Source organism: Physcomitrium patens, chromosome 10, assembly GCF_059467195.1.
Source record: "Physcomitrium patens ecotype Gransden chromosome 10, ASM5946719v1, whole genome shotgun sequence".
Lineage (NCBI taxonomy): Eukaryota > Viridiplantae > Streptophyta > Bryopsida > Funariales > Funariaceae > Physcomitrium > Physcomitrium patens.
In genome coordinates this window covers 16553840-16625928 of record NC_143419.1, presented here as the reverse complement: position 1 = coordinate 16625928, position 72089 = coordinate 16553840, and the positions used below count along the sequence as shown (strand labels likewise).

The 72089-nt window shown below is 32.3% G+C and overlaps 6 protein-coding genes and 1 long non-coding RNA gene across 14 annotated transcripts; 3 read left to right on the top strand and 4 right to left on the bottom strand.

Moving 5' to 3' along the window:
* Window positions 1–30334: 30334 nt before the first annotated feature.
* Window positions 30335–32303, bottom strand: LOC112288098 (uncharacterized). Its single transcript, XM_024531950.3, has 3 exons — window positions 31898–32303; window positions 31274–31659; window positions 30335–31164 (listed from the first exon to the last, which is right to left on the bottom strand). Exons 1-3 carry the CDS (start codon window positions 32034–32036, stop codon window positions 30943–30945), a joined length of 747 nt encoding a protein of 248 aa, XP_024387718.1. The 5' UTR covers window positions 32037–32303; the 3' UTR covers window positions 30335–30942.
* A 1587-nt stretch (window positions 32304–33890) lies between these two features.
* On the top strand, window positions 33891–35270 carry LOC112287408 (uncharacterized). Of its 2 annotated transcripts, none has more exons than XM_073536549.1 (3): window positions 33891–34160; window positions 34381–34740; window positions 35132–35270. In XM_073536549.1, the coding sequence occupies exons 1-3, from the start codon at window positions 34127–34129 to the stop codon at window positions 35134–35136; spliced, it is 399 nt and encodes a 132-aa protein (XP_073392650.1). In that variant the 5' UTR covers window positions 33891–34126; the 3' UTR covers window positions 35137–35270. The 2 variants fall into 2 exon arrangements, with proteins under 2 accessions (XP_073392650.1, XP_073392651.1); XM_073536550.1 differs by having other exon boundaries at window positions 33988–34128.
* On the top strand, window positions 35138–36616 carry LOC112287390 (uncharacterized). The gene is made up of 3 exons (XM_073536551.2): window positions 35138–35352; window positions 35528–35723; window positions 35983–36616. The coding sequence occupies exons 2-3, from the start codon at window positions 35606–35608 to the stop codon at window positions 36183–36185; spliced, it is 321 nt and encodes a 106-aa protein (XP_073392652.1). The 5' UTR covers window positions 35138–35352; window positions 35528–35605; the 3' UTR covers window positions 36186–36616.
* A 6472-nt stretch (window positions 36617–43088) lies between these two features.
* Window positions 43089–44457, bottom strand: LOC112287401 (transcription initiation factor TFIID subunit 13). The gene is made up of 2 exons (XM_024530338.3): window positions 43545–44457; window positions 43089–43327 (listed from the first exon to the last, which is right to left on the bottom strand). Exon 1 carries the CDS (start codon window positions 44204–44206, stop codon window positions 43790–43792), a length of 417 nt encoding a protein of 138 aa, XP_024386106.1. The 5' UTR covers window positions 44207–44457; the 3' UTR covers window positions 43089–43327; window positions 43545–43789.
* Window positions 44458–47052: 2595 nt separating this feature from the next.
* On the top strand, window positions 47053–52985 carry LOC112287803 (mannosyltransferase APTG1). 7 transcript variants are annotated; one of them, XR_016505264.1, is made up of 13 exons: window positions 47102–47408; window positions 47707–48136; window positions 48661–48778; window positions 48967–49071; window positions 49252–49541; window positions 49919–50200; window positions 50360–50475; window positions 50696–50850; window positions 50985–51136; window positions 51399–51570; window positions 51937–52162; window positions 52254–52366; window positions 52701–52985. XR_016505264.1 is itself a non-coding variant. In XM_024531233.3 (11 exons), exons 2-11 carry the CDS (start codon window positions 47823–47825, stop codon window positions 52063–52065), a joined length of 1833 nt encoding a protein of 610 aa, XP_024387001.1. In that variant the 5' UTR covers window positions 47147–47408; window positions 47689–47822; the 3' UTR covers window positions 52066–52188. The 7 variants fall into 7 exon arrangements, 1 of the variants encoding a protein (XP_024387001.1); XR_012218389.2 differs by having other exon boundaries at window positions 47261–47408; window positions 47689–48136; window positions 52264–52366; XR_012218386.2 differs by having other exon boundaries at window positions 47261–47408; window positions 47689–48136.
* Window positions 52431–54002, bottom strand: LOC149988310 (uncharacterized). Its single transcript, XR_016505265.1, has 2 exons — window positions 53421–54002; window positions 52431–53218 (listed from the first exon to the last, which is right to left on the bottom strand). It is a non-coding gene; the product is annotated as an uncharacterized LOC149988310 (long non-coding RNA).
* A 424-nt stretch (window positions 54003–54426) lies between these two features.
* On the bottom strand, window positions 54427–57355 carry LOC112287804 (galactan beta-1,4-galactosyltransferase GALS1). Its single transcript, XM_024531236.3, has 2 exons — window positions 55354–57355; window positions 54427–55179 (listed from the first exon to the last, which is right to left on the bottom strand). Exons 1-2 carry the CDS (start codon window positions 56565–56567, stop codon window positions 54822–54824), a joined length of 1572 nt encoding a protein of 523 aa, XP_024387004.1. The 5' UTR covers window positions 56568–57355; the 3' UTR covers window positions 54427–54821.
* Window positions 57356–72089: the final 14734 nt, after the last annotated feature.

The following is a 72089-nucleotide window of genomic DNA, read 5'->3' as shown; positions in this document are numbered from 1 at the left end:
CAAGAGTCAAACCTTTGACCACTAGTAACTTACCTAAGATAATATCCTATACAAGGTAATATTTTCTACTTTTACTTTAACACTCTCACTTTGCTATTGGTCAAATGTCTTTTAAGCCTAATGCCTTTGTCAACATGTGGTGTCTATCCTTTACTAATGCTTTTGTCAACAAATCAGCAAGCATTTCTTCAATTGCACAATGATTCATATCAATCACTCTCATTTCAATCTTCTTTCTTATGAAGTGATGTTGAATGTCAATGTGCTTGGTCTTTGAATGATGCTTTGGATTCTTTGCAAATGTAAGACATCCTTGATTTTCACACTCCATTGAAGTTGCTTCCATTTGTAAATCTCCAATGTCCTCCAAAAGTTGTCTCAACCATATTGCCTCCATTACACCATGGCTTACTGCCATGTACTCCACCTCCATTATTGACCTTGCAATTATTGGTTGTCTCTTGTAATTCCATGAAATTACTCCCACTCCAACAAAGAATACATACCCCATTGTTGACCTTCTATCATTTGCATCTTTAATCCAATCCGCATCACAATAACCATGCAAACTAATGTTATAACCTCCAAAGCATAATTTGAAGTTCAAAGTGCCTTTTAAGTACCTCATGATCCTTTTGATGGTTGCCCAATGGATTGATCCAGCCTTTGACATGTATTGGCTCACAACACTCACCACATATACAAGATCCATCCTTGTTCCAACAATTGCATACATAAGTGAGCGCACTGTTGTCTTATATGGAACACCTTGCATTTGACCTTCAACTTCAGTAAACTCTTCATCCGTGAGCTTCATCAACTTTAAGTTTACCTCCAATGGTGTTCCAATAGGCTTACACTCTTTCATATTGAATCGTTTTAACACTTCTTTAATGTACTTGCTTTGGCTCAATGTAATGGTCTTCTTAGCACGATCTCTTACAAACTCCACTCTTAAATAATACTGAAGCTCTCTCAAATCACTCATTTCATATTTCTTTTCTAACTTTATCTTCAACCAATCCATCATCTTCAATATATTGGTTAAGATGATCAAATCATCAATATAGAGGATGACAATCAATATGAACCTATTTGATTACATCACATATAAGAAATGATCAGCCTCACTCCTTACAAATCCTTCACTCACAAAGAATATATTAATACATTGGTAATATGTCCTTGGTGATTGCTTTAGCCCATACAAGGATTTCTTCAACTTACAAACAAGGTGTTGTTTGCCTTCTTCAACAAATCCTTGAGGTTGCTCCATGTAGATGTCTTCTTCCAAACTTCCATTCAAGAAAGCCATCTTCACATCTATTTGATGCATCCTCAAGTCCAATGCTGTCCCAATTGCCACAATGGCTCTAATGGTGGTGAATTTGGCCATGGGAGTAAATGTCTCATTGAAATCCACACCAGCAACTTGTGAGTAGCCTTTAGTAACCACTCTAGACTTGTATCTCACAATATTATCTATTGTATCCCTTTTGATTCTAAACACCTACTTACAACCAATTAAAGATCGATTTGGTGGAGGTTGAGTCAATTCCCATGTTCCATTGTCCATGAGTGATTTGTACTCTTCTTTCATAGCATTCTCCCACTTCAACGTATCCGTGGACTTCTTTGCATCATATAAACTCAATGGATCAGTATGAAGTACAACATTGGCATGTTCTTCACTTATTTGAGGAAAGATATGGTCCTTCCACGATTCACCACGTGGTTTTTTTTCTCTCAAAGAATATCACCTTTCATTTGAAGAAGACCCTTCTTCTTGCATTCCATCCTCTCTTCCAACCTTCTTCTTCCTCAATGCTCATCTTTTCTCACTCAAAGGTTGATATTTTTCATCATCATCATCATCTTCAATATCTTCTTTGTCTTCATTGTTGGTTCTAGCAATTGAAGGCACACTATGATTTATCTTCTTTGGCACTTGAACTTGGCTTCTATTTCCTCCATCCTCATTATCATCATCATCTTCTTCTTCTTCTTCTTTTTTATTGAACTTGAAGATGTGTCTACAAACATACCTTCACTCCTACTTGGACACTCTTCCAAGTGCTCAAAAGCACTCTTATGCTCCAAAAACTCTACATCACGACTTTGATGATCTTCTTGGTTTCTAAACACATTAGCCTATATGCTTTGGTACCTTCACAATATCCAACAAATACACATTTTGTACCTTTTGCATCAAGTTTGGACCTTATACAATCTGGTACTTTTGCATAAGCAATGCATCCAAAAATCCTCATGTATGAAACATAAGGTTTCTTCCCACTCCAAGCTTCTTGTGGAGTCATTGATGTAAGTGCACTTGTAGGACACCTATTTCTTGTGCACACCGTATTTACCACAGCTTCCACCCAATATTCATACCCAAGATTTTGTGTATGAAGCATACTCCTTGCTATCTCCACAATGGTCTGATTTGCTCTTTGAGCAACTCCATTTTGTTGTGGAGTGTAAGGAATAGAGGTTTATCTTGCAATACCTTGAATCTTTATGAATTCATCAAAATGCTTTGATATGTATTCACCTCCATTGTCCATTCTCAGCACTTTGATCTTGCACTCACATTCTTTCTCAACAAGAGCCTTAAACTCCTTAAACCTTGAGAAACATTCACTTTTAGCTTTAATGATGTAAATCCACACCTTTCTTGAAAAGTCATCTATGAATGTAACAAAGTACCTTGTTCCTCCAATTGATGGTGTCTTCATTGGTCCACAAACATCAAAGTGCACAATCTCCAATAATTTTGTTGCACGTGTTGTAACTCCACTTGGAAATGAAGCCCTTTATTGTTTGTCTTGTATACATACTTCACAGGCAAGTGTCATGGCATTGTGGTTGAATTGACCAAGATCCAAGCCACTTACCATGGATTATAGCTCTTTCATGCATTTGGCATTCAAATGACCAAGTCATTGATGCCAAATTCCAAACTTGTCTTGATCTTGTAGAAAATTAACAAATGTCGCCACTTCAACTCCATTCACCTTCTTGCAATTGATGAAGTAGAGATTTCCATCTCTAAGGCCTTTGGCAACATGTTGGCCATCTAATGTCTTGATAAAACATCCATTCATATCAAATTGAACCTTATAACCATATAATACAAGTTTGCTCACCGAAAAGAGATTCTTCTTCATTTTTGGAACATGTAAAACTTCCTTCAATGTGATCCTCTTGATTTGGTCCTTCACAACAATCTCCACCACAATGGAGCCAATTTTAATGGCTTGTACTATGCCATTGTCTCTCAATCATACTTTTATTGCTCAAATTTCTTCATAAGTGTCAAATGAACTTTTGTACGGTGTCATGTGCTTAGTAGTACCTGAATCTATAATCCACTTCAAAATAGCAGCCATGGAGGCTCCTTTCCTTGCCATGAGAGTATACTCATCTCTATCAAAACTATCACTAGCATTTTTTGTATTCTCTCTAACTCCTTTCTTAGCCTTGTAGCAATTTCTAGCAAAATGATCTAGTTTTCTACAAATATAGCAACTCTTCATGTTATTTTTTGAATTATCACATTGGTGAGAATAGCTACCTTTGCCTTCTCTTAAAAATAGGGCCGAATCATCACTTGTATGCTCCTTTTCTTTCCTCTTGGTCACTTCATGGGCAAGTCTTGATGTGACATATTTCATGGTAAGCTCCTTCATGTTGATGGACTCCAATGCCACAATGAGGTAGTTATAGGATTCGGAAAGGCTCATGAGCAATGTCAACACAATGTCCTTATCATCAACTCGTTTGTCAACAACTGCTAGTTGATTAGCAAGTGCTTTTACTTTGTTAACATAAGCCATGAGGTCATTTCCTTCTTCCATCTTTATTGTCAAGAACTTCGTCCTTATCCAAAGGATATTGGCAAGGTTTCTACTTTCATAGATGTTGGAAAGAGTCTTCCATGCTTCCGCTAGTCCATTACAAGCTATAACATGTGAAAAGTTGGCATCATCAAGGTTTATTGCAATCATTCCAAAATCCTTCCTTTCACAACGTTTGTACTCCTTCTTCACCTTAATATCAGCATTGTCACTTGGAGGGTCTTCACTTTTATCAACAATGTCCTAAAGGTCTAATGAAGCCACCAAAAGCTCCATTTTCTTCTTTCAATGGTAAAAGTTGTCACCTCTAAACTTTTCAATCTTTCTCAAGCTCTCACCTTCACTTGAAGTCTAGGAAAGAGATGTGTGAAAGAAAATCAAGAAAAGAAAAGATAGAACATTCAAAATCAACAAGAAGGTGTTATTGCCTTAGAAACCCAAAATGCCCTATTTGTAATTATACAAGTGATTTTACTGTTGTATTACTCTCAACTTCACATATAAGACTTTTCACAAGTCTTATACTCTATTCAAACCTCTTGCATAAGCTTTGCCACTCTTCAATCACCTCTCTAACTACACAAAATACTTCTTATAATAATAGGAGAATTTCTTATGAAGTTAAGTATATGAAAGCACAAAGTTAAAGTACCAATGATGAAACTCAGCAAAGAAATTTAATACTCAAGTTCTAAAATATCATTAAATGGAGTCTAACAACAACAAAGACTATCAATTTACTTAACAATAAGTAAGAACAAAAACTACATCAACAACTAGATGCATAAGAAGGGTTAGAAGAGAACAAACTCATACTTCAGGAACAACCATAAGATCTATTCTTCACAACAAGAAAGACTTCAAAGAACTTCAAAACTCACAAGTAAAGGTGAGTGGATCCATAACCTTTGAAGAACAAGCACTTTGAAGACACAATACTTAGCTTCAGCAAGTTGCACATAAAGAGAGTATGGAATAAGATATCTCTCACTTCCAATATCCATTACTTATAGGTAGTGGTTGCTGCCCTAAAAGACAACTTCCACTCTTTGACTTTTACACACGTAGCCTTAGGATCCTTTTGGCATCTCACGAGCCTCGAGGATATCCTATAACACATACTAATGATTCATATTTAATCTTTGGATATTCCCTTGTTAATACTTTATTCTTTTGACTTTGACTCTTGGTCCATAACTTCGTCTTATATCCATTGGATGCCCTTACCATATATCAAGAGTCAAACCTTTGACCACGAGTAACTTACTAAAGTTAATATCTTCTATAAGATAACTTATTTTACTTTTACTTTAACACTAACTTTAGCTCTCTATAACTTCTTCATCCAAATTCTAAATTCATCAAATAATATATGATTAGTATAGTAAAAAGAAGTACTATCTTTAATCCCAGTTGTCAATCCTTTGTTGCTCTTTGTAAACGTATGTTATGCCCCAAAGAGTGACAATAGATATGAATTTGACACCTTAACTTTGAGCACCAATATCTCCTACATAAAAACTCCAAATCGTACAAAATTTGCATCCAATTCCTATCCAAAAACCTTAACTTTTTGATCCTAGCCTCTAAAGTTCAAGTGACCTCAAAAGAAAAATCCTAATTCCTAATAAGGCCTTAGACAGCCTCCTTGAAGCCCATTGGGCATGGCCTTCAACCAATAGGAATAAAAATCCCTATTTCTTGCCTTCATCTGATCATGTCTTGCTTTCAACCCTCCCAATAAGCCTCCTACTAGTTAAGATTTTTATCTTTAGGTTCTAATCTCCTCTTAAGGCTTCATATTATACATTTAGATCTTATAAATATTTTTTAAAATGATATAATCAAAAAAGATAAAACTCAAAATAGAGTTTCTTATATCCACTCTTTTTAAATTAATTTATTCACCATTCTAACATACACCAAGACTTGTGAACATATTATATGTTCTAACTAATTTTTATATATTATAAGCAATTACAATATAATACCGTGTTAGTAGCTTGCAAAACAAGTTAACTATGTGGTACACATATAGAAAACTTGCCTTGTAAGTTAAGATATGTGTCTTGGAAAGTCAATATATTTTGGAGGTCCTATAAGACATTGCCACATAGCTCTTAGTTAAGAGTATATATGGAGGCAAGATTGAAGCCTTCTTCATACTTATCAATGCCTTTTTAGTCTTTAGTCTTATTTCAAGACTTTTTAATCTTGTTTTTTTTGACAATAGCTATTTTAGTTCAATATTATCTCCATGATTCACATTAAAAATAAATAAGATTTCTATATTAAGAGTATTGATAAGCTTGTAAAGATCTACAATAGTTGAAAATCTATTTCTACTTCTACTAAAAATAGTATCTATAATTTTTTTCTATAAATAATTCAAACAAATCTACAAGTCAAATTAGAAGAATATAATCTATAAATTCTAATATTAAATGAAAATTTTTACAAAGATAATTTTTTCACATAAATTATATATACTAAAAAACTAAATATTAGCTTTAAAATGGATAATTTATAATCTTCAAAATACAACAATAGAAGTGAGATAATTCACTCACTTCTAAAAAAAATAATGAATTAGCATTCTTATCAAACTATGAAGGACATGAATTTTAAAAAACTAAAAGATCAATAAACTCTTGTCTTATTTAAAAAGATTAAAAAATCACTCAAAGATGGTCTAATATTAAATTATAATTACTATTGTTAATGATAAGAAGACTAAAAGTCTTGAAACAAGAATAAAGATTAAAAATACATTAATAAGAGTAGAAAAGACTTCATTCTTCCTTCTATATATATAATCTAACTAAGAACTACATAACAATGTTATATAGGAGCTTTAACAGGTGTCTAATTTGTGAGATACATGTCTTAATTTGGAAGGTAAGTTTCTTATATATATGCCTCATTATTAGCTTGTACTACAAACTATCTACTTATGCAACACATGGCTAACTTATTCACCAAATTTTTAACCTATTAATCAATTATAAATATGTGTGAAATCAAATATATGTCTATAAAAATTCTAAGAAGTTCTATCTTAAGATAATAATAAATCTACCTATATTTATCTTCTACCTAATATTTCTTATTTAAGTAAATATGTATATCTATGGCAGACTTCTATGACTTCAAATTCTTCATTATAATCCATTTATATGAAAAGAAATGTTATTTATTTTTTTTCTTAATATATCTATAATATCATATGATTCAAAATAAGACACATAAAACATTGGATAGATCTTTATACTTTGATAGATGTAATCAATAAAAAGTTAAATAAATTTATTTATAAATAAAAAAATAATCTAAATTTGTTATAATCTAACTTGTGAATAAAGCAATTAAACTTAATATTACAACAAAGTATCTATATTTTATTATTAATGTGGAATAGATGTTATTTTTTGTATTAGGCATATGCATTGATTCTTTGTCATTCTTTAATTTTCTTTAATTATGCCTTTATTATTATATAGAGCTCTAATAAAAAAAATTCAAATCTTCTAATATAGGATTATCAATTTTTAAGAAGTAAAAAGTATCAAGTTCTAAATGATAATCAAAATTAATATAGTTAAGTATTTATTATGTAGATGGATGTATTATATTAAAAAAAAATTACCAATGGCAAAAGAATTGTTTAAATATTTTAATAGTATTTGATGATACATCTTGAATATTATTCTAAAACTAGAATTATTTATTCCATATGTCTATTTATTTGAAGATAGACGACACAAGATCTATTTAAGGTGAAAGTTGCAATAGATCAATTGATCCAACAATATTTGAATTATCACATCGTGGTGTCTCAAATGAAAATAACATGTTTCAAATGTATTATTGGAGCTTTAAGATTTTTTTCATATATAAAGCTATAGTTCGAAATTTACACTATTACTTGTTAAGAGGAAAAAGAAAGAGAGGAGGGAAGAAAGAGAGTTGTATATATATAGTCTAATTAATAGTGATCATGATAGAAATATATGATGGTTCAAGGTATAGATATCTCATGAAGACTGTATCAAAGAGGTAAAATTATGAGGATTAAATGTAAATAATAATTAGTAATAAAAGACTTTGTATCTAATAAATAAATATCTATAAAATCTCTTCTTAAAGTAGCCATTACATGTCTATTAAATATAGTCACAATCAAGTATTGAAGGTGTCAACAAAACTATTAGTATATAATTATATTAGATGTTTTGATATTATTCAAAGATACAAATTCTAGTTCTTGTATCCACATTTGTAATGCAATAAAGATTCATGAATATCCAACCAAAAATTTAACTGGAAATTTATAAAAAATAAAATGTATCTATTATATGTCTATAATATATAATAACAAAATGGATTATAAGCAACTATAATTCAACTCTTCAAGATTCCTTTTGTAATAATTATTTTGAAGTTAGTGTAACTATATTAGTGACATAATCATATTTTTTAGATAAGTTAAATACTACATTGGCTATGATTAAAATAACATAGAATAAAAGGGTAATAAAATCAAATTCTTAAAATAAAAAAAATAAAGATCAAATATTTATCTTGTAGTTGAAGGTCAATTGTAAAATATAATTATAAATAATTTTTAAAAAAATAAAAATATTTAAGTTTTATATTTGATGAAATGCACAACAATTTAAATATAAGATTGACGTCAAATATTTGAAAAAAATTCATAAATCAAATCTTAGCTTTTAGGTTATATTTGAATTTATAGAAGATCATGAACATGAATGTCATAGAAAACTAAAATTGCAAATTTTAAGTTTTAGCACTTATTATTTAGGATAATAAAAATTTATAGGATATAATAAATATCAATATCATTAAAAATAACTACAAAGATTATAAGACCACATGTCTTAGACATATATATTTATCTTGATTAAAAAAGTAAGTAAAAGTAAATAGATTTGATAATATCTTATAGATACGGATTTGATTTTAGATGTATTTATAAGTGATTGATGAATTAAAAATTTAGAAAATGAGTTAGCCACATATATTGGTGACTTATGATAAAAATTGGCTATAAGGTATAGATGTAGAAAACTTGCCTTACAAGTTTGACATGTGTCTTATAAGTTGGACATGTGTTGAGGTCTTATAGAATGTCACCACATAGCTTTTAATTAGATAATATATATGAAGACAAAAGTAAAGCCTTCTTTATCTTTTCTGTATTTTTATTTTATTTTATTTTATTTTATATCTTTAGTCTTGTTTTAAGAGCCTTTAGTTTTCTTATCTTTAGTAATAGCTAATTTGATTTAATATTATACCATATTTGGATGATTATTTATTCTTTTCTTGATACAAGATAGAATATTGATTCTTTGGTTTTTTATGATTTGATAATTTAAAAAAAATTCTAATTCACTATTCTTGTTTTTTAGAAATAGATTACTCCATTTCTTCTATTAGATTTTAAAAATTAAAATCTATTCACTTTTAAAATAATATTTTTTATTTTATAACATTGATTTTTTTAAAAAAGTGAACTATCTTTCTTTATGGAAATTTTGTTTAATTTTAAAGATGCAAATTACCTTCTTTTAATTTGATTTGTAGATTTGTTAAATTTTCTATTTTAGAAAAATTTATGATATAAGTGTTAAAATTCTAGATATAAGTGTTAAAAGAAAAAATTATGGATGTTATATTTAATAAAAGTAAAAATATATTTGTAACTATTACAAATCTTTATAAGCTTATTAACACATTTCAGGTAGAAATCTCACATATTTCTAATATCAACCATAGAGGTATAATTTCTATGCTAAAAAATTATATACTTGAGAGAAGCAAGTAAATCAACATGAAAATTGAATTCAAAATTTTTTACTACTATAAGTATGAGCAATACAAGAATCAATATGCATAAGAAGTTTAATAGAATAAGATCAAAATTTCTAGGATTTTTATAATAAATTAAGCTCAATCTAAGATTGCATCCTTTCCAATTCTTTGATGGGTTTATTCAAGTTGGATTCATCACAACACTTATATCTAGAAGTCCTCGTTTTTAATTAGTATCTTTGATAGAAAAGGATTCATATCCTTTATATGATTTAAATTTATTTTTAATAGTATTTATGGATAAATTTGAAAAAAATAATTAAAAAAAATAGCATAGATAAAATTTCTATTCTTATGATAATAATTACTTTTAGCTACCATATATGCTACTAAATTTTAAAATATTTCTTACAGTATAGATTAAAATAATAAAATCCTTATAAATTAATTGTGATATAAATTAAAAAATAATATGAAAGATTTATTATTAACAATGTCAATAATAATTCAATCAAATATCTTATTGTTCAAGTCATTACAAGTAATCATTAATTTTAAAAAAATACCGAGAATGAAGATTTGGTTAAAAAAGAAAAAGTTAAATTATAATAAAAATTCCTAAATATTCATAAATTTATTCATTAAAAATAAAATCTATGCAAATTTATATGGTATATTTTAAACTTATTATTGAGCATGCAAAGACTCAATGTTGTGAAAAAAAATTGTGCTCATATTATAGAGAAGCTAAGTATATTAACAATATTGTCATATGAAGCAATGAAATTACAAAATAAAAAGTATGGTTGCCAAAGAAGATTATATATTAAAAATTAAATATTTTTACTTACAATAAAAATTATTTTTATAATTTTATATAGCTAATGAATGAAATAGAGAGGAAAACATTATATTATAGCAAATATTATCTTATTTTAAAATATTATAGCAAATATCTTAGAAAATAGGTAATAATCAAAGAGATAATAAAATTAAAGGGTATTATTGCTGCATTTTTATGAAATAGGTTTCTATTTACTTTGTAGGACCATAAACAAGGCAAAACAAAGTAAATTAGAAAATAAAATAATATAGGCATATATAGAAGGAAGTTGAGATTTTAGAAAAAATTCCCTCAAGAAGCCAAGAATTGATATTTGGAGAAGATCAATTATCAACATGGATCGAAATCAGACCGAAAGGTACAAAACCATAAACCTACAGTGACTTTGGGATTCTTTGGAAGATCAAAGAATGGGATTTGATAGTAGACTTGATAGGATTTCTATGAGCATTAGATTTGGATGATTTGGATTTTCAATTACTTTGTAAGAGCTTTATAAAGTCAAGGTTGTTTTAGATGACTTGGATTTTTATAAAATAAAATAGGATTGATATTTTAGGCAATTTTGGAAGTTTTGTAGCAAATCTATAGATGCAATTTTGTACATTGGTGGATATATTTGAGCTTGATGTGTGTATGAATTTAAGGTCAAGAAAAAAATTAGATCGAAATGTATAAAAGTTTTTGTGGGTTGAAGTCCCAAAAATTAGAATTTGAAAACCAACGAGTATTTTTAAGATATTTAATAATCTATTGATTGGATTAAAATGGAACTTTTTTTGTATTAGAACTAAACTTTATTTCCAATAGTTTTAGTAAACTTTAGGAGAAAAATCAATGGTTCAAATGAGAGATATTGGAATTAGAAGTTCAATATTTAGATTAGAATAGGAGGCCGACCAACACTCAAATGGGTTTTAGAATTTTTCTTTCATTTGGTAAGTACAATTATCTTCAAATTTATTATACTTATTTTTATCTAAAAAGTTGAAAGGTATATAAATTTTTAAGCAAGATCACTAGTTTAATCAATAGATATTGAGGTTCTAATATATCTTAGGTTTGATTTGAATTGATTAAATTTTGGTTGAGATTTGATTTAGGATTTAGGATTTATTTAGAGTTTGATTTAGGATTTAAGATTTGTCTAGGATTTGATTTAGGATTTAGATTTTTTTTAAGATTTGGTTTAGGATTTAGGATTTAGCATTTATCTAGGATTTGGTTTAAAATATATAAATTGTCTAGAATTTGATTTAAGATCTAAAGTTTGTGTAGGATTTGATTTAGAGCTTAAAATTTATTTATGGTTTGATTTAATATTTAGAATTTTTTTAAGATTTAATTTAGGATTTAGGATTAATCTAAGATTTATTTTAGGATTTAGGATTTATGTAATAGGATGTAGATAAGATATTTGTATTATTGACACATAGGGATAGATAGTTAGAATCATATTTGAGAAATTATAGGAGTTTCTAGAATTGAGGTTATGTTAGTAGACCAAGTAGGATTCATTGTAGAATATTCAAGAAAGAATTTAAGATGGTTATCAAAGTGGGATCAACCATGGAACCTTCTAGAAAAGGCTTAGGGCAGTTATCTAAATGGAACCTACTATTGAACTTCTAAAAGGAGTTTAAGGCAGTTATCTAAGTTGAATCCATTATCTAAGAACATTCTAAAAAGTCTAGAGTGGTAGAATGAAGTATAATTAGGACTAGCCAAGGCCTTTTTGGCCATCTAGTTAGGTATGGCTTTGTACCTTTTTTCTTAATACAATTAAATTTTATAACTTTTTATTTTATTTTTTTCTATTTTAATTTTGATTGCTTGATTTTGTCTTTCATGTTCCAATCTATTTAGTTCTGTTTAGTTTTATTATGGTCCAATTTATCCTATCTTGTGATGAGGTTTTATGTTGCTATGATTTAGAAGGGTCTTAGATACTTGAAATAGACCAATCATGTTTGATTGGTATCAGAGGAAGTGTTAGACTATTCTTTGGTAGTGTATCAAAAGTCATCAAAAATTTAGGATAAGTTGTTGTGGTCACACTGGATACTATGTTGATGCCATTAAGAGCTATTCTTAAAAAATCAACTGAGAAGTGAAAAGGCATTACAATAGTGGAGTCTAGCGGAGAAATTACAATATGGGAGATAAGGTAGAGCAATCCTAGATAGAGGTTCAAATACAACACTTCTTAGACCAGATAGCTACTTTGCAAGGACAAATAGAAGCCTCGAGGACAAGAGAGTTGATATTTGCTACACTAAAATTGAGTAAGCTCAATAGATTTTTTAAGACTTCAAGACAAAAAGAAGTATGTCAATGGCTCTTCAACATGCAATAATACCTTTAACTATCTGGAGCAAATATTATTAAAAGAATTATATATGTAGCTAGCTATTTAAGAGATGCAGTAGCTATTTGGTGGTGACATTGAGTTCAAAGCTATAGAGCTCAAGGTGGAATTTGTGATTAGAAGGAGTTTGAGATGAAGTTTAGGAATCAATTTTGACCCATCATGTAGAAAGATAGCACACAATCAGTTGGCAAATCTTACACAATTTAGATCAGTGCAAGATTATGTCTTCTCATTCAAGTCCTTGTATCTTAAATTTAGCAATATTTCAAAGATGGAGATGATAAATGAATTCCTATAAGGTTTAAAACTTGAGGTCTAATGAGACGTAGAACTAAGGATCTACAAACATTTGAAGAAGAAATTTGAATTCCAAAGAAGGTCAATACTATAGATTTCAATAATTAAAGAGCATGACCTACAGCACAAAGTCCTATACCACAATCTAATAATGTGACAAAATAACCACCACAAATAGAAATTAATATCCTAAATGGATCATTAATACCTCAAAGATAAGAAATATTGGTACAAAAAGAATTTTGTTTTAATTGTCGGGAGCTAAGTCATCAAATTGAAGGTTGCCCAAAATATCAAAATTCAAGCATGAGCAAAATAAGGCGGGTTCACAGTCTCAAAATTTACTAAATTGATAATGAAAAAAAGCAAAATGACAATGTCATATGACGTGTTGTTTTGCTCAGGAATGCATTAGGTACCTAGCTGTGGAAGGTGAGATTGTGTTTCACAAGTAGCCAAAAAACTTTAATAGGTTTTGCCCATACGAGAAGAATATAATCTGAATTTCAATTCAAAAGTGCTTAAAACACTCTTCTTAGTAGTCTTAACTATACATAAATCCCAATTACCTTGTTACTTTATATTTAAGCAATTTAGATTTTTCTTGTAAGTCCCAATCCTAATCAGTGAGCTTTAATAAGCTATAACATCCAATCCGACTATCCACTTGATGTGGAATTTTGCATGCAATTGTCAATGTAATTCTTCTATATGCTCAAGAATGTTTAGCCCAATCCAACTTACAAATTGTGAAAAAACCTCTAAAAATTGCACTAATGTCACTCGGCCACCAACTTCAAAAGTGAAGCAAAAATCCCAGCAATGATTTCTTCCTTTCCAGCCATTAAGTTTGTCTCAAAATTGGTGTGTAGCTTGGTCTTTAAGTCCTTCAATACCATGCCAATTTTCACCTTAATCTGACTAATAGATCTTTAGATATCATAGAAATCTTACCCAACCTCAAATTGCCACCTTCTAAAACCATCTTGTGCTAAAAACTAGATATCTCTAAACCACGCCATTAGATTATTACAAAATTTTGTATACACTTAGTACACCCAATAATCCAAATAATATCAAGTTTTCAATTATAGATGTCACTTCAATTGCACAAACTAGCCAAAATTGCTAGCCCTAATTATATTATATAAAACCCAAATCATTGATATAAACCTTGATTTTGAACAATATTTGTTAAGTCTTCTAAAACCCTCTCAAAACAATTCTTATGTCTTTGGAAAGAACTTCAAGCTAGCTTTCAAATTGTAACCTTTGATCTTCGAATGATCCCTTAATTTGCCCTTGGCAGTCATTTTAATGACCAAAGGGTTGATTTCGACCCTGTCTCACAAATGGTTGACCCCCGGGTATCAATCTAACCTATCCCAAGGTGTTTTTAGCCCAACCCTATTTTCAACTTAACCTTAGTACCAATTATATTAATTATTTATCTCTTCTAACCTGATTTTATCAATTCATAGTCTTTCTAAGGTAGTAGAAAAGTCTCTATAACCTAAAAGGTAAAATTACTAAATAATCTTCAATCTAATAACTATTAAGATAAGAAAATAATCTAAGAGGCTTTTATAAAAGCCATTTTTAGATATCTCAAATTATAATTAAACTAAGATAATTAGATATTAATTAGAAATTCAACTTTGATTATAATTTCACTATATAGTCGTATTTCATCACAACAATGGGGCTTCCTAATAAAGGCATCAAGAGCTAGTATTGGTAATAGCTACATCTCTCATAGACAAATGGCATGGCCTGGAACAACTATAAAAAAAATTGATTGGTACATCTAACAAGACTAGCAAGATGACAACCATGTCAAGTGCATGTAGATTGTGGCTCTATGATAATTTGCATCTCAATTGAAATTGCTGACTAACTTGGAATTAAAACTAAGGCAATCAAGGAAGGAAGTATATACTTTACAGATGTCCAAGAAAATGTATTGAATGAAACATATAAGAAAGAAACCTTGAGGTTGATTGACTCTTATGTCTTAAGAGAGTGGTTTGAAGTGACAAAGCTAAGATATGATGTTATCTTTGGTATGTATCATGGACATACACATGTAAACCAATAATTATCTATTTGATTAAATAAAATTAGGTAAAAGTAGGTTAATTTTATAATATCTTCTATGTAAGCTTTTTAGAAGCTTTATAGATGTTGCCTTAACTTTATATGTATTTATAATTGACTTTTTAAATTAGAAAAGTAGTCAACAAGTTGGCCATGTGCTACACATATTGGTAGCTTGAAGAACAAGCTAACTATATAGCTCACATATAGAAAACTTGTCTTGTGAGCTAAGGCATGTATCTTGCAAAATCAATATATATTAGAGATTCTATAGAACATCGTTATGTAGCTTTTAGTTAGATAGTATATGTAGATGTAAGAGTGAAGTTTTCTTCACTCTTGTCAATTCCTTTCTTGCTTTTAGTCTAGATTCAAGAGTCTCTAATTTCCTTGTCTTTTGGCAATAGCCATTTTTATTTCCTTTTAATATATATACTACTTTATTTCTATATTGTCACTTTTTTATTGACACAGATTTCTTAGATTTATACATCTTTAACTAGTTCATGTCTTTGATAGATTTACAAGAGTATACTTATAATATTAGAGTTTCATCTTTTTAATTAAAAATGGATTATCTTTTTCTTTCAATAAGACATAAGCGTATTAGAAGTTGTAGATTATCTTCTTTTAAACTAATATTATTTTTAATATCTTCTTTATTCTTGAGTCCTTCTTTCTACTTATTTTGAGTGATATTAGGCATTTTTTTTAAGTCTCATTATAGCACAGCTTCTTGAAATGAAGAGTGCAATGGCACAAAACGCAAGAACAAATGAGAGAATTAATGCTTACAATGCATCAACTCAATTTATTGCCACCTAGAGTAATAAAAATGGTAGGAAGTATAGATACAAATATGATTAGAGCCGCTTCAACATCTACATTAAATCACATCCCTTTTCCTATGATAGAACATCCTTTTGGTACTGCAGAACCATGAGCTGCCTTGTCTAAGAAGTTTGATAGCACAAGATCTAAGTTTTAATAATTTATCTATCAAGTACAACTTGTGATTGAATTTCAATCCCAAAGCTATTCAACTCTATGATCACAATTTAGATTTATTGATACACTTCTTTTAAGTTCAGCATTATCATAGTTTTCATCTTTTTTTTATCAACAAGATCTAATATTGGATAATTTGGAGGATTTTTTGGTAGAGTTTCAATCCATGTATAGAGATCATGATGCAATTTGTATTGCAACTAATAAGATCTATATTTTGTGATAAGATAATCGATCCATAACATTATATGTTTTACAATTTCAACAACTTGTAACTTATTTTAAGTGAGATAATACTCTACTTATTAGCCAAATTTTTTCTATAGATTACAATATGAGATAAAGAAATTGATGCTCAACTTATTTGATTTTCAAACATTGAATTAAGCAATTGACTTTGTTGTGAAGTGTAACAATTGACCTTTTGAATTTCAATCTGAGAATTAGATAAGAAGACCTCAATGTTACTATAATTCAATAGCAATACCAATGCCTTTTCAACACATATATTTGAAAGTAGAAGATATGAAAATAGATGTGGTACATTTCAAATCTCTCACTAAGAAACAAAAGATTTCTCGCTGTCAAAAAAGATTGTACTTATATTGTCGAGAACCTAAGCTTATTACTCAACATGTCCAAAAAAATGACACAATCATAAAATGAGGAGTATAAATGTCAAAGAAGACAATATAACATAAATTAAGTTTATTTAGCTATAATAGGAACTATGCAGTTGGAATCTTATGCAATATTCAACAAATATCTTATTCTCTCTTTAGAACCTTTTTTTTATATTAAATATTATTTTAGAATCTAAACATTACAAAGCCTGTACCTTGTTAGATTTATGAGCCTCAACATGTTTCTTAGATGAAGAATTTGCTAAAAGACTTAGCATATTTTTAGTGAGAAAAACTAACATGTTCATATAGAAGTCATAGATGGTCATCCGTTGTCTTTTGGAGAGGTTATTTACAAAATCCTTCCTATAGAAGTAATAACTAATGGTCATAATAACTTTGTGGTATTTAATATCATTAGATCTTCCTCTAATTCAATCATTTTAGGCTTATTTTGATTAGAAAAATACAACCTTTAAGTAAATTAAATTTTTTATTTTTCAAATTTTCTAAAAGTATAACTAATAATATAATTAATCAAGTAAAAAATTATAAGTCTAATATAATTAAATTTGTGTTTGTAAGTACAAGAGCTTTCTTATTTATTATAGAAAAAAGATCACCTTATGTTATTTATGCCACAGCCATTTCTAATAGTGCAAAGACTTCAAGTGGCATTCTAAATCAATATCAAGAATTTTAAGATATATTTCAGAAAAAAATACAAATATTCTTCTAAAACATTGTCCCTATGATTGTTCAATTGACCTTCAAGAAAGAGCACAACTACCATTTGGATCAATCTATAGTTTATTACAAAATGAGTTGGATGAATTCAAGAAGTATATTGAAGAAAATCTTGCCAAGAACTTTATACACCATTTCAAAACTCTAGCAGGAGCTCCAATTCTATTTGTGAAGAAAAAAGATGGATCATTGTAGATATGTATTGATTATTGAAGATTCAAGAAGATCAACATCAAAAATAAGTATCTACTATTTTTAATATCTAGATTTTTTATTCAATAGAATCAAGTTAAAATCTATACAAAAATAGATCTATAAAGAGCATATAATCTAGTATCCATCAAAAAAAAGATGAATGGAAGACTATATTTCGAACCTGATATGGATATTTTGATTATAATGTCATGCCTTTTGGACTTACAAATCCACCAGTAGCTTTTTAACATCTTATGAATGATATTTTTTGATAGTTTTTAAATGATTTTGTTATTTTTTATCTAAATGATATCTTAATCTATTTTAAAAACATAGATAAATTTGAACTTCATGTTTGTCATGTGTTACAAAAATGAAGTGATGTAAGATTCTATGCCAAGATAGAAAAGCATGTATTCTACACTAGTTAAGTTAACTTCTTAGGTTATATCAATTTAAATGATGGATTTATGATAGATCCTAAGAAAATTCAAACTATTATTAATTATAAGATCTCAAAAACAGTCTAAGATATCCAATATTTTTTTGAATTTGCCAACTATTATCAAATCTTCATCAAGGATTTTTTTCAAGTTGTAGTTCCACTTACATGTTTGACTTATAAAGACAAACTTCAATAGAATGAAGAAGGAGAAGTAGCATTTCAAGCTTTAAAGATAACTTTTGTTTTTGCACCAATCTTATATTGCGTTGACTTTTCTAAGGCATTCTTTATGGAAATAGACACATCAAACTTTGCTTTGCATGTTGTGTTATCACAAATGAAAACAAATCATAAACTTCACCTAGTAGTTTTTTATTCTAAGAAATTTTTAGCAACTAAAATTAACTATGAAATCTACGACAAAAAACTTCTTACAATTGTGGATTCTTTTCAAGAGTGACATCATTATGCAGAAGGTACTTCTAATCCAATCAACATATATATATATGGATCACAAGAACCTCAAATATTTCATGTTAATTTGTATTTTGAATCGTTGCTATGCTTATTGAAGCATGTCTTTTTCAAGATTCAAGTTCAATATGACTAATTGGCCACAAAATTAATAAAATTTATTTGATGCCTTTTTTGGACATACATACCTTGTACCTAAAGTAAATTATGTAGCTTTTGATCAATAAAGAACAATTTTATTGAATCTAGAATAATTTCATTTTGAGCAGGTATTTTAAAAGACCAGATAGAAAAATCAATATAAAAGATCATGCTAAAGATATCAATGTTTTTGAAGAAGATAATTATTTTGAAGAGGATGCTGAAAATATAAATGAAGGATTTGATGAAGAAAATGAAGAGATGGCGTGATGCCAATTATGACATATGGTTCATTTGGCACATGTCGGAGGATGCGTAGGTTAAGAGGGAGTGGATGTCGTGATGTAATACAACTATATAGTGAAATTATAATCAAAGTTGAATTTCTAATTAATATCTAATTATCTTAGTTTAATTATAATTTGAGATATCTAAAAATGGCTTTTATAAAAGCCTCTTAGATTATTTTCTTATCTTAATAGTTATTAGATTGAAGATTATTTAGTAATTTTACCTTTTAGGTTATAGAGACTTTTCTACTACCTTAGAAAGACTATGAATTGATAAAATCAGGTTAGAAGAGATAAATAATTAATATAATTGGTACTAAGGTTAAGTTGAAAATAGGGTTGGGCTAAAAACACCTTGGGATAGGTTAGATTGATACCCGGGGGTCAACCATTTGTGAGACAGGGTCGAAATCAACCCTTTGGTCATTAAAATGACTGCCAAGGGCAAATTAAGGGATCATTCGAAGATCAAAGGTTACAATTTGAAAGCTAGCTTGAAGTTCTTTCCAAAGACATAAGAATTGTTTTGAGAGGGTTTTAGAAGACTTAACAAATATTGTTCAAAATCAAGGTTTATATCAATGATTTGGGTTTTATATAATATAATTAGGGCTAGCAATTTTGGCTAGTTTGTGCAATTGAAGTGACATCTATAATTGAAAACTTGATATTATTTGGATTATTGGGTGTACTAAGTGTATACAAAATTTTGTAATAATCTAATGGCGTGGTTTAGAGATATCTAGTTTTTAGCACAAGATGGTTTTAGAAGGTGGCAATTTGAGGTTGGGTAAGATTTCTATGATATCTAAAGATCTATTAGTCAGATTAAGGTGAAAATTGGCATGGTATTGAAGGACTTAAAGACCAAGCTACACACCAATTTTGAGACAAACTTAATGGCTGGAAAGGAAGAAATCATTGCTGGGATTTTTGCTTCACTTTTGAAGTTGGTGGCCGAGTGACATTAGTGCAATTTTTAGAGGTTTTTTCACAATTTGTAAGTTGGATTGGGCTAAACATTCTTGAGCATATAGAAGAATTACATTGACAATTGCATGCAAAATTCCACATCAAGTGGATAGTCGGATTGGATGTTATAGCTTATTAAAGCTCACTGATTAGGATTGGGACTTACAAGAAAAATCTAAATTGCTTAAATATAAAGTAACAAGGTAATTGGGATTTATGTATAGTTAAGACTACTAAGAAGAGTGTTTTAAGCACTTTTGAATTGAAATTCAGATTATATTCTTCTCGTATGGGCAAAACCTATTAAAGTTTTTTGGCTACTTGTGAAACACAATCTCACCTTCCACAGCTAGGTACCTAGTGCATTCCTGAGCAAAACAACATGTCATACGACAACGCTATGGATATTTCAAATAGTTGATTTTACCTTTTGGCCTCACCAATGCTCCAATCTCTTTCATGAGTCACATAAACAAAATATTTCAAGATCTTTTAGATAAGTAGATAATTGTCTTCATTGATGATATTCTTGTATATAATAAAATCTCTTAAAAGCATAAGCAATACCTACAAAAAGTGTTGCACTGACTATATGATAGTTGCTTCAATTATAAGAAATCAAAATGTGAAATTTGGAGGTCAGAAGTCACTTTTTTGGAGCATATGGTATCCTTTGAAGGCATGTATATGGAGCAAGATAATGTAAAAGTGGTGGAAGATTGGCCAACCTCCAAAGATGCTTCTAAATTTTGTTCATTATTAGGCCTTGATAGATATTAACATCATTTTGTTCAATAATTTGTACACATTATTATCTCATTGATAAACCTATTAGAAAAGAATGTCACATTTGAATAGAAACTGGAGCATCAAAGTTCCTTTAATAGGTTCAAAGAGGTACTCATTACTATTTCAATATTGCAATCATATGATCTAAATCTTCCTTATATGCTTGATATTGATGCTTCTAAATTTGTTATTGGAGTAATCTTTCAACAAGACTTTGGAAGGAACCTTCAATCTATGGCGTATGAATCATGCAAGTTCAGAAGGACAAAGCACAATTACTATGTACATGATCGAGAGTAATTAGCAATTATAAATGCCAAAAAGCTATAGTAATACTATTTATTGGAGAAGCCAAAGGTTGTTCAAACTGACAATCGGCCCTTGCCACATGATTTGCATTTAAAAAATATGAAATTACAACATCTTTGTTGCAAAAAAAAAATTATAGCTTTTTGATATCCAATTTGAATACAAAAAAAGGTAACAATATATTATGCCAAACAGCTTATTATGGAGACCAGACTTAAACGACAAATAAGGAGACAAGAAAGAAGTTGCTACCATTAGTAGTATCATTTAAAATCTAATCAAAGAAGCAGAATGGAAAAAAGCTATGCATTGAGATGCTTATTTTAAGATGGTTAGCAATTGACTAAAGGTAGATAATATGTAATATCAAGATTATAGTCTTAATGATGGCTTGCTCTATTTCAAGAAGCGGATTTATGTATCTAACAATGTTATACTTCAAATCTGCATATTTCAAGGGAGACATGACATCCCAATATCTAGACATTTGGGACTAGAAAAGACTCTGGAGTAAATCTCAAGGACATGGTTTTGTATAGGTTTGGATTGTGATGTTCAAGCTTTTGTTTCTTCTTACAAATCATGTCAATATAATAAAGTACGCAATGTTATGTCTTCTAAACTATTGTAGCCAATTTTGCTACTTACAACATGTTAGAAGCAAGTAACTATGGATCTCATTACGTGTTTGCTGCAGATACCTCATAATTATACTACAATTGCCATCTTTATAGATTAACTCTCAAAGCAACTTTACTTGGCTATGGTGCACTTGAATATTGATATCCTAGTGATTGCACAAGTCTTCTTTGATACTATCTTTCGTAACCATAGATTATCTTGTATCATCTTTTCAGATCAAGATCCATGCTTCACAAGAAATTTTTGACAAGTCTTATTCAAGCTACTAGGCATACGACTTATAATATTTAGAGCCTTTTATTTTCAAATTGATAAACAAATAGAGCATACAAATTAGACCTTAGAAGATATGCTGAAGGCATTTGTGGTGGTTTATCATAATGATTGGGATGAATACTTGATGCTCTTAGAGTTTGCTTACAATAATAGTATTTAAGCAAGTGTTAGTCATTCATCATTTTCTTTTATGATCAATCAGCATACAATTGTGCTAGTAATTCTCCATTATCTTATTGATACTAACAATCCAACAACAAAGGTATTTCTACAATAGTTTTGAATGGCCATACAAAAAAGTACAACATTACCTCTTTATCACATAGAATCGACAAAAGTAATATGCAAATAACCACTGGCAAGATAAGACCTTCTAAAAGGGCGATGAGGTGTTACTCTCCAATGCCAATTTGTCACTTGCTATATCAACTCAAATCCGTAAACTAATACTTCAATGGCTTGGACTTTTCCACATTTTTGCACTGATTTTTAATGTTGCATACAACTTCAAGTTTTTGTTACATATTTGAGTCCATCCAATCTTCTATGTTTCATAATTGAAGGAATTTCATATCGAGCCAAAGTGCATTCCAGCTCGACACCAACCACCACCACCACCAGTTATGTTGATGACCAATAAGAAAATGAAGTAGACAGCATTTTGGAACATCGCTATTTTTGCTATGGCAGTGGACATCTACAATTTCAGAACAAAGCTCTTTAGAAAGGTTATTCTATCTATGATGCAACGTAGAAACGTGTACAAAATCTCACCCATTGTCAAAACTTAATTTGGAGATACCATCAAGAGCAAAATAAGGACATTTTGTTTTAGTAGAGTGGAATTAATTATAATAAGGTACAAATATTTGTATTATTAACACATAAGAATAGATAGTTAGAACTATATTTAAAAAGTTATAGAAGTTTTTAGAATTGAAGTTATATTATTAGACTAGATAGGATCCACCATGGAACATTTTAGAAAGAGTTTAAGGCAATTATCTAGGTAAGGTCTACTATGGAACCTCTTAAAAAGAGTTTAAGATAGTTATTTAAATTGGGTCTATGATCTAAGAACATTCTAAAAAATCCAAGGTAATAGAATAAAGTATAAATAGGACTAATCAGGGTCTTTTGGGAAAACTAATCAAATATGGCTTTAGATCCTTTTCCTTAATAAAATTGGATTTTATATCTTCTTATTTTATTATGTTGTGTTTTAATTTTGGTTGCTCAATTTTGTCTTTCGTATTCCATTTTATTTGATTGTGTTTACTTTTATTATGATCTAGTTTGTCCTACATTGTGATGAGGTTTTATGTTGCTATGGATTAGAAAGATCTTAAACACTTGAGATAGACCGGTCATGTTTCAGTTTGTCTAGGATTTGGTTTAGGATTTAAGATTTATTTAGGATTTGATTTAAGGTTTAGTTAGGATTTGATTTAAGATTTAGTTAGGATTTGACCTAAGATTTAATTAAGGTCCATTAGGGCTTTAATTAGGATTAAAATAGGACTTGATTAAGATTTATTTAAAATTTATTTGAGATTTTTTTAATATTTTTTTAAGATTTCTTCATGTTTCTTTTGTAATTTCTTTAAGATTTCTTTTGGATTTGATTAAAGTTTGATTAGTATTATTAAGATTTAATAAGAGTTTATTTAAGATTCTATTATCATTGTTAGAATCTTATTGTTATAATTTTCTTTCTATCTTTCGCAACTAAGTACCCGATGCATTCTCAAGCAAGACTTCACGTAATATGACATCGTGTGACTAGAATCTTATCTAACATTTAATATAGGTCATAATTTATCTTCATATCTCTCATCTTGCTTTACAATAGATATTTTTTTGAATCAAAGATTGCAAAGTCATTGTCCTATTAGATTCAAAAGTCTCAGCTTTTTTTCATGGATGAAGACTTTATCAAAAATTCTTAAAATTTAATCTAATACCATCAAACCTTTATTGATAGGTGGAAGAGCTTTTGTACATGTTGCAAAAAAAGATTAATCTATTCATGAGATATCTACATCTTGAACTACCATATATTTCTATTATGATGACTATTAATTAGACTATATGTGTACAACTCTCTTTCTCTTCTCTTCTCTTTTTTTTTCTTTTTAATAAGTAATAGCACAAATTTCAAACTATAGCTTTATAGATGGAAAAAAATCCTAAAGCTCCAATAATACATTTGAAATATATAATTTTTATTTGAGACACTAAGATGTGATAATTCAAACATTATTGGACGATTTGATCTATTACAACTTTCATCTTAAGATCATCTTGTGTGATCTTTTTTATTAACTCTTACCAATATTGATTGATTAGAATCTTGTCCAATTAATAATGTGCATTATTCACTTACTTAGATAATATTTTTGAATAGAGAAGAGCTAATAGCATATATTAAAGGTAGTATAAAAATAATAAATTTTACCTAATCAATCAAGATCAAATATAAGTAGGCTTACATTTTACTATATATATAAAGGAGGATACAAAAATAAGTTTGGACTTAGCAAAGATGATTGTTAACAATAAAGAAGCACAAAAAAAACTTGTTGTGGAATGTAAGCTATAAGATATTATTTGAATAGTGATATTTGGCATATATTAGTTGATTCTTTTAAGCCTAATCACGTTGTCGTGTTGTGGTTTGGTTACTATATGAAAATAATGTAATTATATACTTAATATATAATTTATTAAGTAACATGGTGAGAGCCATGTTAGTAGATTTTAGTCGATTGTAGAATATAATTTGATTATTACCTTGAGAAGAGGTTGTTTAAAAAGATTACTATAGAGTTTGTATAACTTTACTTTCTTTTTGATAGTAGCTTTTAAGATTGGTTTTGGTTGATAGTAACTTCTAAATATTTAGAGTCACCTTTGTTAGACATTGGTGACCTTTGAAAACTTATTTTGGTTCTTTTATTTGGTGTTTAGAGCATAAATTATGTAAATATTATAAGAAAAAAGATTGAAGAAGGATTTTGGTAGCAAAGGGAGTAATTAGGGCACCGATATAGATGAATGGAGATGAATGATGAAAATCTCCATTCCTATTGGTTAAAAATCATGACCAATGGGCTTTGAGGAGGCTGCCCAAGGCCATATTAGGGATTAGGGTTAGGTTTTTGGAGGCATTCGAGCTTTGAAGGCTAGGGTCAGCAAGTTTAGGTTTTTGGCTATGGTTTTGGTGCAAGTTTTGTATGGTTTGGAGTTTATATGAAGGAGATATAGGCGCTCAAAGTTAAGGTGTTGATTTGGAAGCTACTGTCCCTCTTTTTGTCATAACTCACGCGTACAAATAGCAATTGAGGATTGGCAATCGCGACTGGAGAGAGCACTTTTGCGGCTACACTTTTCACATACTACTTACTGGATTACAAGTTAAAAAGAAGGAGTAATTGGATTGTGAAGTCAATGCATGCAATCTAAGGGTAGTAAGTGACCCGATTTACTAGTAGTTGTGTCTTGGCCTATAGCTTCAGCAATTTGACCAGGTTTTGGCTCAAAATTTCAGGAAATGTGTAATTTCATGCTAGTAAACTTTGTGCATGAGTTTTATGACATTTGAGTATTGGGTTCTTAAGATATTAATAAAATAGTGCTCAGGTACTTGTAAATTAGGGTTTAGAGCGTCTGCTAGGGTTTCTTAGATTTCAAAAGATCGGAAGTGAATTTGTAGTTGGTTTTTTGTGTGATAAAACTTAAGAGTGAATTCTACCTATCCTATAAATTTTTGACAAATTGAACGGTTAGATCAAGAGTTATGAATTTCTAAAGTTCAAAAAAAGAAAACCTTTTGCGGGAAAAATATGTATTGAAGTGATTCTGTTATATTTTGAGTTTTATGCAAAATAAAGGAGTTTTGGGAGGCTAAGCTAAGACTCATATAAAGGTTTAAGTTGCACTCTCTAGAGCTAGATATCCAGTGTATTCTCAGATAGCAAATCACGCCATACGACAACGTGCCTTTAAGATCAACATCTAAATATTTGGTCAATCAACAACTATCCAAAGAACAAGCTATTATTATAGAAACTCTAATTTGTGGTGAGGTTGCTCCTTAAAACATTATCTTTGGTTTTAGAAGATGAAGATCTAGCAGCAAATGCTCGTAATATTTACTATTGTTAAACAAACTTTTGACAAAGGTTATTGGCTAGAAGGATGCCTATTTAGGCATTATTTGACAAGCTTACATGTGAGAAGGCATTCAAGCACATTGCTAAATTTGATAATGACAAGCTTATCATTGATTTGTTCTTTATTGATTGATGGTCTATTAATTTAATATGCAGATTTTGAGCAATGCTACTATTGAAGTGCACCTACCAAAAAAAAAAGTTTCAAATGTCTTTACTTAACATTGTTGGCATGACATTCATAAATACAACCTTCTTTTCATTACTAAGATTTTAAAAGTAATATGTGACCTATAACATGAGTGACTTAAATTAGTGGTTGATAAGTTTTTGATATTTGTTTTACATACAATAAAAAGAGAATTAATTGCACCAATCATTGTGGAAAGTTAGTCACAAGTGTGGTCATTGTGGATTCAACATGCATTATAATTAAATATGTTGCAAGAAGCATACAAGTGATACTCTCATTATAGAAAGCAAATGTCAATAAGACTAGGTAGTTGAAGAGGAAGTCTAGGACTTGTATGGAAACTGAGACTTGCACCAAGAGTTGCACAAGAAACAAACTATAGAATTGACATCAAATATCTAAGAAAATTTTGCAAACCAAACCTCAATTTTTGCACACTATTTAAATTTGTAGATGATTATAGATATGAGTTTCTTGGGCAAAGGAAATTACGGATTCCAAACTTTGGCACTTGTTATTTATAGTGATTAAGATTTGTAGAGAATCATAAACATCGGTATCATACAGAATTACTAAGCAGATTGCAAAACCAGGTGGCAGATTAGATGGAAAAAGTAAAAACAATGGGTGGATATAACAAAACCCTAAAAAAAAACATCCAAAACTACCAAACCTCTTCGTGAATTAAATCTCATGCCTCACAATGAATTTGTCTACTTGTTTTGATTTTGTTGCATCCAGTTTTTGTGGCTAGTTGCGATTCGCAACGGCTTGAAGGAGCTCCTCTGATGCTCAAGGAGGAGGTGAACTTTGTCCGTCCATTGCTACTTATGAAGTAGTGTTGCAGGGGTTCATGGTTGCTACAAATCCTAACTTAGTCTTCATGGGAGGGTTTGCTCCTTCCGGTCATGTTTTCTCACAGTTGATAGGCTTGAGGCTCTTGGAGGCTCCAGCTTGAGCAAATGATAGAAGTGGTTGTAGTCTTTGAATCGGAATACCAGCTCACCGATGACCTTGGGAACTGGCCACGAACGTGGTGAATCGATGGTTTGTTTTCTACACTTTCTGCGAGTATGCAGAACATTCACTCCTATTGATTCCGCCCCAAAGAGTCTCAACAACACACCCTATTGATTGAGCAACCTCTCCAGCATGTCTTTAGGATTGAATCTGTATAATCCACAGTCCTGAGGTTACCAAAGGTGTTCCGTAAACTCTGTCGGGTCGACCATTCTCCTCGCATCGAAACCTCTATCCACGAAAGGCAACGCCTGCATCTATACAGTGGGTATGACTAATTGTACAACCGCGGTCCTTGATAAATGTCACAACCAGTCGAATATCGACGTGCTCTGCTCTTCGTCTCTGCATCAACTGGCCTCACTTGAGCCCCAAAACTTTCAGTCTCCTCAGATTACGGCTACATGGAGTCCTTGTGATTTGAAAGGTAACTAGTGTGGATCGAGGAGTCTTTTGCTTCTACCCCCTGTGGCTGAGTCACTGCCACTTGGAGCTGGCTTAGCACTCTCTAAAGTCTCTTCCGCTTTGTGCAATCTGTAGAGCTCTCGTCACATGGATCAACACCAAACTGCCATGCGAGCTGTTCCTCGTTGCCCCTTGCCTCCTCCAGATTCTTATATCACCGAGGGATCAGGTTCTCACTGGTTCTACAAAACCAAGTCCTCACTACAATCACTGCAGTCAGTAATACGACTTGACGTCAACCAACGCAAAGCAGAGCAAGACCAGCCCCGCTTAGCTGGCAGTGCTAGAGACCACAGCTCTCCTCGATAATAAGCCGAACCACATGATGATTCATAGATACTTACGGGATTCTCCTAACCACCCGTGGTGATGTGCCCTTCGTGGGACCCGCACCTAGACTGGAATTTGGAACTGTAAGGCGACCGTTTTAGCCCAGGGTCTTTCAAACTCATCCCCCACAAGAGTCACCCCTTGCGCTAGGCGACCCCCGGCAGCTGCACCACTCGTTCATGTCAGAGCCATCCAGGGAATCCAGCCTGACGCGTTTGGAGTCCACGTAGAATGTATTTTTGTAAGTTAGGTAGACATTCACATTGACCAGGTCCCATTTTCCATTTAACTAAATTTGTGATATGCTCCAGTTAAGCGCTGTCCTTTTCGGCTGGCAGATCAGGGCATGAGAGAACTGGTAGCTCCCACCAAACTGAGGACTAGCTGATAATATCTAAACATAAATGAAATTGGCTTATGCAACTACATTTTCTTCTCATCTTAACGCCAGTCAGGCTTGTACTGATCGTGTAGGACCACCATATTAGCAAGGAGAAATAGACACGGTCTTGTCATCTTTCTCATCATTCTGCTTTCTGGGTCCTGCTTTTGCAATCTCTACCTCTCAAGCCCACACATAACCACATATCCAACACGCACACAAGCTCTAGTCTTGTCTCGCCTGCTTCGCTCTATTCCAAGATGAGTGCTGGCACTGGCATGTTGAGCAGTTCCATTGAGGTTTCTCATTCTCCCTCCCTCCGAAGAATGTAACAAGGCTCTCAGTGGTGTAAAGCTCGCCTGTCCAGCCATCTCTGGATATGCTTGGCTGCATGCGCCCATGTGAAGAAAACCTCTTTGCATTAATCTATTCCAATCTCTTGTTTACTTGGCTTTTAAGCTGTTTCAACTTTTATGATGATTTCATGTCTTCTGAAGAGGACAAGTTAATAAAATGGAATTTACATACTGGGCCTTCATAACCATTTGGGTTTAGAGTGGTTTATGGAACTTTTGTTGGATTCTTCTCTAATTATTCTGATTTCATAAATAATCAAAAGTTACTGTAGAAACCGAAATCAATAATATATTTGGCTATTAAGATTTTAAAAATTCATTAAGTTTTGACTTGTTTCCAGACTTGATTAATTTATAAATATAGTTGATATTTTATGTATGTTGTTTATTATATAAAATTGCTTAGGTATAAGACAAAGGGACAAAGAAGCATTCTCATTGGCCATGAAGAATGGTACTTGGAGAACTTGAGGAACTTAGGAACTAATGGAATGCATGAAACATAGGAATGAGGAACTTTTTTTGGGCCTCTTTGTCTAGAAGAGATTGCTCCTAGAAAATCTTACAACTTTTTTGTGCCCAATGGCATAAATTTTTGCTAGTATATTATAAGACTAATATATATATATATATATATATAAATATATATTAAAATAGAAAACGGTTTGCTACTTTTGAAGACATCCAAATGAGATATTTTAAATTAATGTTAAAAAATACATATGGCACTTAATGATAACAAAATGGGATTGTTGGATGATGAAAAATTAACCTCACAAGATAATAGACATTATGTAAGGTAGCATACAAATGGTTTTTTAATTCACCAATATTAAAACAATACACTAATATTATCATTTAACATTAAACATGTGGGTATTTTATTAATTACATAGCAATCATTAAATAACATTCGTTAGAAAATATAAAAAATAAAATTAAAGTATTTGTTAGAACACTATTTATCAAAAAATCCAATATGCTTTGCTTAAGTACATGGTTCATAAACATGAAATTTTGATATTTCAAACTGAAATAAATTTTAAGTACATTCTATTCAATAAAAAATAGAATCCATGATTCCTTTTGTTGTGTGTTTTGTGTAAAAATCTTCATATATTTTGCATGAACATCATTTTATACCATGTATGTGTGCAAACGTTGTTACATGTGCAAAGACAAACAAGAAACCAAATAGAAACAATGATCACCTTTTAACAAGTAAGAGCTTCATTACATTTCCCAATTAGTATCCATTCCTTTGAAATTCAAAACTAACACCCAACAAAGGGCTTCTAAATTTTCTACTTCACTGGAAGACCTGAGATGACATACCCTAGAAGTACACCTAAACTTTCGGATACTGTAACAAACACAAAACAACCAAATCAACATACGATCATTTTGACATGAAATTTTCTACTACACTGGAAGACCTGAGATGACATACCCTAAAAATCCAACAAAACATGGGAGTCTTTGTTGGATACTTGGTTAGCAGATTGATTCATATGCTCACTAAAAGATTGAAGGAATTCCATAGAACCACGCATCATTGGAGTATGACACAAGAGTATAATCACCACAAGAGAATGAGCATCGTTTTTCACCACCCGTTGACAGAAGATTCATCCACCAGTATGTCGACCAGAGATCCATAAAAATCTGAGGCGATGGTCTCGAAGAACTGGGTCGCACATTCTCACACCTGCTTTTCTCAGAAAACAGTGCTAATATCGGACCAATGTGTGGCATATCGACTTCAGAGGTGGCCCTCACCATTTGTCTAGTTGCATAGAAAGTTCAGAATAAGGATCTAGCTCTGCAACACATGCTTTGTTGCCAAATCCGTTGGGCAATTCTTCTGGACGGCTTCGTCTTGTTCGCTCCTTCTTTCAAAAACTCGAGGTTAGAAGTATAGAACTTGGTCATGAAGGTGGTCAGACTTTCGAGGGTTTGTGTCGCCACAGGATCAACTTCGTAGGTCCATTTTACCCAGGTCTTGCCCTCACCTGCATCTCCCAGCTGCGAGAACGTGTGTAGATGAGTACTTGGGATGCAGTTAGTTGCTAAACAGATAGAGGCATATCAGTGTTGTTTTGAGGGAATGGTTGGGCTTTGAGAGACAACTTACTTGGACTTTGGCGATATAGTCTTGGAAGCCGTCGCGGAACACGAACTGGTTCTTTTCCATAATATAAGACATGTACTTCTGTGCATGGTCCATTTCTAGCAATCTTTCGTATACCCAGGTGGTGCCTGACCCTTTGCAGTAGCGCACACAGCCGACGTCATTGTATGGTCCAGCTTCGTGCGAGCATATACTGATCGTGGGGACCCATTTAACAAGACCCAGGAAGTCGGACTGCAAACTCCATGCTGCATCGACGTTGCAGTCGAGGGTAAGGTGCACGCCGCCGCTCCATCTCTCCTTCGACGGTTGAGTAGATTCTTCACTCTTGTCTTGTGGTGAAACTTCGCTTGATGGAAGAGAGTAAGTTTCAGCGTTAGCAGAATCCCCTGGCGAAATTGAAATCGAGATTGTTATTCTTAGATGCGTTACAATCAAAAGGCTAGAGATTTTTGTGTGTTGGTGTACATTGGTATTGACATGGTCCCGAACTTAAATCCCTCTCCATCGCACATTTCTCACGATCCGCGGACTGTATAGTTTAGCCCTATGCAGTGAATGTTCATGTAATGGATTTGAAAAGAAATAGCGATCAAGATGATAAAAATGCCAGATAATCTGTCGAACCTGGCTTCACCTCCTCGGAAGTAAAGGAGTTGGAATCTGGCATCACCTCCTTGGAAGCCATGGAATTGGAGTGAGCCGCAACCCCCTCGGAAGCAGGGGAATCGGAACCTGACTCATGTTGTTGTTGTTGTTCTGACATGTTGTTCCCCTCGGAGCTACCCGCAAAAACAGCACAAAAGCACGAAAACAACCCTAGGATCGTAATATTAGTCCTTTACACCTACCACCACTCACACTAATGGGATTCAACGAGATATTCGAGGGAATGATAGACACCCAGATTTGCAGATCACGCGCAAAGCTCAACATGCTTTGGACCTAGCATAAAGATTTGGAGATACTAGCAAGACGGCTACTGGGTTCAACCAATGGTACCGTTCACAATGACTTCTAGCATTTAGGCTTCGGAATACCAATTGCACAGCGTAGAAAAGGAGCCACCATCAATCAGTACCAGGGCCACCTCCGGAAAAAAGTGATTGGTGACACCGGACACACGAACTTTGCGGTACTATTTGCACATGGCGAATAGATATAGCAGTACCCGAGGAATCTCGTCCAATTCCAGGATATATTACTCGAAGTACCTTACGCCGAACATCACGCTGACGCCGAAGTTTTCATTTGTTGATGTCGATGTGGTCCAGCGACGAAGTCAAATCTGGCTTGGAACGTAGTGTGCTCCGAATCACAGCGAATCGATTCCTTCACTCCGTCCACACTTGTATGCGTCGCTACACATATGACTCCAGGATCTGCAGCTTTTCTTTCAAGTGCTGGACCTGGCTTCGTTGTCGTAACATTCATCTGCTGTCAACCCAACTCAATCTTCCCGAGAAATCGCCGAACCTATCAACACGACGGTGGAACGTGATGCTTTGTTTCATATCTGTGTGTGTGTGTGTGTTTTTTTTTTATTATTTTTTTATTTTTTGTTATGTTAAGGCAAGATGCGGTTAAGGGTGGAATTATATTGAGAATCCGTGTCTTCTATCCATGAGGTTGGATATTGTATATGTGGTGGTGCTTGGGATTCAATGAAATATGCGCATTAGTTTGCGTGAATCTGTGCCTGTTTTTAGAGACAAACATACACACGCGCAAACAGTATAAACACAAAACATATAAACAAACAAACACACACACACAAACACACAAACGGTACACAAAAATAGTATGGGTTTGATTGTCTGTAACGTAATACTATTTAAGTCATTTAAAGTCAGTACTTTAATATTGGTTATTAGTTACGCTGACTACCTGCTGTCTGATTCATGAACGCCAATTTCTGAAGATGTGGATAAAGTGACCATTGATGAAATATTTAAGAATTTGAAAGGGATATGTGTGGTTTAGTTTCTTTTGACAAAGAATAAGTCATGTGTTAATGGAATTTGATGTTTCATTTTGAATGAGGAGGGTTTTTATTCAAATATAATTGCAAATAACCCTATTGATCACAGTTCTTATATTAAAAAAATACAACTCATTCTAATCTTATAGTACATGAGTGTGCATATATATATATATATATATATATATTTCCCTATATGGAATAACTTTCTTGCTCGCTGACTTCTTTTTATTAAATAATGGGTATTTTCCACGTCATCCCGGCTTTATTAATTGGGTGTGGCCTACTGTCGTTTATCTCATTGATGACGTGGCATTGAGCAACAAAATCTGGAAACGAAAGGCTTTAATGAATATCTCAAAGGAGGCTCTAGTCAGATTTTCCACGTGTCACTTTACTATGAGGTGGTAATAGTCTTAATAATAATATAGGTTGGTAAGTGTGCTCATGTTGTCTGGGTAACGACTTCCATTACAATACACGCGACCAGTTACTTCTAGTGCATCTACCATATGTACATGTACAGTGCTTTCAGAACTGGAGATGAAATACGGTGTGAATGCATGTATGTATGTATGTATCATATTTCAGAAGCTTTGAAATTTCATGCATACACGCTCTCGGACCTCCTCAACACAGATTCAAAAATCGGTTTCAGCTCGCCACTTGCCGATCCGGAAACATTATATTCGTGGCGGCGATCGCCCACAAGATACTTGGATTTGATACAGACCGCCGCACAATTGTTGTGCGGTGTCGTTGATTCAGTAATGCAGACAATGCTTGCTTGCGTGGGGGTTTCTCGGAGCGGCAGCTGCCCTTCGATGGTCCATTTTCGACGTTCGACGTGTTGGTACCTGCAGCTGAGGGTTTGAATGTATGTGTCCGTGCTGCTGCTGCTGCTGCTTAGTAAGTCGGTTTCTGCGACACGTTGATTATAGTTTGTTCTCAGCTATTACTTGCACAGGATTCGAAGAAGTTGCGATTGCATGAGCTTGAAGACGTTTGTGGCTGTGGGTGGAACTTGGTTGAGTGAGATCCATTTTGATGTTCAATTGAGCAGAGTGGAGGAACGTTTTTGATTTTTTTTTTTTTTGATTTGTTGTTTTTTGCGGCACTGTTTGTACAGCAATGGCAGCTGGAATTGCTCGGTATGGGTCGGATGCGCTTCTCTCCGTGGAAGCTGACAATGTCCTCATGAGAGAGCCCTCGAATGATCCTGTGTACCGGGAGGACTCTCGCGAACTTTTGCACGGTAATGCGTTTCTTAATGAAGAGGAATCTCCATATTTCGCAGCCGGTTATCCGAATGGTGGCAATTATGAATTAACGAAAGATTCAAGAGCTACTGCCAATGCAACTGTTGGGAACGTAACTATCGAGACAGCCCTAGTCGCTGAAAGGATTGCAGAAGTTGAGGGCGAGGATCAACCTGGAGGACCTCCGGTGCTGGGCAATGGATTTCTATCTGGTGACATAGTTACTACAGGTTAGTTTCTATTGGCTCGGTAGCCATGATTTGTCTAAATTTGTTATGGGATCTTAGTTCGCAGACATTTTGGTCTAACTTGGTACAATCACTGAAATTGGAGGGTTCGAACTTCACCACTTGAGGCTTCATAATGACTTCGAGCACGAATGGAATTGCAGTGTGTCCTTGTATCAGCCGCGGCCTTTGTTTCTTTCTTTTTTCTTTTCTCTTTTTGTTTTTTAGAACAGTTTTTCCTCTGAAATTTAATTACCACATGTACGCTATATGGTGCGTACTTAGTGATGCATTAATCTGCATCGCTTCAATTGGTGAGTTTTTGTTCTTTTTTCAGTTGTTAGCGTGGTCACATATGTAGCAATGGATATTGATGGTTGTGGCGTACACTCAGGATAAAAGGATATAAGCAACACAGACTTTGCTGGAACAAATGGCGTGAATGAAGTGGATCCCCTGTTAGACACCCTCCAATCGGATACAATTTCTGCAGTGCCAACACCAGACCTCGTTAAAGGAGTCGTTGGTCATCTCGAACAAACCGGCATCATTCCGGAAGTCATTGACCGGTTTACACCTACAACTACTGTGCGTTTGATTTACAATGATAATCTGGTATGTCCTCGACCTTGGCTTCTTTGTTGTTTAAAGAACTGATGCCTGAAGAAAATTTCAGTTGCTAAGGGTATGAAATCATTCCCGTGGAGCGCCTCAAAACGTACTGGAAAATGTCAAGTGCTGTCTTTAGTTAGGTTTGTCAAAGCAATATTGCTTGAAATCTTTTGTGCAGGAAGTATTGGACGGGACAAAAGTGTCTGAAAATGATGTGTCCAAGCAACCAAAAGTTGAAATTGAGGGAGCGTTTGTGATGCCTGGAAGCTTGTACACAATCATGCTTGTTTCATCAAGTGCAATTGGAGAAGGAAAAGAGCGTGTGCATTGGATTCATGTGAACTATCAAGGACCACAGGATATTGGTTCAGCAGGTACATCATGGCACGTATTCCTTCTGTGCAAAAATGCTGGAACATATTGTTGGTAAATGTAGAGAAAAGGCTGAACAACTACCTGTATTTGCATTTTTAATACCGAGAATGTGCGCAAAGTTTTTACAACGTATCTGAGGAGATTCTGAATCAGTGTGAAAATAAATGCTTATTGTTTATTTCATGTCAGTTATGTAGGATTAAATTTTCAACTAGTTTAGACAACTGAGAATTTTTTCTGTGTGGGGACTGGGAACAGTTATACGAGCAGGTGCAGATGTTCTGCACTGCGAGGCCCCGAAGGCAGGTAGTAACTCCAATCAACTGGTATTCTTGCTGTTTCGACAGCCTGGACAACTAGTTGTTCCTACGGCGCATTCCAACGATGAAATATCTGCTCGATCGTTTGCTGCCACACACCATCTAACACCAGTAGGTGCATTATGTTTCATGGTGGCATGAGTCAGGTAACATGTCTAAAAGCAATTCTTCTTACAATGTATTTGTACATACTAGATATTTGTAGCTACTACTGTAAATATTCTCTTGAAAGGATGAAAGTTGTCTGACATGACATGGCATTTCTTTCATGTTGGAATGGCTACATTCAGCATTTAGAATTGAACCCATAGATGTCTTTTAGACATATGCCGAATATCAAAGTTCCTATGGATTATCTAATAGCTACCCTTCTGGATCGTTTTGTAGCCTTCTCATCTCAGACAAACGAAAAGCTCGTTTTGGTCGACGCAGGAATGGCTTTGTTTTCCATTTATTTTGTGCATACATTGGATGGCAGCTGGGTTAGAATTCTAAGGGAGATATCTCACATGGGCTGCCGTGCCAAAAATATTTTTAATTCAAATAGTTTGAAAAAATATTATCCTTGGAAATACGAATTTGAATATTTTGAACCATGTGTTTTTCAAAAAATATTTTGTGAAAAAACTGAATTTTTTATTTATATATACAAGAATATAACAATATTTTCCATTTAAATGGAACAGAAAAGAAATTATACTTAAAATTACAAATTGTAAATCAAATACATTCCATTGGCCCACCTGTAACTTATGATAATTGCTTTTAGAAATAAAATTTTGACGTTTTAAAAAATATATTGATAAACATTATTAACCAATAATTTAGCAAAAAAATGAAATTAACTTATGTTTTCAGTGGAATCTATAAAAAGAAAATTACACCTTCTTCAGAGTTTATTTTATTTTCAAAAAAGATATTTCAAATAATTATTTTGACTTTTGATGGAAAAAACATATAATTTTATAAAATCATTATTTTAAAATACTACATTTTATATCTTGAATTTTAACTTAAAGTAAAAGCCATTAAAGTAGAAAGATGAATGAATGAAGATGAATAAAAATTTGAAAAACCAATAAGAATACCATCATTGAAAATATTAGAATATATAATGATTTGTATAAATAGAGAAGGTAAAATATAGGTTTTGATCTATATGTAATAATAACATCAATTGTAGATCTAAAACGTCTTTAAAATTATCTTCTTTTATTTATGTTCAAATATATATATATATATATACAAAAATAAAAAATAAAAAAATTGCCAAAACAAACATATGTTTGTTTTTGTTATCTTAGGTTAAATAAAACTTTGCAAGGTGATTTTTTTCTACTTTGCTTGTTTGTTTCACTTTTCAAAACTAATTTTTGTTGGTATATATATTGTTGTTATGAAACAAAGCAATCTTAATAAGGCCTTGATTGTAGTTCAAATTAAGAACGGCCGTAACTATGTCTTATTTTATTTTATGATTCATTTTGTGAGGTTTCTAATGCTGGCATTGTTATTATAAAGTCCTAGGCTATCAAAATAAAGTCCTAATTGTAGCATAAGGCAGGAATAGCTGCAGTTGTATTACATGGCTATCTTGCACTACTTGCAATATTTATGCTACACTTATGGTACTATTCTTTGGTATCTTATATCTATTTTTCTTTCTTTTTGCATTTCTTTTTGTCTTTTTTTCTCTTTGGCCTGAATGCTCTTGTAACCAATCATCTTGATCACATATTTTGTGAAAACAAATGTCTTATCTATTTTTATGTGGACATTTTTTTACATTTTTTTTTAATTTTAATTTTTTATTACTAATTGAAATATGATTTTTTCTATTTCTTTTTCTTTTTCTGTTTAGTGACCTTGATCTTTATCTAAACTGAGATTGTTATAAATTGCAAAATTTTATATTTTTTTAATGTCAAATTAACAAAAGCCACTTTCAATGTGCCACCTTTACATTGTTCTTATAGATAATTTGTTAGATTACACACAATTAATGTAAACCTCAAATCATTGTTGTTTTATTGCCAATAAAGGTATTTTAAACTACAAAATCTTTGTATTGTTAGTAATACAAGACAAATCCTTATTGTAATTTCTTTAATATAACCATCGTATATTAAATTTTTTTATATAGAAAGTGTATTGCTATTTCATAAAATTCTTGTATAACACCTTAAAGTCTAGGAATTTCTATTTGATGTTTATAAATATTTTGTGAAGAGTTGGAACAAAGATCTCTCTAATTATGTTTTATTCTAATGAATTACATAGAAAATTATAATTTTATGTTAGTACATGTATGTAGTTTGGCTGGTAAAAGCAAAGTCAACAGAGTGTATGTAAAGCTGCTATATTGATGTATTATTCATATATATTCCAAACCGTTTTATAGTTGATGTAAAATTAGACAATTAAATATTAATTTAAATTTTACAAATTTGTAATTGTCTATGTATGAAAATTTCTTGTACACATTTTCCAAATGTAATTTTATAATTGGGTTTTATTAAAGAAGTTTTTGCTAGCTAAAAAACAATATTTAACACCTATGAACATAGTATATTTTATACATAGACAATTACAAATTTGTTGCTATGACAAAGTGGTGATTTTTATTTTATTAAAATTAACATTCCTTTAATTAAATTCAATTTTTTATACTATACATCTGCTATCATAAATTGAAACAAGTTTGATAATGGTATTCAAAGAAAATTATTGTAATATATATATATATATATATATATATATATATATATTATTTTTCAAATATGTTAGTTAAGTCTTTCATATTTATATTTATAAACTTTAAAGATGTAACAAAAACATAGTTAACAAGGTAAACAACTTAATCATTTATTATGTGAATATAACTAAATTGCAGTGAGGTTGTGAAGAATTCCAACAATAGTAATTATTTGAACAACTTTTGTAATCTTTTTGAGCATAGAAAGCAATCCTTTCATTTAATTGAATACTTTTATTATTTTATTATTTTATTTTGATTTTTTATTGCCAATTCAATAAACATGAGACTTTTATCAAATTATAAAATATATGTGCCACACACACAATCTGGATAATGTTAAATTTTGACTGTTTGTAATGTACTAATAAATCAAATGTACCAATACACTGCACATACTTTGCATTTTTGGCTATATCAATATATTTTTTAACAATACTATAATACTAAATGGTATTATTATAGATTCAGGGAATATGGAAATCTAATAACATGTTACATTTACTGAACAAGTGGAATAAAAAAAATTGCTAAAATATATTATAATGTGAAATTCAAGAAATAATTACAGGAATAGTATCCTTCAACATTTTTTTAGAGAAATTCTACAATTACACAAACGCCTATAATTACATGACCATTCTTTGGGTTTTATTTTAATTTTAATTTTATGTTTAAATTATTAGATATTTATTTTTTTAATTTACAAGAATTTTCTCTCTTAAGAAAATCTTGTTTATATATCTTTTAGAAGATACATAAGATCCAAAAAATATTGAAATCCTTCTCCTAATTTGGAAAATACTTATTTACATACTCTTATATTTCTAATGTCACAAAATTTTAACTACTTTATACCTATTGTTTTTGAAGGATGGTTTCTAACTTTTATATACATAATTTTGTAAATGCAGGTTCTAACATTAAACTACAAATTGTTTTATTGTAGACTTTGTAAAAATTAATTTCATGTAGATGAATTATTAATACAATAATACATGCACTACAAAAGCTAGATTTTATAATTACACAATGTTTTGTTGGCTAATTTGGTAAAATAAGATAATTTTGGTTATTGTAAAAATAGGGTATTACTAATGCCACCACAATTTTTGCAAGGCCACCACAACTTGCAACCTACTCAACATATGTATTTGATTTTCTGTATTCCAAAAAAGAATTTCTTAATTATTATTAAATTATATAGAAAATAAATTTATTTTTAATAAAAAATAATCAAAATTTTAATATACATATATATATTAAATAAGAATTACTTTCTTATCTAATTACTTTCTTATTTAGCATTGATTTAGGGCATATGTGGCATGTGCTGAATAGAGGATTATGATATAAATAGCAAAAATTATGGTGGCATTTGTAACATTCTAAAGATATTTATAAAATAATACTAATAATATTAATAAATCTACTTTCATTTCTTTTTTTACAAGGAAATGAGAAAAAATACATAATTTATATTATTAATATAATGCATTATATTAAATTATAATATTGAATTTACTATTATATTATGTTAGTTCTTATGTAATAGAATGTTTGAAATTTTTTTTGTTGTAGGTTCTTGTGAATAATTTTGAGAATACGTTTTCTAGTTCATTTCTTAAAGTTCAAAATAAATTGTATATTTCAAATTTAAAATAAAATTTAAAATTATAAAAACCTGAATTAGATTCTATTGATAATAAGATTAACAACCAAGCAATTAGAGAAAAGATACTTTTAAAATGAACTTAATATTATGAATTATGTTTATTTTAAAAAAAATAAGCCCTTAATTAATCTTTTAATTGCAAAAAATTAAAAGAATGTCACATACGACATATTATTTTATGATCTTCAAATAAATTGTTAATTTTTATTTGTATTTCCAAATCTTATTCTAGCTCCCACTTTGTAAAAAAATTGTGTATTGTTAGATAATATGAAAGGGCTAATAGAATTTGAATCATTTGATTTTAATTTTACAATTTCTACCAAAAATTATATCACTTTTAATATTATTTTTACTACTATTATATAGCATTAATCATCTTAAATTTTAAAATCTAAGAAATTTACTAAAATAATAATTTTTATTAGAAAGCACACAATAAAAAATTTTAAAAAAAATCAATATTATAAATTAAGTGGGAACAAACGCAAAACAAATCAAGCAATATAGACAATAGTTCTTATAAAAAAAAGTTAGAATTGAATTTCATATACAATTAGAATGCTTGTCTAATAAATGATCTCAATAGAGGTAAACAAAATAAAAGGAAATATATATATATATATATATATATATATGTTATAAAAACAAATCTTCATTAAAGTCTACTTTGTACTAAATTTAAATAATTTTTTTTCTAGTATATAAAAAATTCTACTAATTATATTAGAATTATCAATAATTATGCAATAAATATATATATATATATATATATATATATATATATATATATATATATATATATATATATATATATATATATATATATATATATATATATATATATATATATATGTGTATATATGTATATAATAAAAACTTGGTATAATCTACTAAATTATTTTGATTAAATACTATTTATAAAAAAACATAAATTTATAAGTATTTGACAAAGTTTATTTTTTTTGTTATTGCACTAATATAAGCTTATTATCCGACACTTATAAAGTATGTATACAAGATGCATTATATTTGAAGTTGAATACCATATACTTACAATATTGCAGTTAAATATAATTGCAATAAAGTATTTAAATTATGGAATAAATTTGATAAATTATGGAATAAATAAATATATATATATATATATATATATATGGAAAGAGACTATTTTTATATTTTTTATTCTTATAAAAACTAAAATTATTTTCTATTTTTTTATTTTTAAAATATAAATGTAATAATAATGTATTTAGTATATTTAAGTGTTGTAGATATTTTATTTTAGATAATTCAATAAATTTTGTAATGCTATTATGTTGTAATTTTAAATTTAATTGACATATGTATTTTATACAATAAACAAAAAATTATATCTCTAATATTATATTAATTTGATATATTATTTTCTATAAACTTTCCCTTTGGTTTAGCACAAATATTGTCTTGTTCTAATATATTATTTATAATGTTATGTGTATTACTCTAATTTCCTACAATAGTTGTTACATTAAATGTAGCATTTTGTATTTAATTATAATTATTACATAATACTATATTGTGTTGAATACAAGACATTCTTACCTATTGTAATATATATATAAGTTTAATGTTGTAGTTGGATATGTTAACTTTGTAGACTTCAAGTTATATCTTTACATAATGTAATTAACATTGAAGATGTTTATTAATTGTTAAAAATAAAATTATCTATTTCTAAAAATTTTAGATACTTGTATGGTCTAATGGTAATTGAGGATAATAAGAAAAACACCATTTTAAACAAGTACTTATGTGGGAAGTATTCTAAACAATTTATTTAAAATTTAGCATTTGTAAAAACTTTCTTATCAAGTGCTAATTGAAAAAACTTACATGCACATAAAATATTTGCTCAATATGATTGCATGCAACAATATCAATCATAGCATAAAATCATTATTTACAATTGTAATCATTTCCATGTTGTATAGATCTAAATGCCAACACAATATACACGTTGTTGACAATGCCATTGATAAGAAGCAACAACCCTAAAATGCTACAACCAGTCCAATTTTAATTAAGACTTGTTCAACATGTTTGCTTTGTTTGTAAATTAGAATGATCACGGTATTACTTAAAAACCTATGCTAAGAATCTGAAGAGTTTTATAATAGTTTTTTAAATCTTTTTTTACCAAAACTGTATATTTATTACTTATCAAAGAAATTCATCACTTGGCTTAGTTATGTTGCTATTAGTTTTCATATTATTATTATTATTATTCTTATGCACAGAAGAATTAGCAATGCTGATGTAAGTGCTACTTGCAACATTAAAGTTATCCAACTAAACTATACCGTATGACTTAAGATTTATGAAAACACTGTTGCAGAACTGAAGTATAAGACTTCATTGTTACATGTGGCACAGTACGGAGTTATTTACATAAATCAGTTTATGGATATTTGACAGGCTAAGAATTTTCCTTTTACAGAATTCTTTGATTTTTACGAGAAAAAATGTAAACATCATTTCCAACAATGGTTTTAATGTTACATATTCATAATAAATTAGCAAAATCAATATATATATATATATACTGGAAAACTTCATTAAAACTACACACATATATCGAAAAGTAAAATTACATTTAAAAGAAAGAATTAAAAAGCTTTTCCAATAAAAAAAATCACTTGTTTATATCTGCCATACAAGCAAACGTAGAACAATCTGGAAAGAAAAATAAGTTGAAATATCATAAACACACTTTATTCTCCATCGTAAACTCTTCGGTTGTCGTGTCGAAATCAAAGATTTGACACATCGAGTTCATTCCTTGACAACTTCTACTTCGGGTTTTGGAACAATCTGCGAGTGGAACCGCGTATTGTTTCAGAAACATTGAAATTTGCAATCTGAAATCGCATATGTTTTGCAATCCACAGCAGCTCAATTTACAGTGCAAGCACAAAAGCAAAAGACTTGTAGAAAGAATGAGCTTTATTCATGTAAATGTGGCTATTGATTCACAAATTGCGACACATGGATATTTATAAATTGCAATAAACCAGGATGGAAAACTAACCATGAACAAATGCCCGCCGAATGCCCGCCACGGTAAATCCTTTGTGCACGTTCATACACTTCTTCTCCGTTCTCAGAAATCACAATGCACGAATGAATACCCCTCAACCTAGAAGCAGTTTCCATGGATGCTGGTACCTTGGCGCTGCAGGATCTGGCTAGATTGCAAGACGGAAGATGTTTATACACTTTTGCGCTGGCGCCACACGCAAAATGCAATCGAAAGAATCCTGCTGAACGAATTCTCTAAAACTCGGTAGCCATTTTCTCCTCGTCCAGTTCGAAAGCTTTCCGCGCCCTCTTCAGCTCCTCGTTCATCGCCAGCAACTCCTTAACCCTAGAAAATTTCCGCGAGTCCTTCCGAACAAGGAACATGACATCCTCCGTCGTAAGCTTCCCCCGCCTGGACGCCACGTTCTGCGACTTGTGCACAGTATCCGTAATGTAATCAATTAAAATGTCCTCCATTAAAAGCACTGTCTCCGGCATCGGGTCCGGATCATCGCCGAAACCATACATCATCAGCCTCAAATCCTTGTTGAACAAACCGCGTTTCCGCTTGAGGGAGCTATCGGGCTGCTGCGTTGCGTTGGCCTTGCCCTTCCCGGATGCGCCAGCTCCTGCTCCTCCTTCAGCATTCGCAGCTGGTACCATCCCAACCATCGCCTTTGCCTCTCAACTCTAGCCTTTTTTCTAGTTCTATTCTCCACTCTTCCTCGAGTTCCCAACTGCAAATAAGAAAAGTCCACAATGTTCTATAGAAAGTGTAAGAACGGCAAACAATACCCACAATTCTGATTCAGCGATATCGATGAGTCCGACACAGGACCGTCGTCTACTTGCCCGCCATGTCTGCGGTGCCCTTGCAACAAACCCTAAAGATTCGACTCCGACCTCTGTTAGGGTTCCGAAATAAGCTGAGTTTTTAATGTACAAAGAGAACGCAGCTTTAATTTGTGGACGCTGGAATTGCTTGAACATTAATCCTGGATTGAATAATTCGAATCTAGAGTATACTTTACTTTCAATTTAGGTGTCAACTCTTTGTCACCACCATACTAATTTTGTTTTTGGTTTTTTGTTTTTTTGGTTTTTTCTTTTCTTTTCTTAAAGACCATTTTTATTTTCTAAATCTATTCAAGTATCGAAAACAATGATGAGATTCAAAATAATTCCAAATAGTATTTAAGAAGAAAAAAAAATACAGTAAAAATAAACAATAAGAAGTAACAGAGAATATAAATAAACGAACCTTGTGAAAAAAAAATTAAACAGGTGGTCACAAAATATACATATCTATTTGTGTAATTAATACATAATTGTATTGTGGGTTGGGTATTTCGTTGAAATGAAATATATATATATATATATATATATATATACAACAAAATATATTAAATTAATATATTTTGTTATATATTATATTAAACACTATGTTTGTAGTAGAACAATTGGTCCATTGACCTACAAACCTTTATTACATATGATTAATTTTATTAATTTAATATATTATTAATTGTTTTAGCTTAGATCCTTCATCCTATTGTGTAAAAACAAAAAAAATAAAGGTTGAAAGGATCATATTGTATAAATTGTAAGTTGAGTGTTTTTTTCTGTCTTTCCATGAGAAATGAAAGTAATTGTTGTAGGATACAAGGTAAAATATATAAAGCATAATATTTAAAGAGTTTCTTAATGCCACATCTTAATTTTGTTAAAGCCACCATGTTCCCAATCTCTATTTCTTGTCTCCCATTTTTTGTTCCCAACCCCCTTCTCTTCATCTCTTATTCTAGGAGTTAGATTGGAATATACATTTCAAACTCCTTTATAATTATCTTTGATTATTTGAAGAAATACTATTATATAATTATTTATTATGTTTTTGAAATAAAAAATATATATAATTTTTTAAAATAGTGATATTTAATTTTAATAATGGTAGACTAAAAAGTGAAAGAACATGGATTATTTACAAATTAAAATCAAATAAATGTAAGATGAATATGAGAGCAAAGAGCCAACTCTATTTGTAAAAATAATTTCTAATAAATTTTGATAATTTATATGTTTTTAACTATTGAATATTATATTATAGTAATCTCAAAGAATATAAACAAATAAAATTAATATAAATTATGTTGTAAAATATAATGTCCCCCCCCCACCCAATCCCAAAACAAGGGACAAGAACAAGAAATAGGAGACATGGGACTAGAAATAGAAGATAGAAATAGAGGATGTATGGAACTTATCATGAGATGGCAAAGGGGAGTGTGGTTTTAACAAATTTCAAAATTTATTATATTTTTTCAATACATTCATGTCTTTTTGTTTGTTTTTATTTTTATTTTTATTTTGGGATAAATTATGTTAAAATATACATTTGAAGGAGTTGTATTTTGCATAACTAGATGCAATAAAATTATGATGCTTAGTTTATTAGCTTTAGCTTGTATTAATTTGATTTTGTTTGGAAACATAGTTATTTGCAAAAGGTGATGCAAAAAAATTATTTTGAAGTTTTACTAACTAAGTTTTAACTATCATATTTAGAGAGACAATACTATACTAAATTTTATTTAATTGTCAAGCCATATGTATTATTGAAAAATCTTTGGCTTTTGTTATTTCTATTTTTTCCAAAAACAAGCTCCAAGAATGAGCAACCAAAGGATCTTCATATATTTTAATATGATGGATTTTTTTAGTAAATATTACTTGTTAAAGAGATAAGATTAGCCATAGGTTGTATAGTGCCCAAAAGAATGAAGTTGGTAAGAGAGATTTGTCTCTTGTTATTAGATACTATTTATTAATCAACATTCATAAAACATATAAATATTATTTTTGGTATTTTTAGATTAAGTAACAAACAATTACTATTAATTAAGAGAAATGTTAAAGTAACCCACCCTTTTACTAAATCAACCCATCGTATTGTTACCATCATTAGAAAAATGGATCATCACCAAAATCAATTATGGCCCTCGTCTCAACCTCCTTGTTCCCAGCCCTACTCCCTCCATTCCCAACCTTCTTCATCCAAATCCCTCATTCCCCTTGAGATAGTACTTCATTACTTCATCAAATTTTGCATTGAAACTAATAAAACAAAATATTCCATCTATATTAATGCAATCAAAACAACATTTGTTTATATATAATCTGTCAAATTCAAAGCCTTTTACTTGAATACTATTACAAGAATTTTTGAGAATAATAGAATCTACTTGGCAGTTGACTGTGAGCTGTATACTTGGGAGTGAGGACCCAGCTGGTACATAGTACAGAAAGTACTAATAGGTTATTGCACAAGAATAATTAACAAACCCTAGATCCTAAATTATTCATAAATAATTTTGTGTATTTTTATTTATTTACTTATTTACTTATTTATTTAAAACCCTAAACCCTAAATTATTCATAAATAACTGTGTGTGTGTCTGTGTGTTTTTTTTTATTAAACCCTAAACCCTGCACTCCTCATCTCAATATTTCGGGGACTTCCAACAATCAGTCACCCGCGATTAGGTTGCTCACAAAAATCAATCTGATGCATCTATCCAAGTCTGCGATGACGGACCGATGAAGTAAAAACGAGTCAGAGTACGAGCTGAGAACCTGTTTTGCAAAATCGATGCAGGTGTTCTTAACTAACCAAATTGCGAATGAAGCCTTTGAGCTTGAGCTGTGAAAATCTCACTCGATTTTCACAGAATTCAATTGGACTCACCAGTCAAGTAATCGGGGAATTGAGAACGAGGCATGGCGTGTCGGAGGCAGAGTCCTAGCAAAGCGGAGCCAGGAGGAGGGAGACGATCCATCAACGCCGCTCTCGCGCCTACCGATTAAACGCCAATAGGTAGTGCTTGCCTTTGATTGAGGGATGAATCTGCGTAGCTGTCGGTGTTTTGGAATTGATCTCCTCGGATTCATTTTTGGTTCTGGAGCCGGTTCTTGAGTAGCACGATACGTAATTATCGTAATTCGGAAGTAGTTTTTGCGATGGGGATTTAAGGTGTGCTCTTGCATTTTGGAAGAGAGTAACTGGTGGCATTGGCATGAGTTTATGTTTTGCCGTCGCGAGTTTTGGAATGTGGAGGATTTCGATGGGATGGTTTCCGGGGCTAATGATTGTGTAGGGGTTTGTGTTTTCGGAGGGTGTCGTGTGTGGTGGAGGATTGGCGTTGAGCGATTGAATACCTGAGGGGAATCGGAGAAGTAGAGTTGGTGTTGTCCTCTGGCAGAAGTTCTACTTTGATGCAACTGTGGAGCCATGGACTCGAACTATAGCCAGGAGTATGGTCACTCGAAGCGAATTTCGGTGTCTTCCCAAGGCCTGAAGCGAAAGCCAAGCTCGACTCTGAGAGGAGTGGAGCAATTAGATACTCCTCTTACCACAGAGGAATCCCCCGCAAACTCAAACAGATTACGAGCTCCTACACGTACTGGTGATGAGTCATGGACAGAAGAGTCTGTTTGGAAAGTTTGCTTGGCTGCGCGCATATGCAACTCCCTTATGGTTCAAACATATTTCAATCCAGATGAGCATTGGCAGGCGCTGGAAGTCGCTCATCGTACTGTGTTTGGGTGAGTGTTTCCGCGATTTTATGGGATAAATCATTTTATTTTTAAATGTGATTGAAAATGTTCTTTCCAGTCTTTGATAAGATGTGGACAAAATCCCTTCCCGATAGTTCAATGTACGTTTACCGCGTACAAGAGTTCACATGTAGGATGTGATCCTGTGTCCTTTAAAGTAATACCGCTAGATAGACCATACGTCCGGTGCTCTACAGGGTAACAAGCACCTCACCAAACACTAGGGCACGAATGGTACGCTCTAGTGTTTACTCCTGATCTAAAGTCTTGCATGTGATTTAAAGCGGAGCACTATTAGATCAAATGTTGTAGGATTGTGTTGATTGCCGTTGTTAATCTGGTCCACAAATGGCTTTGGATTTTTGGAATATGTATGAGTTTCGTAGGGGGTTAGCTGCAGTATATTTTGCCAATATTTAGCATGCTCACCTTTCATTGAACCTTTGGTGAAGGCTTTTTTGAACTTGCAATTCAGGTCATTATCTTACGTTGGCAAGTGGATTGTACATCAGGTATGGACATCTGACGTGGGAGTGGCAACTAGGACTTCGGAGTTATGTTCATCCATTGATTTTTGCAGTTCTTTACAGGATACTGGCTGTGCTTCGCCTCGACAATTCCTGGTTTATGGTTCTCTCTATTTACTTCTTATGATATGGTCGAGTGGCTCATTTGATATAAAATTTCACTTTTATAACCTTCTCAGTGACTTTCTAATCCACTGATTAGTTACTCCAAATGAACGAACATTTTCTTCATATGTAGTTTAACTCTTTCAGTCTTCTTATGATTTATTTATTTGTTTTGTTTTAAATCAGACGAGAACCCCCCGGTTGTTTCAATCAGTCTTTGCTGGAGTTGGGGATGTATACTTGTACAAACTTTCTTATCGCCTCTTTGGTGAAAGAGTCGCTCAATGGGCTGTATCCTCTTTTCTCATTTGCATGAAGTCAAGAAGCTGGCAATCTTTTGGTCACTTTTGAGCAATATTCTGCCTTGTGTTCTTTTCTTGGTACTGCGTTACGTGTTCGAGAGGCGCAGTTAGATTGATCGTAAAGTTTGGTGCTTGTGAATGTTGCCTTGACATGGATAAAAAATACCAGCTCTTTTGTCAGCTATTGAATTGGTTCAACTTCTTTTGTATGCCCCGCACATTTTCAAACTGCATGGAGACGGTGCTGACAACAATAGCCCTCTACTATTGGTGGCCATCTTCTGCAACAAGGTCACGAGTAGGCTTTTTGACTTCACGGCAGCTGGGAATTCTCTCAGCAGGTTTGTCGTGTGTAATGCGACCTACAAGTCTAATAATCTGGCTTTACGTTGGAATAGCTCACTTGCTAGAAACGATTACTAAACGGCAGTACATATTTGAAGAAGTTTTGCCAATTGGGTAAGATATGAGTATATTCATATATATAATGCCTTAACCTTCGTTTTTTAAATGTTCAATTTTTTTGGTTTGAGGTAATTTATTTTCATATTTATGGCTCTGTCGCCTTGCACTAGGCTTTTCGTATACGTTCTCGTAGTATGTTGGCTTCTTAGAATAGTTTTCGGAGTGAATGTTGACTAGAGAATTTCATTATAGCAAACAGAAAAAGTCTGTTGGCTTTTCAGATGCAAGGTGATTATTACTAATTTCTATTGGTTGTAGGATTGAAGAAAACAATCCATAAATGTATGTGTGTGTGTGTGTGTATATATATATATATATATATATATATATATATCTAGACGGATAACAGCTAGCTGTGGGTGAATTTGCAGAGCGCTTTGCCTTGGATTGATGACTGTTGTGGACCGCATTATGTATGGCGAGTGGACCTTTGTGATAGTTAACTTTTTAAAATTCAATTTTCTGTCTGCTGGAGGATCGTTCTACGGAACTCATCCATGGCATTGGTATTTTTCACAAGGGTTGCCATTCATGGCATTCACATTTCTTCCTCTGTCTTTGGCGGGGATCTGGTGGTCTCAGCAATGGAAGTTGTGTGGCTTGATTGCGTGGGTGTTGGGTATCTACAGCACTTTGGGTCACAAAGAGTTCAGGTCTACCACCTTCGCGATCTTTTCTTGAATTCAGTGTTGGAAGAACCATCTGATGTCAGTCTTAAATCATCCTCTCAGCTGTGAGATCCTTGTCCAAATTTGTTACTCATGGATACTGTGATGGGTTGGGTCCGAAAGGCTAACACTGTCCATGTGCAGGTTCATATTGCCAATTCTACCTCTGGTGATGATGTTTGCTGGATACGCAATTGCTATACTGGAGCAGAAGTGGACTCGGGAAAATGATTCATCTACACATGCTTATGGTTCACGTGGTGGGTTTTATAGGTTTTCACTTTGTTTGAAATATTCTTGACACATGATTTGATATACTTCTGGCTAATGTTAGTTTAAGAAATTTGTCTCCTTTGAGCTGTTTTGTGATGATTACTTCGGGGTTGCTTTATGGAGAATGGTAAATTAGATTTAGAATGTTGTTGTCACATACAATTGCATGCTTTTTGGTTCTTATAGAACATATACCTTTACATGCAGCACCTGGATTTTGGGCTAGAATGACCTCTGGAGTAAATCGTCTGAAGGGAAATTCAATTGAAACTCGGAATGGAGAGAAGAAAGTTTGGGCAGTATTTATGTTGTTACTTCTGACTAATTTACCAGCAGCTCTTTATACTTCTCTTGTTCACCAGGTTTCTTACTGTGTTCATCTTATTATTTTCCTGCTCTGTCTGTTATCCAGGATCGAATTGATGCTATCATTTGTTCAGTTGATGTTTTTGCCTCGGCGATTTACTAACTTCTTTGTGTAACTATAATTGAATAGAGAGGAAGCGAAGCGGTGATGAAGTATTTAGCAAGCGAAGCTCAAGCAGGGCGAGCTGAACGTGTGTTATTTTTAATGCCTTGTCATGCAACCCCTTATTATTCTTCCCTGCACAAGGATATTCCAATGCGTTTCCTGGACTGTTCCCCTAGGTACGCGATTGCCTCCCTGATCTTATCAGTTGTTTAGCAGTCGTGATCTTTTCTCATTACATTGATTGTTTCCCTCTGCCAAGGTGCTGGGACACTAGCCTTGTGCACTAGTCTGGCTGGTATTGATGAGTGCCCTCTTGTATTTCATTTGCCCTTGCTTTGTGCAAGTTCCTTTTATCTGTATTTCAGTATCCTTGGACACGTTTATTTTATTTAAGAGGCATGTACTTCATTGTTCGATTGACGAACGCCTTTTGTGCAGTGATAAGCCCGGTTATGTGGACGAGGCAGATCAATTCAAGGCTCATCCTCTTAGTTTCTTATACTCCATGTTCAGTAGCTTGAATCTGGAGGTTCTTCCTAGTCATATTGTGCTTTTTGATTCAATGGAGAAGCATATAAGCGCGTTCTTTCAGGCGGAAGGTTATGTACTGGTACATTTCTGGCTTAGCTCTTCCCTTTGCTACAAGTTTAAATCCGATTTGTTTAATCATACACCTTTTGTGCTGCTGCACGTATTTATTCCTGCAGCTTTTCCAGTTATAAGTGTCATTTCTGCATCGTATTGGCTCTTCATTGCAAAGGACTCGATTTTGATATTTCTCGTCTTCCCCCGATTTGTGTCTTGAGTTATTTGTATACAGAGAAGACTCCTATAATAGGATTAAGATTCACCTGCTTGTTTAATTCCAAGTATCCCCAATGAATTGTTAGGCGTTGACCACAGTGTGGCCCATGTATTGAGTTTTACGTATACTACTGTCTGTTATTTATGGCTAGTATGTGCTATCTTGATGCAGGACAACAGAATTTTCCATTCACATTTTCCCGTCGATCGTGAACTTCAGGGTTATGTGCTCGTCTTCAAACGAACTCCAAAGACTCCTTCTGATCACACAAGAGAACCATCATCTTCATTGTTCCCTTGATGATGCAGAGTACTTTGTGTGTAACCATACTTCTCTGCCCGACCAAAAAAATCCAGTGAACTGGTATTGTATTGTTGCAGCCGCTTATAATCTCAAGGTATATTTGCCCCAATTTTCTTACCATAGGAGAGCTTTCTTATATACCATTGCAAGATAATCTCGTTCCCTATTGATGGTGCTTATGTCAGGCTTCAACAGTCGCAGTTTCTCATTGGTATGGAGCACATCGAAACTTTGGAGCATGATTCCACTTCAGCTTGTGTATCCACCTATATTAACATTCGTAGCAGGATCATCACAGGTACACAACAGGAGCAGTACAGTCTCAGAGATGCGGTTAACCTCCCTAGAGACTCCTGAATTGATTATCTCCCCAATTTCTTTGATGGAGAAAGCTTTATTGAAAGAGATCGCTTGTGGGGACATGATGCTAGAATCATATTTAAAATGCAGCAGATTAGAACTTCTTATTTAATTCACTGTATCGCGTCCCACTGGTGGCCATGGAAGCTATTCATGCGTATGTTTATGAGGTTTGGCTAGATGAAGCACGATTAAGTGCTCAAATGACAAGAAAAGGATTTTCTGAACGTAACAGTAAAAGCAAGATATTACTGTGTTGGACTGGTGCTCAGGAACCGCCGAACAGAGGATGGTAAAACTCACATCCTTCAACCAGCCACTAGTTGTGATCAAGACCCCTCCTGTTCAGTTTCAAGTACACCCTGAACGAAGTCGTATGAAATTGGAAACGGCGTTGAAGGATAGGAAATTTTGCTCAATGCTTCGCGAAAAGGGCTAGTTCCGCAATGTACGTCAATCACAACCCTCCGTCACGCATCACTTGGTGGTTGGTATTTCACCAACGAGGAAAATTGGTCGTGGTTTTCATTTCTAAGAAAAGACATTTTCCATTATCACATGTTGGTGAATGCGTGGTTGAAAGTCTTTCTGCTGGTGCAGCAGTATCCCGTGTTTATTCAGGCTATTGAATTGAGCATGAGCTCAATCAAGTCGATTTCATAGATTGGTCTTAAGCTCGTGTCCACGTGCTCCAAGTTGCACTTGGACTCGGGTCCATGCTCTCGGTTCTCGATGAACAGTGCAAAATTGATTGTCGAAACGGACGTTAGGACCCTTAGAGGCGACGAATCTGCGCATGCAAAGAATTTCGGTTATCAACCTCTGATTGTCCTATTCGGATTCATGTGCCGACTTGTGTTGCGATACCAGTTGGACCATGTCGCAGTTGACTAACCATCCAAGATTAGGACTTCTGAGTAACAGGTCGTCGTGTTGTCTTTAAATTATAGAAATCCATGTGGGCAATAGCTGGATATGTTGACCATTCTTACCAAATCACGTGAAGTTGGTCGTGTGCTGGTGTCTACTAATAAGCTCTCGCCAGCTCAGATGGCGGAAATCACCTGAAGTTATGGCATTAATTGCGTGTCAGTATGTAACGGAATCTGCTTGAGTATCCTTACTTGGGTAGTTAAGTTGGCCTTCTTCTCATCGTTAGTGTGTGACAGCATACAGTGGTGCTGCATCAGAAACTTCACATTGGATCCAGACTTTTCTCTGCGTCTCTACCCACAAAGCAAGCTTGCTGGTGTGCTTCTCAGTGTATTTCTTCACTTTTTAACAAATACAGCGTTTCACAGATCTGCCATCAAGTTCCAGTGCTGGGTAGTGTGCGTACGCGAACTGAGACTTAATAGAATCAGTCTGCAATTCGATGTTACTTTTGTCGATACCAAGTATCTTCAACATCCATGCGTTGCAGAAGCTGAATTCTTACCGAAAGCGAACGAGTTTGGAAGAAGTGCCATCAACAACCAGTTTGGAAGGCCCTCTGTTACAGCTTTTTCACTTTCAATTACCTTCAATGCCAACGTAGTCTCAAATATCCATAACTTCATTTTTAGTCTCTTTCCCTGTAAAGAATAAGAAAAAAAGGGTGAACAAGATGTGGTTCTCAATTTTATTTATTTATTTATTTATTTTTATAGAGGATCAAACGAGGTTAACTTTTGGCCAAGAAGACTTTTAATGGAATTAAGCCAAAAAACAGAAATTCTAAAACTTAAAAAATCTTCACAGAAGCTTAACTAGTTCTGATCATCTTCTACATATTTATATTTTATGTGGATTTCAAGCAAAGCGTTGGTTACTATTTGCATATAAATTAATAGGTGCATTGTGTTACAATTCAATTAATATCTATTTACCTATATGTTCAAACATAATATTAATACATAATAATTATGTTATAATTCTATCGTTTCAAAATATTTAAGAAGATGTTTTTCAAAATATTTGCTCAGCATACATAGAATTTTTTTCTTTGTGAGGAATGAGTAGGAGCGCAGAATGCTCATCATAAATTATTGTGTAATGTACAGTAAACGGTCAATTTTATACCTGCAAATTAGAACACTACTTGTCAGAGGGCGTTAGACTTTACATTTTCCTAACACAACGCAGCCAATGGTGTGAAGACCTGCACAAAATTTATCGAGATTTGTCGTTTGATGTCTCTTTGCTTGAACATGCGCTCCATTCAGCTGAAACCCTAATTCGTAGCATTGCGGTCTGAGCCCATTTCGTGTGCCTTGCGCAAAGTTTTATGTAGCAGTACTATCGACAGTGCGACGAAGCGTAGGGATTCACTTCTGGAACGGATATTCTGGCGAATTTCGGTGGTCGCTGATGATAAGATGGAGGTGATTCGTGGCCTCCATGGCTCCCCGAGATCAAACGATGAATGGTTGGGCCCCTACCGTGTTCAGCTCGAATAACTTCACATCTTTCGCCAGTTTCGCCATGGACTCATCGAGCCTGTGGTAGTGCTTCTCGTGCCTCTGCACAGCTGTTTTGTTCCCCGCGTCGACAAATCTGGTGCATACTTCCTGCCTCTTGTTAATGGTGCCGTGGTAATGGTAGTAGCGAATCTTGTCACCTTTCGGGTAGAGATTCTGCCCGTGACGCGTGTCCATGGACATATGAATTCCGGTTGCCTCGGCGTGCCGCGCTTGGACAACGAATTTGCGATCGTAACGTATCCCTCGTTTCAAAACCTTCCGGTAGATTAGTTTCTCGAAGCCCCATCGACTGCACTCATAAAGTCAACGTTCAACCGTCAGGCTTGATTACGAAAACGTTAACACATCACTGACAAAATGAGTGCATAAACATACGCGCAACATGAGCTAGCTATCTGAGCAATATTCCACAACTGAGTTCCTTGAAAAGTTGAAGGATTGAAGAAATAGCAATGCTGCATACCTTTCGTGTTCGCCTGAAGTGGTGTTATCAGCAACACAGAGATCCTTCGCCATTGGAGTTTGCTCGATTGTAATCTGCGTAATATTTGGGTTCTCGTTCAGTACCGCTGACAAAGTTGTAGTTGGCTCGACGAATATGAACTCATCGATATCGAAGAAGAATGTCCAGTTTGCTAAAAATCGAGACCGAAAGAGGCAGTCATTCACAATCAAGAATTGATTGTGGTAGTAACCGTCGAAAATTTCCTGCTGCCTGATGTTCTGCAATGTCACCCTCCCTTGCTTGATCCAAGGCTCGATCACCTTGCGCACATCATCATGGAAGCCGCCTGAATCGTGCAGGATAAAGTGTGATCCATCCCCGAAGAGCTTCGCATGATAAGCCATCCATTCCCTCATCCGTTGAGGGCTAATGTCACCGTACACTGACGATCCACAATAAACATAATCATAAGGGAAATTCTTTGGATCGAATATGCTCGAGTTGTACGTCCCTTTCGATTCTGTGAGAACAACAATTCGTTCCGGCTGCCTGTACTGGTCGCCATAACTGGCATACAGGATCAGCTCACCTCCCTCACCATCTACCCCTACATCCTTGGCAAAATTGCACGTGATCACCACAACTGTGTACAGCTTCCCGTAGTCCCAATCGGGCAAAACCTTGTGAGGGCGGCCCTTGACCACCTCTCCTGTTGCATTTGACACCCACTCGCAAGCATAGGGTGGCTGGTGATGCGACTCTATCGGTTTTGAGGTGAGGCCAACTACGGAAAACTGACGCGGGCCTCCACGATAGGCACTCATTTCGATGTACAAGTGCGTTGCTAACCCGTGCGGCTTGAAGACCCTAAGCTCCCCGTGGCTTGTATCAATGGAAGACGCGTCAACCTTCTCATGGAGAAACGATTCTGAGAAAATCTGAGGTTGTTGGGGTTCAGACTTATCTAGCCTCTCCCAATTCTCTTGATTTGCCGGTTGTGTGCACGAGTGCTTGGGATCAAAGTCGGTGAGAGGCCACAGCTGCGCTGCAGTGAGGATGAGGCCGATTAGAAAAATCATGGTATAGACGACATTCACTCGAACATCTGGAAACGTCCTCATTTGAAACTTGATAGCTGTGTGGCATCCCAGCTCCCTCGACCAGACCTTTGCATTCACTTTCTCCGTTTCCTTCTCTACCTTAACCACGGTGTGATTCTTATCCATTTTCATGATACTGTCTGTTCGGCACAGCGTTTGCTAGACAAGTCGAGGTCACGTTACAAAACGAACTGAATAGCTGAAGTCCCAGTCGCTAATCGCTGCAGCTGGTAATGGTCATCACTCTGGATTCCACGAGGCTCTACTCCAGGCCGATCTATTTCTGAGTCACAATGGAAGACCGACTTCACTCCAAAAAATATGGACAATTGTTCTCCTCGCACAGCAATTGACTAGTTGCCTCATCTAATCTTCGCATGGAACAGAGTGTCCTACCGCGAATAGTCATATCCCTTCTATGCACATTAGCCACAAAGAGGACACAATTCATGAACCCGCATCTAGGCAGAGAAAACCTCAACGATATCAGAGGTGTAGATTCCACCCAGATCCGATCGATTGGGATTGATGCACGGTCTCCTCGAATGCCTGAAGAAACTAGACTGAAGCATACATTGAAAACTAAGAACCCTGCGTGCACAAAGGCCACAAGCTCAAACCAGGCCTACGGTCGATGAGAACCAGCTGAAACATTAAAAAGATCCCGATCAAAAATTCTGAATAACTCCAACGAACATTACATTCGTCACTTTTTGCTGTCCAAGCGTCACCGAGAGAGGAACTGTCTCCTACTGAGCAGCTCGCGCCCCTGTATACAATGCGCTAAATTTTGGATCCTCGCTTCGCTGTCCCGCCCCTGAGTTGAGCACGAATTTTGCGGCATGTGCGAGTGGAAGGTGTCAAAGCGAGAGACTTGTTACACGCAGACTTCTACACTCAGGCGGCGTCATCGAACAATCATTGCTCTGCTAGCAACATAGCAACCCCTCGTGGCATTGGTGGACACCCTGTCCTTCCAACAAAGCCCCATGAACAGAACTCTTCCTCCCCTTTGAGAAGTGCTTCAATCACAACGAATATTCGGATCGATCACAACTTGTGGCTATGGAAGTTGCCGGCCCTTTCCTTGCCATTCTCGTCTCATGAAAGAGTTTTACAACGAAAGCACAGTAAAGGAGAAGCTTCCATCTGGTAATGACACCGATGTGACTGATTCTTCCACGCAGCAGCCTGCACCGGCAATGTAGGTGTCGGTGCTTGAGCTGTTCCTACGCAGATCGACAATTGCGCTTCTTCAACGTACCTACAATAACCCGAAGAAATCGATTCTACAGCATTCACGACAAACATGAAATCGCTGCGAGATGGTGTTACCACCGGTCCGGCACGGAGAAGACGCCACATCATCACATAAAACACATTCTTAATAACAGATAATCCATTCACTTCTTTCCCTACGATCCACATCATGACGACGCGGTTTTCGATGCACGCCTCCTTTGGCCGGGAACCACTTCTCACGCAATCCGGTAAAAAAAAGCAGAGTATAAAAAACAAACTAAAACTGCAAATCACAAATCCTTAACGAAAGTACCGGGAGGAGCACGTATCGAGGACGACCTCAAAACTCGCAATATTTCACAGGTGGCCTGGACACTTGTAAAACTCATCTCAAGCCATCTGTGGATCGACACACTATCAGTTCACACTTACGATTCCAGCTAAGGAGTTTTGAGACACAAAATACCGAGTTGGGATAAAAATTTGTCCAGATTCTTCGAGTTCTTCCGCTTCATCGTCGCGAAATCGATGCGTGTGAAGAAATTTTCGTTGTGTAATTGGAGTGGACAGTCAGTTCCGAGCCTAAAAACTTTTTCTGTGGCCAGCGTTGAAGGGGGTTTGAATCTGCGACAGTGAGACGTGGCGGGATGCAGCACAGGATCCAGTTGCAGACTGGTACAAGCTTGCACCTGGGCTGCTGGTGAGGGGGAGAGGTTGCGGGCCCCGCTCGGGATTCGAACTTGCGTCGAGATGTCCTTTGCTCAGTCTCGATCCCGACTCTTCTTTCTCTGGTGTTGCCACTTGGCGCTGACGTGGCAACTTTGTCGCTCCCGTCTGGTGACATCGTTGACCGTCAACGAGTGTGTCGACGTCTCGTGCGCCAATGATCTGTTCACACTCTCAACCGACTCTGTCGTCTAGCTGGACGAGTCACCTTTCCATTGGGTGAGTATCTTTTTTGATAGGTGCTGTGCTTGTGCAGGCCTGAGAATACTAATTTACGTACTAAAGATGAACCAGGTTTCTCTATGATACACGTATGAGTGTGTATATATATACATATAATGTCTCTGTTGATGTAACTAAGATGTGAAAGTTAAATGTTGTGTGGTTGTCTTTTCAAACATTGTCATTTAGTTGGTATTATTTACACACACACACACACACACATATATATATATATATATATATATATATTGATAATTTGTAAATAGTTTGCATGGGCATTAAAATCGTACTAGTAGTTAATATTCATGACCAAGATGTGTTATTAAGTATCCTAGGCACTCAAAAGTAGAATTGATTTCTTATATTTTGATTATATAAAAATGAATCATTAAAAACAATCAAATTTGGAATGAAAAAGACCCTTAATATTTAAATTTCTTTGCTATTCTATCATGACAAGTCACAAATTATTATGAAGATATTTTCTTTTTAGATTTCTTACAGAAAACTCATGTGTAAGAAACAATCATTATCCTTTTGTTAAAATCAATTAATATTGTATTATATTATATTATATTATACTAAATATAAATTAAGGATAGAATGAGAAAAGTTACAATATTTGGTATATTAGTATAGCCATGATAACATTTAAAATGTGTATCAAACTCAACCATTATATCTTATATTATATGTTTGAATATATTATAATTATGGTGAACATTATCAAAAGAGCAACATAATCAATGATATAAAAATCATATACAATTGTAGAAAATAAAATAATTGTTTAATTTCTTTGATTTAAAATTTCAATTAAAAAAAACATTTATCTTTTTGATTGAGATTGATAATGTATTTAGAAAAGATTCTAAAATTTCATCTAAAGATATTTGTATAGCTAGCTATATAAAACTGAAATATATAATTAATAGTTATGTTCCAAGTTAAGATATTACTTTTTATTTTAGAGACTCTAAAATCAAGTTGGATCTAAGATTTAAATAAAATATTTATTAAATGAAATATAATAACTCAAGTTATATATATATATATATATATATATATATATATAAGTTACTATTTCATCTATTGGTTATTAATTTGATTCCTTGTCTTATTAGGATTTATTTTGTAATTTGAAAATATATTTGATTCTTCTTTAAAAAAAAAAAAAAAAAAAAAAATCCTAAGACTCCTGAATTTTTAATGTTGAATGTTAGATATATATGTGCATGTCTTTTTTTTTTAATTAAAAAATTTATTCTAAACCTTTGAACAGTAGAATAACAAATATGTAATCTCATTATCAATAAATATAAAAAGAAGCAATTCTACAATCACCTTTGATGTTCTTAACATCTTGTAAATTGTAAAAGATTTTACATCTTATCATAAATACTTCAGCATCTTGTAATTTTTTCAGTATGATAAACCATTGTTTTAATTCTCAATTCTAGTTTATATCTACTAACATTTTTATTGACATATGAAATCTCATTCTCAACACAAAAATGTACCTATGTATTACTTAATATAGCAATTTGAAACTTTGAAATTTTGAATATAACATCCATAATTTTGAATATGACATGTTTTTATTTGGAAAAATAATATAGTAATAAAATAGCACCGATGCTTAATTAAAATATATAACACGTATAATTTAAAAGTGATAATGTTTGTTTGTTAGTTGCGTGGAAGACTAGCTTCGGAGTTGTCAGTGCATTGCACTTGACCCGCTTCACTTCCTCTTCATGATATGATTCGAACCTTCAGTGCTTTGGATTTCGTCGAATTCTCGAGACTGTCTCGATCGCCTCTGCATCAGGTATGATCCGGCCCTATTTCAGAATGCGTTCCCTGAACTCTAATTTTACAGAGCATCTGTCTGAATGCTTTAGTTCAAATGCTCGTCAGATGTGACGAGTCGTGCTGGCAATCTTCGTGTTCAAGCAGGGCATGATTCAACATATTTTTGAAAAGGATAGCTACTGTGTTTGTGTTATGAACCAACATTTCATTGCGTTGGAATAATGCTGCGTGGTCTCTTTCAACAGTTGTCCCAAATGCGCATGGACACTCATTTTAACCTTCATCTTCTGAAGGCTTTAATTGCAAGAAACCTCGCTGTTATGAAGATCCTCTTTTCGGTTGTTTGATTTGGTTTATGTGCTCCTTGGCGTAGAATCAACCTCAACGGCCTGACGACGACATAATTGCAAGATTGAATAAGAATCTTGTGTTAAGCTTATGCAGCAAGCAAACCTGTAGGGGGGAATTCAAGTACAAGATTGTGAGATTTTCGACTGGTTTTGCATCGCATTGTTTTCCCTAGCCTCGTTTTCACGCCAACGTTTTGAATTTTCGCCAAACTTCAGCTAGGGTATTATCAAGAGAAGATCTGGGAAGCATTGTGGAACATTTGTTGGTTGTGGTGTCAGCGAACTCTGGTTACCTCCGTTTGACGATTTGTCATCTGTCAACGAGTGCAGTAGCATACTTCTCAGGAGCCATGCTGGTCTGATCACCTTGACGTCATTGACAGAGGATTTTGGAAAAGGACGTGCACATTGGCCATGGACCGGAGGGTCAGATAGCAAGGGTAATGGAGAGGAGGGGCAACCGAGCAGCGCACATTTCCCTGTACGCATTATGGAGGATATATTACGATCAATTCTTTGAAGTCTTTGCTGAGGAGTATATCTGTCGGAATCAGAGTTAGCTTTCAAATATCCGGAGGACCATCAGAAGAGAACGCAGGGTTGACTACTCTGTGCTGATCACCCTGGGTGGCATGCTCCGACGGATCCCTGTGAACCCGCATCCTGCATCAGTGTTGTCGCAGCCTTTGTAGAGGAAAATATCTTACATCATCGGAATCAGTCGTCATATCCTCAAACAACTATCAGGAAAAACAACTACTGCCGACATAACAACTAGGAGAAGCTGACTGAAAATTAAGGTTGCATTGGCGAACTTGGGTATTCCTCCTAGAGCATTAAGTTCTTGAAAGTAGTTCGAGAGTCTGTAGTTATGCAGGGAATGCTCAGAGCTCCCCATCAGCTTTGCTGATCACAACCACTTACGGCGATGTGTCCAAGCATTCTTCGAGCAGCGGCTTTTGACTTTGATAAAATTCATTGATTCGTCTTGCATAGATAGAAAGTTAACAGGTTGTGATGATGATCTAAATTCGACGTGTGCGAGAACAGCTAATGAAATGCATTGAGTTGTGGTCGGTTGTCGAGTATAGAAATGTTCCTTTGCAACTCCTTCCACAAAATTTGTGACCTCACCATCTTTCTCTAATTTCTCACATATGAAATGCATTGTATTATGTGATTCACATAGAAATCCAAATCTACGCCCTTCCCATGTATGAACGAAATGACCCAACCAACCTTTCGTAAATACTACGACTTTGGGAGTTAAATGAGAACATAACTTGGGTATGCCACAATTTAGTGCAATACTAGCAACTTTTTTACTTCAGACAATGGAAGATTTTTTTGACATGTTTGAACCTGCACACAACACACTTTTCAACACTAAATGTTATTGCCAGTGCTTTTATTTACCTTTTACATGACATGTTTTCCTCAATTACATCAGTAACAATTGCAAAACCATAAATGTCTTCTTCCACCTGCTTCCACTGCTAACAATTAAAGTGAAGGCTGCATAAGAATGGTTTATTCAGGAGGATTTATTCATGGTGGCTCTGTTGAGATCGGAGATGTAGAAATTGGATATAAATGCCAAGGGTAATGCTGCATTCCAGCAAGTAGAAGAAGGCACCGAACACTGAGACTGATTTTCAGCTACAGGTTTTCATAAGCACCAGTGATTTGCATCTCATACTTCGGTATGGTTCAGCGGCAACAGCATGCACAGAATCGCCACCAAAGAAGGAAAGAAAAAACCCAGAGCAGAATTTCTTTCATTGGAAAGCTTTCTAGAATCTCCTCGACACCTGAAAAGAGATCACGACGACTTAAAGGAGATGCACACACCGAACTTGGAAGACCAAACTGATGGGGCTCTTGATCTGGAGCTACCGAGGAATATAAACTGTGTTTAAGAGTTCCCACATTACTCATCATTCAGATGTGTCGAAACTTTGAAAGCTGTGACTTGATACCTCGTCACAATGGGCGAGTCATCTCGCTATCTGCAGCAATCGCCCCATCTCAAGTTTATACAATGAACAGAGTTACCTCCGGCACAGGGTTTAGGAGAACGAATATATGGTTCTACATAGTTTGCTGGTACACATAGGATGTTTAGATTTGGAAGGATTGGGTCATTCAAACAGAGGTCTTACCAGGATCGAGAGATCAAAAGCAGTGGTCGCTGAAATTATGCTCCTTCTTTTCTACTGAGGAAGCCAGAGGTGGATCAATTGCTGGACTTTTTTAATGGAACTTATGCTACACTGGACTTGCAAGACGCAGAGTTACCAAGTGATTACGCTGTTCAAGAATTAGATTTTGTACGATGAAAAAACATGTCGGCCAGTGATGGAATTCTTTCTCTTCCTACACCTTTCTCATCCACCTCTGTCGATAGAACACTGGATCCACATGATTGGCTGGATAGATTCCGCACCTATACTTATAAGAACACCAACTACATATAAGAATGTTGAGCACATTGTGTATTTCACCTTTGGATTAACAAAGCTTTGATTCCTTTGAACATGATTCAATCCTCAGATTACAACATGGTATCAGAGTAATCTTAGATCCTCTTCACCTTCTTTCCTCTTCATTGATTTGCATTGCCCTTTTGTTTGTAATCTATTTCAAAGAGATCTATTTGCTTGGGTTTATTACTTGTTCCTTTCTTCTCTTTGATACCCTATGATGGAGTTGGTTATGACAAGAGAAATCTTGGAGAGCTCAAAATTCTAAGGCATCACTAATTATACCATCTAGTTGTACAAGCTCAAGACCTTCCTTCAAGGTGAACAAGTGTGGAGCATTTTTAATCCCTCTAACACTTCAACTGCCAAATCTTCTTCCATTAGTTTGCTTTGCTCAAAGCACACAACAAATAATACCACAATTGAAGTGCCTCCTTCACCTGCATCTACACTAAGCTCCTTCCTTAACAAACAGTAATAGAAGGTAATTTACATTATTGTATCAACAGTAAAGGATTCCATTCTCACTCATATCATACATACATTAAATTTTAGAAAAATTTGGACTAAGTTGAGAGACATGCATCAATCCAACTCAATAAATTATACACTCTCTTTCAAATCTTAACAATATAGAGTTAGAATATTAAGCAAAGATAACATTGAATAATACATCATATCTATTGTGAATCATTAAATCAACTCATTGGTTGTTTTAGAATAAAAAAATGTATTTAAAATATTAAATTGAAATTATTAGGTGAAGATTAGTTTAGAAAATTTTAGATAAAGAAAAATAAATATTAGTATAAGAAATTAGTAATTACAGTAATCTAAAAGATATATAAGCTCTAAAAGTTTAAAATTAGATTTCTTATTATAAAAGAAAGAATATATAGGTACTAATTTTTAATTCTTAGTTATTTTATTTATTTCTATTAATTCTTTTTTCTTCTTTCTTCTATTGGATAAGTTCAAGCTTATATTTTCAAGGGAGAACATTAAATTTTAGCATTTTCTTAACTTCTTAAAATTACTAGAATTTCCAAAGATTAATAGAATCATAATTTTTCAAAGTCCATGATCGTTTAGAAAATTTCAAGTTTAATTTGGTCATACAACTTCTACGAGTTCTTTTATAAAATCATAACACCAATTGGTGACTAACTTCCGACATTTAAATAGTCAATTAACTTTAAGTCACAATTCTTTAAAACTACATAAGTATTATATTTTAATATAGATATGGAAAATCAAGGAAGTAATCTTGGAGAAAAAATATATTTGAAATATAATAGTGGCATTGGTTTTACCAAAAACATGTTTATTGAATAATTATAAGAGCTTCCATCCTTAGAAATGGATTTAGATCTAAAGAGCCTTGTAAACCATAGATCTTGATTAAATGCATGAAATCTTAATTATGGAGATGTGGTTGATATTTTTAGAAGCTTCAAATACTTATATAAAAGGATTGGGCGGCTATGCCTTCTTTCTTTCTTTCTTTCTTTCTTTCTTTCTTTCTTCTTTTAGTTGATAGACAAAACCATGCCAATTTTTTCCTCAATTTTATAAGTGGTTGGTTGTTCTAATTTGTTTCTTTTAGTTTGTAGAATAAGTTTTTGAAATTTTAAATTGAAATATTATTATTTATTTTTTTTGGTTCTCTAGACATGAAAATCTTAGAATTTGGAGTTTGTATGAGAAAAAACTTCTAATTTAGTAAAGGATTGTATTCTACCTTAGCAATTTAGTAGCTCTATTTTAGAAGGATCTTCTTGATTGCTCACAAGTTGTAAAGCTACAAGAGTTATTTTGTTAGAGATTTAATGAAATGTAGATTTCAAAAAGCTAAGATTTAATCATATTGAAGTTAGAATGTAATATGAGTATTGATTTTTATAGAAAGGGATTTGTTGCTTCCAAATTCAATAAGCCATATAAAGACACAACTTTAAAGGATAAGATTAGACGGATTGAGGTAGCCCAAAGGCTCAAATTTTAGAAAAAAATACTATTTGAAGTTAGAATTTCAATAAGATTAAATTCACTAAAGGAAAATCAAGGACCAAGTCGTGGCGCTGGATTTTGTAGAAGGGAGTATGCTATCTTGCTGAATTAAAGCATCAACTTTGAGGGACAATATTAGAGTTATACAATGAAATTTGAAAGTTAAATATAGAAGAAGAATGTTCCTTTAAGTCTTCTTTCTAAAAAGTTTAATTGGATTCAATTCAAAGGTTGCAATTAGTTGTGGTATGTTAAATTGTGAAGATGGATAGAGTAATAGCTTTAGAAGTGTTAACTACCTTTGGTTTTTACTTGGATGTATTATAAGTCTATTAGTTAACTATTAGAAACGAATCATGTAGATGAAAATTGATGATGAAATTAAACTCCATTAGATAAAAAATTGTATAGATGAAGTTAGATCAAATTGGATGAATTTAATGAATAATTTTTTTTTAATAGATGAATTTTTATTTGTAGATGAAAAATTATTTTATGGATGAATTTTTAAATTTATATAATAATTATTATTAAAAAAATAAAAATAAAAATCACATAGGATTTTGATTGGTTCACATTTAAATTGAGATATTGTTTGTTAAATGATGTATAAATGAAAACATACTTCCACTTTCTATAAGCTAAAAAATCTCTTCTTACAAGAAGATGTTTTTAGAACAAGAAATTGTGAAAGAAGTGAAATAAAAAAGTCTTGTGAATTGTTAAAGATATGAATTTCAAAAAAAAAAAAAAAAAAAAAAAAAAACTCAATATATTCTTCTATTACTTAAAAAGACTAAAAAGTCATTTAAAATGAGAATATATTGAATTAGAATAGCTATTAGCAAAAACAAAAATATTAAAAAGCATTGAAATGAGACTAAAGACTAGAAAGATATTGATAAGAGTAAAAAATGCTTTATTGTTACTTCCATATATACTACCTAATTAAGAGCTATGTAGCAATATTATACAAGACTTCCAACATATGTTGACTTTGCAAGATATATGTCTTAAATTGCAAGACAAGTTTTTTATATGCATGTCGCATTGTTAACTTGTACTATAAACTATCAATATGTGCAACATGTGGTTAGCTTGTTGGCAAAGTTTTAAACCTACCAATTAACTACAAATATTCATAAAGTCAAATATGCATCTACGAAACTTCTAAAATTTTTGTCATAAGATAATATTAAATTTATAAAAATTTATTTTTTATTTAACACTTCTTATTTAGGTAAAAATATATGTCTATGATATTATCTTCTTCCCTTCTAAAGACAAGTTCTACAAAGAGTCATCATCTTCTTTCATGGCTTTTGTTTCTTTTCTAGAAAAGATTTATTATTCTTTATTTTAAATGATGTTATCAATGTGTGAGTTATCAAATTGATTCACTAATTTTTTTAGGATAAAAAGATGTATTTAGATTGCTTAAAATCATAATATGTAGTAAATAGTATAGAAATCTTTATACAAATAGGAAATTTAAATGTTAATCCTAGAAATGGAGTCTTAGTAAGTCTTGGAGACAATTATCTTAGTTAGTTTAGTATTTTTAGTTATTATTGAGTATCAAGGATTATTTATTAATATCAATATTTAAATTGGCCTCATATCTATATTTATTATTTATAAATAAAATTATAAATATTAATTAATAATTAAAAGAAGCATGAAAAAAAACCTCATGTCTTTTTAATTACTTATATAAGAAATAGGATTCATAGTTGATTTAAATTGATTTTATTATTATAAAAAATCACCAAGATAAGAAAATATATCTTTAAATTAGTATTTTTATTATAAAAATATTATAAGAATTTTTATAATTTATTTAAAATTTTGATTAAAAAAATTTAGGAATTTTTAGAGAAATTTTAAAGACTTTGATAAAAATGAATTTTTCCACCTTAAGAGCCATTATGAAGAAATGACGTAAGATTTGAAGGCCACACAAGGTTCTCAAGCTAATTGGATATTTTTAAATACTACGATTAAGTCAAAAATGAAAAAGTATTGATTTTACTAGTAGAAAATAATAGTCAGTATAGTTCTTGTAAAAAGGAAGGCACAAAAGTCTCATATGAGTTGTAGCACCTTGAAGGTAGTTTGGAGAACAAGACTAAGGCCTTGTAACCTCTCTTAGATATCTATATACACTACTTGTGAATATTGGTGAGGCTCAAACTCTTGATCTTTTAAAAAAGTTATCCTTGAGATAAAAATTATTCACTTAATTTTTAATTTATTTGCTTATTATTTTTAAATCTTTATGATTTATTCAAATTAATTCGGATTTATATGAATCTTATACCATTGAAAAGATAAAAAAATTAATTTTTTGAAAAAATATTTTTTAATTTTATTTTTTACTTTTTATTGGGTGAAAACTTAATAAACATACTGCGATTAATTTTGTAGTGTACAATTGCTTGATTATACTTGTTTCACTTGTTTTTGTGTTATGCTTCTTTTGTTTTTGTTCTTGATACTTCCACTTTATACCACCAATTATAAGCAACTTTTAATTGATACTATCTTGTAATTTCAATTGAGGGATAGAATTTACCTTCACATAATGAAAACAAATACATTCTTTGTTGTATTTACAAGATTCTTGGCAGGCTCCTATATACATTCATTAATATTATATTTGCACTAACGAATAAGATATTTCAGTCTATTTTAGTGCAACTTTGAATCTAAGGCTTTTTCTACCTCAATTTTTTTATTATTATCCACTTCTATAGGAAGAAGTAATATATATATTAGATATTTATTATCTTATAGGATTAAAAAAAATATGTAAAATATAAGATGAATCTTCATAAATTCTAATAAGTATAATCAATAAGCAACTAGATTGATTTGTTCACAAATAAAAAATGGTTTAAATCTATGGTAATCTAACTTGTTAGAAGTACGGCTAGTCTTAATATTACAATAAAGAAACCATATCTTTTTGCCAATGTAGAATTGAGGTGTTTCTTGCAATATGCATTTGCATTGACCTTTTGTCATTCTTAAGCTTCTTTTAATTGTGCCTTCATTGTTGTATAAAGCTTAAATAAATAATTTTTTAAATATTATGTTGTAAGACTATTAATTTTTAAGAAGTCATAAGTATCAAGTTATAGATGATAACTATAATTAATAAAAAAGATATTTATTACATAAAAGAATATATTGAATTATTATATGTAAATTTTGCTAATGGCAAAAAAATAATCTAATCATCTTGATGGTAGTAGATGGTGCACTAAAAATATTGTTCTAAAACATAATTCATCCATTTTTTTTGTCCATTAATTTAAAGATGAAAGGTAAAAGATAATTTTATATCTACTTTTAATATCTTAATTTTTTTTTAAATCTTAATACAAATTAAGTCTCATAATTTGATATAATATCTTTGGATGATCTGTAATAGCAATAGATATTGCCAAAAAAAAGCTTAATTATTTCTTCACCTATGATAGATTTTGTATATGGTACAAAATACACTATCTTAATAAAAAAAAAAGCTGCTATCACAAGTATAAAATCATACAAACTTGAGACAAGAAGATTCATAATAAAATCTATAAAATAAAATATTATGATTTTTTTGAAATAGGTAATAGTTAAAAAAGTCCATAAGATTGATGACAAGGAATTTTTGATCTTGATCAAATATTATATGATTCTACAAAGTCTTTAACTGCCTTCCACATTTGAGGCTATCAATAACCTCTAGATATTAGCTACAAAGTCTTATTGTATCCAAAATATCTAGTTGTTAGAAAGTCATGACAAATTTAAAGAATATATAATTGTAGTTCATCTTTTAAAATATATGATTGTTCTTAAAAATAAAATAGATTATTTTTGAATTCAAATTTAGAAGTAATATGAAACTTTGAAGAATTATTTTTAATATTATGAATAAAAAGATTAGAGGATATATTCAATTAAATTTCTTTAAAAAAAGATGAAATAATAATTACTATTGATTTCATTGCTCAAAGATAAAAATATTTTAGCTTCAAAAGGATTATTTTTTTAATCAAAAATTGATTTTTTTTGGTAAAAGATAAAAATATCTAAAAATAGTATCTATTAAACCTAATTTTTTGAATTGATAAGTGATCTTGAAATCAAATCTTAATAAAGATATGTTTCAATGGATTTGGCAATGATTCAAAACATGTACCAATATAAAGTACTCGAGTTTCTTATGATCCATATGATGACAAGACTAGAAGCACCTTCTAGATAATGACTCCATTTTTGAAATGAATCTACAATTGCAAGAAGCTCTTTGTCATAGATCTTGTAGTTAACCTTGACTATTAAAATGTTTTTGGAAAAAAAAACTATTTGACAAAGCTTGTTATGTACTTCTATTTGTGATAAAACAATACCTATAGTAAAGTTTGATGCATCCTTTTGTATGAAGAATGTCTTGAAAAAATCAACGTAATTTAAGATTAGTACAAAAGTAAATATTATTTTCTAGGCTTCAAAAGATACTTTAGCTTCTTTACTCTACTCAAATTTGTCTTTACATATCCAATGTGTAAGAAGAATTACAATTTGAGAAAAGTTCTTAATGCATATTTGATAATAATTGATAAATCTTAAAAAATATTATACATCTCTAATTATTTTTTAGATCTTTTAATTTCATGATAGTATAGATCTTATTAAGATCTATTATGAGACCATCATTTGAAATATTCTACCCTAAGAAGTCAACTTAAATAGTGTAGAATACATACTTCTCTATCTTAGTACATAATCTTGCATCTTGTAATTTTTGTAATACACAATGAACATTAAGTTCATATTCTTTAATATTTTTAGAATAGATTAAGATGTCATCCAGATAATAGATAACAAAGATATTAAGAAACTCAGAAAAGACATCATTTATTAATTGTTGAAAAAAAATTGGTACATTTGTGAGTCCAAACAACATGACATTGTATTCAAAATGCCCATATCTAATTTGAAATATAATTTTCCATTCATCTTTTTTTTAATGTGTATTAAATTATATGTTCATTGTAGATTTATTTTTATATAGATCTTTGCTTAATTGAATTCATGAAGAAGTTTTAAAATCAAAGATAGAAGATATCTATTCTTAATGGTGATCTTCTTGACTTCTTCATAGTCTACACACATCTTTAGAAATTTGTCTTTTTCCTTTACAAATAAGATAGGAGTCCCTACTTGAGATTTAAAATGGCATATAAAGTTCTTAGCTAAATTCTTATAAATATATTCTTTGAGTGCAACAAACTTGTTTTGTGATAGGTTGTAGATTAGTCTAAATGGTGGTTAAACTCTTTCTTAAAGATCAATTGAACAATCATAGGAACTATGTTCTAGAAGAATATTTGCATTCTTCCTCTCAAAAACGACTTAATAATCTTAATATTAGCTTAAAATTATATTTGAAATTTTTTTTCCATCAAAAATATATGCAATGTATATAGAAAAAATTGATTCTTCTTTTGCAACATGCATGAAAGCTTTTATACCTATCAATAAAGATTTGGATGTATTAAATTTATAGGTTTCTACTTGATTAATATAAACTTGAGCTAAATTATAAAAAAATCAAGATTATGAGAAATCTAGTATATTTTAAGGTTATACTTTTTTAGCCACAATAATCTTAAAATAATTGAATTAAAAAGAGATCTAATTATATTAAATATTATTAAACTATTATAATTAATAATTTTTATATTTAAAAGAAAATTTTCATGAATAACATCTTTAGAAGATAATAAACAACCATCTCTTATTTCTACATACATAGATTTTATTTTTTTAATTGAAGATATTTCTTTTTTTTTGACAAAATCTTCATCTATAAAATAAGATGAGATCCTTGAATCTAACAAGGCAAAGACTTTGTAATTATTTTTTCTTAAAAAAAACTTCTATTGTAAAATAAGGTGAAAGATCTAAGAAGAGATTTTAACTACATAGCCTTTATTATAATTCAAAAAATTTATTTTTTGACTCATCTTCTTTTTTGGTAATTATGCTTTTTATTTTGTCATTGCGTTGCTTCTTTAGAAAAAATAGAGCAATGTGCTTGGATTTTCTACAATATAGGTATAAACTTTTTTAATAACAACAAGTCATTTTTTGCTCAATAAGAGGTTTAAAATGTGCCATGTCAATTTGTATAAGCTCTAGCTTGGACAAATAGGCTTTCAAAAAATTAAAAGATATCACTATGGCTTAACTTGTACCTCTTCAATCAAATCTTTGTTCTTGTTTTCTTTTAAAGAGTTGATTGTCCTATGTAATGGCTTAAGCAATAAATTTCTCTTATGAATCCACTCTTAACATTGTCAATAATAAATCTTTGATATTATCTTTCAACCTATATTGAAATTGATTGATAAAGACTTTAATATTCCAATCCATGTTACAAGCAAGATTTTAGAATTTAGTAGTATATGTGGTGGTTGATCGTGATCCTTATCATAAAAATATGAGCTTGGCCTCTATTATCTTTTTTCAATTACTTTTTCTAAATATAATCATAAATACTTCTAAGAATGAATTTAAAATATAGAATAATTGTGAATATTTTTCTATCAAAGGTACAAATCAAGAAAGAATACTTCAAAAGAGAAGTGCTTCTATTAATCCAATTTGAGTAAATCCATCAAAATATTGAGAAAGATATAACCTTAAATAGAACTTTACTTGTTGTAAAAATCCTTAAAACTTTGATCTCCTTTCATCAAACTTTTCTAGCATACTTATCTTTACTTCCCTTATTCATATAG

Excerpts from the sequence above, each read along its gene's own strand:
- LOC112288098 (XM_024531950.3), bottom strand. The coding sequence starts at position 32,036 with ATGTCAGAACAACAACAACAACATGAGTCAGGTTCCGATTCCCCTGCT. Across the intron at positions 31,660-31,897 it reads TTCCGAGGAGGTGAAGCCAG|GGGATTCTGCTAACGCTGAA; the intron begins GTTCGACAGATT and ends CAATTTCGCCAG. Across the intron at positions 31,165-31,273 it reads ACTATATCGCCAAAGTCCAA|CTGGGAGATGCAGGTGAGGG; the intron begins GTAAGTTGTCTC and ends ACGTTCTCGCAG.
- LOC112287803 (XM_024531233.3), top strand. The coding sequence starts at position 47,823 with ATGGACTCGAACTATAGCCAGGAGTATGGTCACTCGAAGCGAATTTCG. Across the intron at positions 49,542-49,918 it reads GAAGAAGTTTTGCCAATTGG|AGCGCTTTGCCTTGGATTGA; the intron begins GTAAGATATGAG and ends GTGAATTTGCAG. Across the intron at positions 50,476-50,695 it reads ACATGCTTATGGTTCACGTG|CACCTGGATTTTGGGCTAGA; the intron begins GTGGGTTTTATA and ends CTTTACATGCAG.
- LOC112287401 (XM_024530338.3), bottom strand. The coding sequence starts at position 44,206 with ATGGTTGGGATGGTACCAGCTGCGAATGCTGAAGGAGGAGCAGGAGCT.
- LOC112287804 (XM_024531236.3), bottom strand. The coding sequence starts at position 56,567 with ATGAAAATGGATAAGAATCACACCGTGGTTAAGGTAGAGAAGGAAACG. Across the intron at positions 55,180-55,353 it reads ACTTCAGGCGAACACGAAAG|TCGATGGGGCTTCGAGAAAC; the intron begins GTATGCAGCATT and ends TTATGAGTGCAG.
- LOC112287390 (XM_073536551.2), top strand. The coding sequence starts at position 35,606 with ATGCCTGGAAGCTTGTACACAATCATGCTTGTTTCATCAAGTGCAATT. Across the intron at positions 35,724-35,982 it reads ACAGGATATTGGTTCAGCAG|TTATACGAGCAGGTGCAGAT; the intron begins GTACATCATGGC and ends GACTGGGAACAG.
- LOC112287408 (XM_073536549.1), top strand. The coding sequence starts at position 34,127 with ATGTATGTGTCCGTGCTGCTGCTGCTGCTGCTTA. Across the intron at positions 34,161-34,380 it reads GCTGCTGCTGCTGCTGCTTA|CAATGGCAGCTGGAATTGCT; the intron begins GTAAGTCGGTTT and ends CTGTTTGTACAG.